Below are 72,089 nucleotides of genomic sequence, written 5' to 3'. Positions count from 1 at the left end.
GTCATCCTCTGCTTCAGTGCCATTATGATCACAGAGTGTCTGGAAAGATGGCTTCGATCCGTTTACTGATTTAACATACGATCAAAACATCTTGAGATTTTCTGTCAAGTCAGTAGAAAGAATTTTACTTTCGAATTCACTGAACGCTTCATGCGCAGCTTTCTAACACGGCTATCGAACCACGGTGAGTCTTTTCCATCCCACACAACTTTGCGCGGTCCTTAGCTGTGTATAGCGCATTTTTAATTCCAAGTACCAAACAACATAAAAACGATTGTATTTTTCTCCTTCAACAGAGCTGATATTTTTAGTGTTGAAGAAAGATTCCAGAATGAGATTTTTTGCTGCGGGGTGTGCGCTGATATGAAACTTACTGACAGATCAAAATTGTGTGCCGCACCGAGACTCGAACTCGGAACCTTTACTTTTGCGGGCAAGTGCTCTACCGTCTTCTTTTTATTATTAATCTCATTTTGTTCGTTTTTGTACGTTGTATCTGCTCGGGGCGGACTTCGCAAGATACCTGTTTCAGTTCGTCGTTGGTCTATTAACTCAGTTTTTTATTACAGAGGGCAGCTAACCCTCTGACCGAACACGCTGAGTTCCCGTGCCGGCACCATCTGACCTACCCAAGCACGACTCACGGCTCGTCCTCGCAACTTTACTTCCGCCAGTACCTCGTCTCTTACTTTCGAGTCTCGGTCCGGCACACAGTTTTGCTCTGCCAGGAAGTTTCGTATCAGCGCACACTCCGCTGCAGAGTGAAAATCTCATTCTGGAAACATCCCCCAGGCTGTGGCTAAGCCATGTCTCCGCAATATCCTTTCTTCCAGAAGTGCTAGTTCTGTAAGGTTCTCAGGAGAGCTTCTATGAAGTTTGTAAAGTAGGAGACGAGGTACTGGCGGAAGTACAGCTGTGAGGACGGGGTGTGAGTCGTGCTTGGGTAGCTCAGATGGTAGAGCACTTGTCCGCGAAAGGCAAAGGTTCCGAGTTCGAGTCTCTGTCCGGCACAAAGTTTTAATCTGCCAGGAAGTTTCAACCTTCGTAATTGTTGACGCTGTCTGGCAGCGGCGAATGATTCGAGCGTGATGTTGAACGCTCTTATTGGCGGAAACCAACTATAACACGTGAAGTGTCAACAATCAAGTAATTTTAATCGGTCAATAGTTCACGCTCGCAGTTCTTAAAGAAAGATTATTTAACGAAAGTTGTGTCGCCTGCTCACGTTCTCGTTTATGCACAGGGTAGGATTTTTCTTCGCCAAGGTACTGTAAAATCTAGATCATTTTTCCCTTTCAGATATCTTGCCTCTTTTGAGAAAGGAAAACTCATGGGAAAAATATCGAAGCAGTCTTGGAATATTTATAATGTGTCACGAAAACAAAGAAATGAATAAAATAAAGATTTGGTTCAAATGGCTCTGAGCACTATGGGACTTAACTTCTGAGGTCATGAGTCCCCTAGAACTTAGAACTACTTAAAGCCAACTAACCTAAGGACATCAAACACAACCATGCCCGAGGCAGGATTGGAACCTGCGACCGTAGCGGTCGCGCGGTTCCAGACTGTAGCGCCTAGAACCGCTCGGCCACACCAGCCGGCTGAAAAATAGAGATTAAGAAGACACATAACCACTAGTATAACATGAGTGTGTGCGGCGGGAATATGTCAACTTCCTATATCAACAGACGACGCCACCACCCGGCCGCCAAAGTCAAAAGTTTCTGTCGAGGAACTTGACGTTGTCGTCCCGTTCCGCTATCCTCCGTCAAAGGTTTGTGTGAATGGCAGCATTTAAAATACGTTGTAGAATGCTTTGACGTTCCGTTCCGTCCCATTCCGTACCGTCAAGAGCGAATCGATCTTTTACCCAGTCCTACATTCGTTTAAAAGAGCTACGGACAGTGCATTTTCAGCCGGCGCTAGATCAGGTCGTTGACTGCCCGGATAAAACTGTCGCTTCCCTGTAGCGAGCTGCCGTGCAAGAATGCGAATGACGTGGTTAGGCGAGCGAGTAGGGACCTGTTGTCGGCCGCTCCCCTACTGGTGCGTTTCGCGGTCATTGTGCAAATTGCCCCCGGCCAGACAAGCAATTGTGTGGCAGCCCCGGCCTGGGGTGTACGGAGTTCGAGACCAGCGGCGCAACCACCTGTTAGCGGGGAATCCCCACCGCCTGCCCCGCATGCGCCGTCCCTTGCGCCGCCCCATGGAGTCTACCCCGCCGAGAACACGGCGGAAACGCCACGCGGCCGGGACTCCCACTGCCTCCGCGTCACGTGGTCCAAGCACACTGCTGGACAGGCGCGTTCTTCTGGGATAACTACCGGGGCGCTAGGGATTCATCGTGTTGGAAGAGAAAGAGGGGTAAAGCTGTCATAAACGTGAACGTTGGTTAGAAGGTGTCATTAAACTGCGCTAAGTGAAATTGGCGACCAGGAAAATATCTGTCAAGAAAAAGTTGAGAGAACGTCCACAAACCACCTGTTCGAACTACATAACTTGCCCGGCCGGTGCAAGAGCCAAGGGCTCTTACAGGAGTTTTACTTCATGTTCTCTCTGAGTTTTATGTCATTAATTCTTGTGGTTGTATAACGTCATCTTCGCTGCTTGCTTTTCTGGCATTTCAGTAACAAAATCAAACCCTCTATCGTGCATGTCACCTAATTCTTCGGAATATATTTTAGAAATCGAGCCGGCCAGAGTGGCCGAGCATTTCTAGGCGCTACAGTCTGAAACCGCGCGACCGCTACGGTCGCCGGTTCGAATCCTGTCTCGGGCATGGATTTTTGTGATTTCCTTAGGTTAGTTAGGTTTAAGTAGTTCTAAGTTCTAGGGGACTGATGACCTCAGAAGTTAAGTCCCATAGTGCTCAGAGCCATTTGAACCATTTTTTAGAAATCGAACTCTTTTCTGCCGTGCTCTCTTCTTCGCTTGATACAGCATCTCTAAGCGAGTTTCACCCGAAACTCAACACTGAAGCTCATTTGAACGGAGCAGCTTACGGTTTTCGCCTTTAAGGTGGTAGGACGTCAAACGGGCCGACTTGGAGCAGGAGATGCATCTCAGGACATTTTAGTTTCCAGTGTCTATCCTTTTACAAATAAATTCATAAACCTTTGTCAGCATCACCAGGAAGGAGTCAGGATTCACAGTCATTGCAGTGAAAGTTCGAAAATATAACAAAATAATTTTTTTACGTGCGAAATTTCATTATTTTTTCACTTACTAATGGCTACATTTGTTACTGTAGGTACACTTTTCTTCATAAGTTAGAGAGATTCTTCGATGAATTTTGCACAGCATGCATACCATATTTACAGGTGTATGAAACTCTAGAATTTATTTAATTTATGAAAAAACGAATGAGCTGTTATATTTTAAACTTCATGATTAGAAAAAACACAAATTTTATAGTTATTTACCTCAATTTTTACCACAGTTTTAATAGATTTGGAAAATTATAGTTTCATACACTTTTAAGTATGGTTTGTATGCTGTGCAAAATTCATCGGAGGATCTCTCTTACTCATGAAGAAAAGTGTACCTATAGCAACAAATGCTGCCATTAATAAGTGAAAAAAATGATAAAATTTAACATGTAAAAAAATTATTTCGTTATTATTTTCGAAGTTCCACTGCTAAGAGTGTGAATTCTGAATCCTTCCTGGTCATTCTGACAAAGTTTTATGAATTTATTTGTAAAAGTACAGACAGTGGAAATTAAAATGTCCTGTGGTGCCTCTCCTGCTCCAAGTTGGCGCGTTTGAAGTCCTACCCCCCCCCCCCCCTTAAATATTCCTCGAAAAAACGTTAATTTCCATTTTGAACAGCACCAAATCACAGTAACATCTATTTTGGTTCTCTTTATGATATACGAGTAACCTTCATAGCGCCCACATGGCTTACCGCGAACGTTCCTTGATAATACCATATCGAACATATAAACACACAGATACTTAAGGCACACGAACTAAACGTTGCGAAAGTTAGAGTCGTACTAAGGGTGATTGTTCAACCGGTCATTCACTGGGACGGACGAGGCCTTTGGGGAGTGCAGCCAGACCTTGAGTCATAGGGAGCGTTTCTGGTGGACGAGGACTATCGAGGTGCAGGTAGAGCGTCGCTTAGTGAGAGGCAGTTTTGATATATCCAGTTTGAACGCTAAGCGTGGTCCTCAAACCTTTGAAAACGACCACAAGCAGAGGTCTGAGCAGATTCCGATCTCCACGGTATATTTGCGAATATCAGCAATAATAATTACTTTGTGGTTAAAAGTTAACGGAAATGTCAGTATCATTAGACGATTTTCGTCAAATTGTATTACTTACTATTAATGAAAGCGATTACATGAAGCAGTACTGCATGTTTCTCGTAAGGTTAGCTGAAAACTTGCAGTCTAAGTGCATTCTTGGAACGTTTGCACGGCCCAGGTTCATCGGAAATCTGTTTCCATCTTTACCACCACTTTACTTGCGCATATGGACTGCGTGTCGCCACGACCTTATGTTTCGTGGAATCTGTGAAACGTGCTCTGGGTGATATAACCTGGCGCACTGTTCGGTATAAAATCGGTGAATATATGCACCTTTCTATTGTGTATATTTAAAGGAATACAATGTAATGCTTATTACAAAGAGATTTTCAAAAATTTGACATGATTTAACACTGTTGAGAAGTATAGTACATATGATAAATGAACTATGCGACTCACCTCTAATATTATTCATTATGCTGCAAGATGTACCATGACTCCATTTGACTTCCCAATATCGTGAAAGTAGATCACAGAAAAGTTTACAAAATCGCTTTCAGTAATTGCGAAAGAGCGCTACAATTTGCAGAACGTGTAGGGACTATGGTAGGTCACGCTGAATTAAAATTTGGTCATCTTCGATCTCTCCTGAAAATATTAAAAAAAAAACCACAAACGAAATTTCATTGCAGCAAAAGGAATTGAATATAAACGAGTAACAAAACTGTTTCATACCGCTTTTAGATGCAGAAACAAATTTGTTTAGAACTGTTACGACTGACACTGAAAGTACAGTCGCTAATTCGCTGTAACGGTATGTACTTACTCAAGCAGACGAAAATTGAGACGATATGCAGGCCTATTGTCAGTGCTGCAGGGTACTCAATGGGGTTAAAGACCTTCAACAAACTTTAATTTCGGTATACGGGGACACGGGTAAGGGACTTGAGGATACAAATGGCAGTTTCTTGCTCTCTAACCAAAAGGTCGAAACTGATATTGTGGTGACTGAACTTAAAAAAACTATAAAAGACGAAAACATAGTCGTGCGAAATACTGTACATGACTATGAACTTGCTGCAGAAAATAGAATTAAAAATAGTTGCAATCCATCAGTTCCGACCAAAATATTCAGGAGTGTCCCCTTCATTAAGAGGTCAAAACCGAATGTGGAAGTTTACTCCTAAATATTCCCAATTGAGAACACCTTGCCCCATTCCCAGTTTGCTATAGTTTTGATGAAAAGACGCAAGTTCTGCAATATACTGTCATGCTCTCGTGGGTACGGAAAGGAAGATGAAAAAAAAGGGAAAAAAAATCTGGCTGAGGTTCATGCGGGGAACAGAAGAATATCTTATATGAATGCGCGGTGTCTGTTCTTTTGGACATGCCCGAAAGACAACGCGATAACGCTGTGTCCCGGATGGAGCAGTGGTTAACGCACGTGCCTAGTAAGCAGGAGATCCCGGGTTCGAATGCCAGTCCGGTACACATTTTCATTCGTCGCCGCTACAGCTGACAACAGTGATACCTTTCAATTTACACAAAAGTATATCGTTACAGGTAAGGAAGACGGTTTGGTCAATCTTCGAAGTATAATTGAGTCAAAGCAGTTGCAGTGTTGGTTTGAACACCGCACTGCTTCACTAAGAAGGACCCTATTGGAAGGAGTATGCCTATGCTACAAACGCTACAAATAATTCAATACCTTCTCTTGCTGACAGTACCGGTAATGTAACTGATGATGATAACCAGAAGGCCGAAATTCTAAACCTAGCTTTCAAAAACTCGTTTACGGTAGAAGACTGCAGCACTATTCCCCCTTTCAACTATCGAACAAACGCAAAGATGGCTGACATAGTGTTCACTGTATCTTGGGTTGTAGAACAATTAAGATCCTTAGACGCCAGGAAGTCATCTGGCCCAGACGGTATACCCGTATGATTACATGTTGACAATGTACGAATAAAGCACCATTTTATCCATCATCTATCAGAGTTCATTGGAAAGGCGGAAGGATCCATAGCAATCTACAAAAAGGGTAGAAAATCGGATGCACAAAATTACCGGCGAATTTCACTGACATCGATTTCTTGTAGAATCATGGAAAATATTTTGTGTTCAGACATAATGACTTTTCTAGACTTTGAGAAGCTCATCTGCAGAAACCAGCACGGTGTTAGGAAACGGCGGTCATGCGAGACACAGCTGGCCCTCTTTGTGCATGATATACAACTGGCTCTAGATACCGGCTCCCAGGATGATGCCGTATTTCTCGACTTTCGAAAGGCGTTCGACTCATTTCCGCACTGTCGCTTGCTACAAAAAAGGCGCGCTTACGGTCTATCCGATGACATATGCGGTTGGATAGAACGTTATCTAACAGACAGGGAGCAGTATGTCGTCCTGAACGGGGTGACTTGAACAGAAACAAGCGTAACTTCAGGTGTGCCCCAGGGCAGCGTAAGAGGTCTGCTGCTTTGTACGATTTACACAAACGATCTGGTTGATGGTATTGACAGCGACATTGGACTGTTTGCGGACGATGCTGTAGTCTACAGGAAAGTAGTATCACACAAAAGTTGTGAACAAGTCAATGAGGATTTGCAGAAAATTAATGCGTGGTGTAATGAGTGGCAGTTATTTCTCAATATTAGTAAGTGTAACCTACTGCGTAAACAAGACGAAATTCACCATTAATGTACGAGTACAAAATAAATGCCAGTCTCTGGAAGCAGTAACATCCGTCAAGTATCTGGGTGTGACTATTCGAAATGATCTCAAATGGAATGATCAGATTATACGAGTACAAGTAACGGGTAAGACAAACTCTAGATTGCGGTTTATTGGTAGAATCCTGAAGCGATGCAGTCCTTCAACAAAGGAAATAGCTTACAAAACGTTAGTTCGTCCAGTCTTACAGCATCGTTCGTCGGTATGGGACCCTCACCAGTTGGGTCTGATCCAAGAGATTGAGAAGGTCCAAAAGAAATTGAGAAGGTCCAAAGAAGAGCGGCAAGATTCGTAACTGGAACATTTAGCCATCGTAAGAGCGTTACAAATCTCATAGAAAGTTTGAAGTGGGACAAACTTGCAGATAGACGGCGCGCTAAACGGAAGGAGCTGCTCACTAAATTCTGAAATCCGATTTTCACCGAGGATGTAGTGCATATATTACTATCACCAACTTTCAAATCGCGCAATAATCACCATTCAAAGATAAGGGAAATTGGAGCTCGTACTGAGGCGTTCAGACAGTCGTTTTTCCCTCCTGCGATCCGGGAGTGGAACAGAGGGGGGGAAATATGACTTTGGCACGAATTGTGCTCTCCGCCATACACCGCTTGGCGGCTAGCGGAGTATATATGTAGATGTAGACCTTTCAAGAGAGTTGTCTAGCTTGTTGTAAAGTCACGAACATTTTACCGTGAACACCGGACGACGGTGATACTTTGACAGTTTTCACATATACAAGTCGCTGCCAAGGGTCAAAAAAGCAGCAAGTCACAGAAAAAAATCATAGACCAACTGGAGATAACACAGAATTTTAGGAATATTAGTGTGACAGTTACTCACTTACAGACATCGACATGAAATAACATATGTCATCGGTCTCACCTGACGTTCAGCTTCGTAATGAAGCAGTTACATCAACATTTTCATACACGCACTGCAGTTCACTATAGTGCGCATTGGAGAAGGTACTACTTGTTTCTGATGTAGAGAGAGAGAGACATCGTGTGACTAGGGCCTCCGCCGGCCGGAGTGGCCGTGAGGTTCTAGGCGCTACAGTCTGGAACCGAGCGACCGCTACGGTCGCAGGTTCGAATCCTGCCTCGGGCATGGATGTGTGTGATGTCCTTAGGTCAGTTAGGTTTAATTAGTTCTAAGTTCTAGGCGACTGATAACCTCAGAAGTTACGTCGCATAGTGCTCAGAGCCATTTAAACCATTCTTGACTAGGGCCTCCCGTCGGGTTGACCGTTCGCCGGGTGCAAGTCTTTCGATTTGACGCCACTTCGGCGACTTGCGCGTCGATGTGGATGAAATGATGATGATTAGAACAACACAACACCCAGTCCATGAGCGGAGAAAATCTCCGACCCAGCCGGGAATCGAACACCCGGGCACTTAGGATTGACAGTCTGTCGCGCTGACCGCTAAGCTACCGGGGGCGGACGTTTCTGATGTAGAATGGTGGTTGTTAAATAGGCGCTGTGCATGATGTTATTGGACTAATTTTACGTTCACGATTTCTACGGCAGCAAAATATACATTCGCACATTTCGCCCTTACTACAGTTCCTAGAAAATTTGTGCACACGTTTTCACAAGAGACTGACAATATTTCTGCGACTGTCTGCCAACTAAGATTTTTCGGCTTTCTGTTAGACCCTTCAACGAGGCAACCAAGTAAGCTTATAACAGGACGGAAGGAAGGTAGGAAGGTGAGGGTATATCGACACGTCGACAACGAGAGTACTATCTAGAACTGGAGAAGGAAGGAGAGGGAAGTTTAAAAACGCGTGGATATCAGAAAGAGGTTATGTACAGATACTACTTACATTTATTATTTTAAACCATAAATTACCAAGGCCAGCCGAAAATAAAAAAGCTGTCGCCTGTCTGTCGAGACAAGTCGGCACGATGCCTTGCAATTCCTCATCTAAAGAAGCACACGTACTTCATTCCGCCGAGGAAAACAATCGTTGTGGTTTAGTTTGGTGAGACACGGCAAACGCTACGCAGATCCATTTGAAACTAGTTAACAGGCATGATGTCAATTGTAGCTTTGTCACACAGCACAGTCTGACTGAGTGCTGTTGCTTCATCAACTCAATAACTTCAAGGCTTAAAAGCGGATCCTGATAGTTCAACCCATTTACAGTTTGCATTTGACACCAAGTAACTTCCATCACCATGAATACACTGGTTTGAATAGGAGAACATTCCACCAAAATGGGGAACTACAGTACCTTGTGACAATATGACACCGCTGACATACCAAAAAAAGAGACAGTAGATATATGTAGTACCGACACACAAATCGTTTCCGTTCTTTGCAGGTGATTCAATTTATTATCCGAAACGGACGTTTAAAAATCTTGAAACGAAAAGATCACATGTTCAGCGTAAAGGAAACTTTCGTCTCTCCAGGTCAGCGGAAACTGGCGGTAACATCTGACGAAGTCTACAACTCTAGAAGAGGAAACATCTTTCTCGGCCTGCGCAAGGGACGTAGCATCAATACTATTGAACCTATACGAAAGTGGAGAACGGATAAATACGTGTCTATTGCTAAACCATGGTAAGGGGATTGAACGCAAAAGGAAAGATGACTTCAAAAATGTTACGAATTTCTAAAGGTAAAAAATCTAAAAGGCCTGCTGACGAAGGATCTGACAGAACTTTAATGTTTTATACAACTTAGAAAGTGGGAGTACATTTTTGTAGAAAACAAGATCTAATTAAATGGCTACAAAGCTAGTTATACTATTTTATCTTCTCTGTAACGTGTCGCTGTTGAGCACCGGCACTGGGATTTCTCTACAGTATTCTGAGTGAGTACTTCAAATTTACTTTTACCTTTCTTTACAATTAATGGGAGTGAGATGCGTTTTAGATATACGACGCTATCTATAGGATTAAAAATTATACGTTCTCATTATGTTTTAATACACATGCATCAATCCTTAATAATTCAAGTTTGTTCTACGGTACACGTGCACTTGTTTGTAGCTCACTACTCTACTCGGAAGATAAAACTTGAACCGATTTTCGAATATCTCTTGGGTGGATAATACTAACATATTCAGGGATACAATAATGGTGCCACCGTTACTGTAACGTTGTCGCTTTTTTTCAAAATTTAGAATTTTTTGGCACATCACGACTGGCCAATTTCGACCTTCGGCGTCATTTTCAAGTGAGACAAAAATACATAAGAGTGTACACCAAAATGTGAATTATAATAAAGGAACAGAGAAACAATTTAAATGCATTATCATTGCAAAAGCTTACAGGTATGTGCATGTGAAGCTTTAATAAGTACATAGCAGCTGTGGAACCTAACTAAAGAAGTGTACTGAAATAATTATCAGCGTCACACAAAATCGGTTCCGACTAAAAGCAATAGAGAACAAATATTTGATGTCTGTTGTGAAAAGAAGTCAGTTAATGGGTCAAAGAAGTAAATAAATGGGATCACACTAAAAAGGGTTGCGTGAAATATAAGACTTTGACAATGCAGTCCACCGTAAGAAAAAGGCTCTGAGCACAATGGGACTTAACTTCTGAGGTCATCAGACCCCTAGAACTTAGAACTACTTAAACCTAACTAACCTAAGGACATCACATACACCCATGCCTGAGACAGGATTCGAACCTGCGACCGTAGCGGTCGCGCGGTTCCAGACTGCAGCGCCTAGAACCGCTCAGCTACCGCGGCCGGCCCACCGTAAGAAATGAACTTCATTAACATATTGCGCAAATTGATGCACAAACACAAAAAATGAACTACCCATGATAGTGCGTATCAGGAAATTTAACATCAAATATCTCTTCGATCTTACTGTATCTTAATTGAAATGATTCGCGCTGTAAAACATTGTACCGGTGTCTACGTCGGCGCTGCCCCTGAAGCCACGCAACCCGGCGTGCATCCTACCTCCTGCTGTCTTCTCCATTGCCATGTAACGTACAGCCATGCGGTTGTATATCATACTCCGTATGGACAAAGCATTCACACGGAAGACTGTAGTTACGAAGTTCATTTCATTCAAAATCATTCACGTCACCTGATCTGAATGGGGTACGGTCGAATTTGGGCCAGGCTAAGTTGTCGCATGAACGTGGAGTCTTAGACATGGTTTCCTTCGTACATTTTATTACCATTACAGTATGTGATAGCTCTACTACACATCACACTACATTGTGACTTCTATACGACTATAACAGAAAGAACTAAACGAACAGGCCATACTCTTGTACTTGATGTTGTGTTTTACCCGAAGTGATAATTGATGGGATTGCTAGGACATAATTGCTGTCATGCCTGTAAACGTTCTTACAACCTGTGTACAAGTATAATCATTATTGCCAGCAGCAGTTGGACAACCACTATTGGATAAATGCCTCCCTAAGACAAGCATTACGATTTCCATGTTGGTGGTGCATGTTTCCTAATGCCATCTGCTTACCTTTAATTAGATCATCTTTGTGGTATTTTCTTGTCCTTTGGAAGCCATAAATTCGCTTGGCTACATGCCTTGCCAGTCTCCATTTCATTTTCGCTTCGGTCATAATCATGTCTGAAGTCCAGTCTGGTAATTCTTAACATATAGCTATCAACTGCTCGCTGAGTGACCCTCAATTTTTGAACGGTTTTCCCATTAGAAATAGACGTCTCGCTGCCGCATGTCAATAATTGTACTACATACTTTAAGGGGACGTATTCCAAGTTTTGAAGTGAAAAATCATATTTACATGTGGATAGTTAGATTACATAACTGCATTTATTAGGCCCACATAATTTTCAGTCACCATTCTGTACATATAGATTAGGTACAGCCAATAACAAGAGATTGCCGTCAAGATAACATCCAAAAATCTACAAAATCACTTTCAAATACCTTGAACTGTCTGCCATTGTTTATGTTATAATTGGCTTTTGCACGTAGCGAGATTGCTGAAATTCCAGAATATAGTACTGTATCCTACATTTTGTATTAAAACTGAAGACAGATTATGGTTAAGTACTTCAGGGTTTACTAACCAGTATGCAACTTTCTACTGTTTGAGTGCAACAAACTTTTTTACTCGAATATGCACTTAATTAATTACTCTAAGATATGATAAAGGCTATGTACGTAACGTAGGACCAATATAAAGAAATAAGAACTCTGGCAGATTACAAAATGATGGTAAAGACTGAATATTTAAAATGATATAAGGCGTCTACATGTAAAAACGGATCTATTTACAACGCATGTTCAGTCTCTTTAGAAAGAGTGAACATTGAACGTCGCCATTATAAAGTCATCCAGAGCATCAAAGTTCCTCTTTCTTGTAGTAAAACCTTTGTTATTAGGGGGTATAGCGCTTTGAAAATGAAACAACAGCAGTCACAGCAGTCACAGTACGAAAGTGGCTGTATTATCATTAAGACAACGGTTACCTGCAGGGCTAGACACCACATCAGGCTGGGTTACGTGAGAGCTATTCGTTCACAAATTCTCGCGGACTGTGAGAGTTTTAACATCGAACTGTCTTCTCCGCGTCGATACCTTGTAGGGTAATACTTACAAGGGACGTGTCTCGGATAGAATTGGATTTTGTGTTTCAACATTTGTACGCAGACCCATCTCACATTCCTAATAACGCATGAGAGGGCGTGTGATTGTGTTGCTCTTGATATGCACGAAAAAGCGCTTCCAGTCTTGAAAGGGGAGGTGGGGGGGGCTTAACACGCCAGTCAGTCAGTTGCTTCACCAAGTAGTTGACGTGTTTAGCACACGTGTGTCAGTATTGAAACCCATATACAGCAACAATGAACGAAACCATTAATGTCTGAAACGTTTTAAATATTGTGGAATCTAAATTAAGATGTTATCCAAGGAAGACGGTGTAGGACTGGATGAAGACAAGTTCGCAATGGTTTTGGTGGATTTGATTATTCTGAAACATGTATATTCATTTAACTGTTCAGCTAACGCTACACTGGATATGATAGCGGATGAAGGAAACTATTTTATACACGATAACGCGATTAATAGTGTTTAAGATTGGTATGCACGACGGAAGCAGTACTCCTTAGACAGAAGTTAGCAGTTCTGATGACTACAAACCTTCTAGGGAACAAGAATCCAATACTATTAGTATTTTAACATAATTTTCGGAACAGCGTCTTGAACGTAAAGTTGCGACCTAGAACTTGTTATTGAAGAGACATCCCTCTATAATGACATCGAATTTAATATAACATCAAATAATGTGGAGAAAAAAGGAGTAATGAAAATCCTTTTGGATGAAACAAGGCAATCAAAGAGTTATAGATAAAACAGTACATTCTATCTCAATTTGATATAGCGACGAATGAATGAAAATTTGTCCGTTACTGGCACCTCAAAATTTGGGCAATGCAAAAACCAAGAGAAATTGGGCACAAAAAGTTTAATGTTCAGCAGCTTCCATAGCACGTCTCAAGGAAGAACACAGTATGTGCCACCGACACATCATTGCCCTTATGACAGCCAGAGATGTTCAGAAAGACCAAGAACTTCGCCAGTCTGGGGCCCGTTTCGTCGAAGAAGTAAACCAGAAAAGTTTGGTTTTCCAAATACAGCAGAGCTCATTTGTAACACTGATAAAAGTTGATTTAATTATGAACTAACTTTTGGTGGGAGACTATCTACAAAAGGTGAAAATCGACAGTTGCTTGGTCCAGTCTCCACACAATACAGCTCAATTTTGTGCAATAGATGAACTTTCAGTGAGTGGACACCTAAAAAAGCTTGCATATTTGTCTTCAGGAAGAAGCATACTGAAGAGAATCTTCCACCAGACATAAATATGGAACCTAGCACAAGCTGAAAAATGTCAAAACACCATTTAAAATACTTTTTCATGAATACTGTTAATGACAGTTTCGCATATAGCAAGAAGTTTATACTACTTTGTAATTCTTGAGAGCGCTCACAAGGGTACAACAACAGTAAATAATTCATTTGCAGGTAAAGAAACTGAAGGCGTGATCACGTCGCTGAAAACAACAAAATACTTACAGCCTTTGGATGCCAGTGACTTCGACACTAAATTAGGAAACTAAATTTTCATCGCGAAAATGCATTCAGTTATTCATTAGCAACTGTCTGCTCCAGTGTATCAGCCTATGCTACAATATTCCTGGTAAGCGGGTGCGTACAACACTACCGCACATGTTGCAGAATTCAAGAACGTGACTGAAGAGGGGCATTTGATTTTGCAGCACAAGAATGTGATTCTGAGAATTATCCAGATACTGATTGCGCCAAATGTGCCTATTATGATTCAGTGTATTCTTCCATACATTTTGTTGAGGAACTCAGGTACATTTTCACAGCAAGTGCCAACAGGAATGCTCCCTGTGGCAGCAACGTACAACGAGGGGTTGATGTATATCCGTCATGAAGCTTCTCTGGGATAACACAGAAGCCGCGCCTGCCTTGTTTCTCAGATAGTGCGCAATGTCACCTGCGACATAGCGACACTACAATAATAAAGTACACAATCTAATGCTTTCACCATCCTAATCACAGTGGTACGTAAAGCTTATAAGTACAGCTGGAACACCGAATTCCTGCCTGAACAGAGAGACTTCCCTTGTTAGCACTGTTTTAAACAAGTGTGGAGCCTTATTGAGACTGAAACTGACTGCACCAGTAGCCGATAGCTGAAAGCCATATTCCAGGAAATCGAGCAAGGTTGTGCAGTGGTTAAGACTCTGGACTTGTATACTGGAGGAGCGGGTATCAGATGTCTGTTTGGCCACTTACATTTGGATTTCCCATTGTTTTCATAAATCATATGAAGCAGATAACGAGTGAGTGATTTGAATAAGCTGCGACAGATTTCCCTCGTCATCCTCGTACACCTGAAACATCGCTCTAACGAACTCCCCGTGACGATAGAAGCTATAGCAATCCTTTCATTCAACATAAAGTATCTAAGAATTAAAATGGGTGTTTGGATAGCGAAAGAAAGACAGATGGGCAGTTCCGTGTGGGCAGCATGCCAGCCGTGAACGAGTGCTGTGCGGTTCATGAAGCGGGCATCTTTATTCAGAAAGCCATTCCTCTCTGGTTAGAAAGTGGTCCGCGACTTCCACTGTCTTAGTTCACAATGTGTCCAGAGATGATGTTACCATTTATATCGGAAACTAAACCTCGCTTAGGGTAAAACTGTGTTTTTTTCAAAGGTAGTGAGCCAAAATACTTCAAATGCTATGACTACAGTTTCATCTCTGGATTGGTGTTAGGGACTCATCTTTGTACTACATGTTACAGCGGCCGAAGACCTACTATTTACGGTAACAGGAATATATTGACTCGTGTATGCTGATGGAAACGCATTAAAACAGACAATTTACAAGTGCCACGTGTCCAGATTTGGTCTCTATTCCAGAATCGCGGATGATGAGTTACTGACAGAGCTATCCACCTACAACTCATTATCTGCCCTCCCAGCTTCAGTTTTGTAGTACATTGCTCCTCCGTTCCGGTCTTCACAGGAACTATCCTGCATACTGCACTTCTGGAAGAAACGATCCAGTCTCGAATCAAACTTTATACAGTGGCCAAGCCTGTTTTTTACGACATTCTTCTATTCAGTAAGGGTTCTTTGAAGCTTAAAGAGAAGGTGAGAGGCAGAGCTAGAACTGGTGCTGTGACAGAGTAGCCGTGCCCGGATAGGTCAACTGGGAAGGGCAGTGCCCAGGTTAAACTTGGTTTCGGGTTCGAGTCCCAGTTCGGCAAACAAATTCAATTTGTTTCAATAAGTTTCAAAGTAGCGCACACTAAGCTGTACGGAGAAAGATTCACTTCCGAAATATACTTGTGCGCAACTAGACAGGACTGGACTTGTCAACAATGTGATTCACCTTGTTGAAGGTCAAGATAGCTACAAAAAATGTGCAGTAGTTACTGAGATTAAAAACCTTCACTTCCCAATCAACATCTAGACAGATGGACGACTGTGATCACCGACAGTGGATGTTGTTTTCATCGGTTTTCGAGTACACATGTCGCGCGCTACGGACAGGATCATAACATATGTAAGCATAGCGGAGAAAAAGTTAATCACCACAAGGAGACATGACGTCAGTACAATGTAACACTGCTTGTAGCCTTCACCATGGTCTGAATTCAGGTAGGAAGAGAGTCTATAAATTTCTTCGAGTATACCATTTGAATCTGAGGCCACTCGTTGATGATTGCATCCAGTAGATCAACCAGGCTGCGGAGCTGTTGATTGCTATGTCTCACCTTCTGTTCCAACGATATTTATCGGGTCAGTCGTGGCGCGATAGGATGCCTGCGTGTACGTCAAAACAAGACCGTAAGCATGCAGAGCATTGCACAGCGCTTTTGGCGTCTTGGAAGACGTGAGTGCTCACAGTACATGGGTCACGAAGAGGTAGAAGAAATGGCACCACTTCCTTCCCGAGAAGTTCAAATACACATCCTAGTCGATGTACACGGTGACCTGAATGAGGGGACGCAAGTCATGGTACGTAAAACACCACTAAAAGTCACAGGGCCACCTCCGGCCTAAACTTCACCCTCCACACAGTGTGGCTTAAGCCTAACTAAGGACATCGCACACAGCCATGCCCAAGACAGGATACGAACCTGGGACCGTAGCAGTAGCGCGGTTCCGGACTGAAGCGCCTAGAACCGCTCGGCCACAGCGGTCGGCGTGGCTTAAACGCCTCATTCGACCGTCTAAGCGCTCGACTCATTTTAAAGAGCCAAAACTGCGAACCGTTGGATCACACATACGCGTCCACTGTTTTACTATCCAGTTTCTGTTTTGTGTGGGCCACTGAAGATTTAAAATTGTATGTGGCGCTCTGAGCAAGGGCCTTTTGCATCTAGTTTCCTTCGCAATGTTCACGCAGAAACTGATCGAGATGGGCCTTTATTCACTGGCGGCAGTCATTTCTTTCGTATTTTGGAACCGAGTGTCTTTTACAAGGGGTGACACTGGTCTAAGATCCCTGTCGATTAGTACAGATTTACGACCACTATTGTTACGTCATGTTACACGGCTGCGAGTGTAACACCATTCCTAGTAGCCTCGTTCGACAGTCCATGGTGACACATTACCACGTCGGGCAACTTCATTTACGGTGTGATAATGGACACGCCCAAATACGATACCTCGTTTCTAACATTCTGTCACATCTTCACGTCGATCCATCTTACTGCGGTGATTCCATACAAGCGACTGCCACATATACGCTTAACTTTCACGAGTTACTTCAGCTGTGACGGGTCACTAGACCACCTGGCACCAGTTCTACACCATCAACAGCGCTCCTTTGGCCACAGTGCTGTCTGAAGAGGGTAAATTATTTTGTCCAGAGGTCTTAGCTCTGGATTAAATCATTCATCAGTTTTTAGGAGCCAGAACCATGAGTTCTACAGAGACATAAATACACTGATCATCATTAAAAAATCCGCATCCAGAGGGACCAGACAGATCCGTTTCAAACTGGATGGCTATGTTGCACACCTTCAGTTTTGCCAATGATTGCTTTCGCGTGGTTGGCCGCGCACTCGGGGACCGTGGGTGTGATAGTCACGTCGCGACCATATTCTGGTACAAGAGGGCCCCAGACGACCTTGCCGGCCAGTACAGCTGCGGGTAGCGCCACTATGCCCAGTCGGCGTGTTCGAGGGTGGGCTGCCCCGCCTGCGTCGTGGGGTTACGGGAGGCTGAATGGTTCGACCGTCATACTGCGCGCCACACCGGTCGCACAGACACCACCACTACCCGTTGCTGGCGACAGTGAGTAGAGGAAAGCACACATGGATCTGGACGTCCAACACGCACCACAATGAGTGAAGACCTACGGATTGAAACTTCCTGGCAGATTAAAACTGTGTTCCGGACCGAGACTCGAACTCGGGACCTTTGCCTTTCGTGGGAAAGTGCTCTACCATCTGAGCTACCCAAGCACGACTTACGCCCAGTCCTCACAGCTTCACTTCTGCCAGTACCTCGACTCCTACCTTCCAAACTTTGCAGAAGCTCTCCTGCGAACCTTGCAGAACTAGCACTCCTGAAAGAAAGGATATTGCGGAGACATGGCTTATCCACAGCCTGGTGGATGTTTCCAGGATGAGATTTCCACTCTGCAGCGGAGTGTGCGCTGATATGAAACCTCCTGGCAGATTAAAACTGTTTGCAGTACTGCAAGGTTCGCAGGAGAGCTTCTGCAAAGTTTGGGAGGTAGGAGGCGAGGTGCTGGCAGAAGTGAAGCTGTGAGGACGGGGCGTGAGTCGTGCTTGGGTAGCTCAGATGGTAGAGCACTTGCCCGCGAAAGGCAAAGATCCCGAGTTCGAGTCTCGGTCCGGCACACAGTTTTAATCTGCCAGGAAGTTTCACACTCCGCTGCAGAGTGGAAATCTCATTCTGAACTACGGATTGTCCATCACGCGCGAATAAATCCGACGACAACGTGTAACGCCGGAAATGCATATCCTATTTCCATCTATTGCACTGCAAATTTTTTTCCTTATTTTGTTACCTGAAGATATAATATTTCTGTGTCTTTGTATATTGTAATTGTTTTACTATTTGTATATATATGCATTTATGTCGATGAATAATTGGTTTGTTTTGTGAATATTATTTGTATTTATACGCTGGGTCTGGCCTAGGGAAAACTATGCTATTGAACGAATACAAGCCGGCCGCGGTGGCCGTGCGGTTCTAGGCGCTCCAGTCCGGAGCCGCGCTGCTGCTACGGTCGCAGGTTCGAATCCTGCCTCGGGCATGGGTGTGTGTGATGTCCTTAGGTTAGTTAGGTTTAAGTAGTTCTAAGTTCTAGCGGACTGATGACCACAGCAGTTGAGTCCCATAGTGCTCAGAGCCATTTGAACCATTTTTTGAACGAATACATCGATAGGTCGCGTGGAGAACCAAAGTGTTTATGATCTTTGGTAGTGTTAACTGTGTCGCGTGGAGCGCGGGCAGAGGGAGAGTCTGGCTGGAGTAGTGCACTGGAGCAGGTGTGTTGAATGACGCTCCCGCGAGTTGCCGCGCTTTCGGGGTTTGACAGCATGTAATTGCGCTCGACTTGCTATGATAGTTTCTGATACGGTGTCGCGGACGGGAAGCATTAGCTGGCGCACATCAAGAGCCTGTTTCGCCTGGTAACCGTGTCGAGAAGGAGGCGCGCCAACATCCAGCTTCTGCAACAGCGACGGCCGACAATGAGTGACTGTCGCCACCTACTCGATCGACGGCTTCAAACCTTCAATCAACCAATAAGGAAGACTGGAAGCACGTAAAGTTTTAGAACTATATGGCAGACCTCAGCTTTTTAAACTGTTCCATTTTCGTAACTATAATTACAGAAACTTAGCATGAACATTTGTTGCTCATTGTCCCAATTGCATTATCAAGCACGGTCCCTTCCCTTTCCGGAATGAACCCGAGTGTCGTTGAAAGTAATATCATTCCATTTCACTGCTTTAATTTCAAAGTTCAGTTAAAGTATTCATAGCTGGCTACAATATTTAGATTACACAAGCACAAATTAAGAGTGCGAGTTTCGTTACTATATTTTAGCTTACCTGTGACTGCAGCTCAGCTTGGTACGTACTAAACTTTACTGTTGTTAATTGTTCAGAATCATTTAATTCAAGTTCAAAGTTAAATCTCTTATTTCTAAATTGCGTAGATTCAACTAGCTTTTGAAATGATTGTTGAGGTAGCCGAAGACTAACAGTATTTTACTGAATTTCGATGTGCTTCTGAAACAAAGCTCACTATTAATTTCAGTCACTAAATTAACTTTAAATTTTCCGGTTTTATTAATTCTTTTGCTAAATTAAGTCAGAGTGTAGCGAAATTTATTACTTCTGACAAACTTTCAGTTTTCACACAACACGTGTCAACCTTCAGTTGCCACGCTTTTAGTGCTAATTATATGTGCAATAACCTTTCTTTTTCAGTTACTATAGTTATTGTCCATAGGACTGGCGACCGTAATTTCCCCCAAATCTCAAATATCTATTACCGCTAATTAATTGTTAACGTAACGACCGCGCATTTACTTTCTTTATTAACTTTACCCTTTTTCAAAATTAATTTCCACCAGTTTCATTTGCATTTTTCCTTTCATTTAGATGTAACCCTTTCCTCCCTCTTTACCGACAGATTAACTTCGGTGACGATTGCTTTTCCCAACTTTCCATTAGGTGCACGCGGTTTAATTTTTCACTGTCATTAAGGTCGGTAAGTGATAGATGGTGGTTAGTGTTTGAACGTCCCGTCGACAACGAGGTCTTTAGAGACAGAGCGCAAGCTCGGGTTAGGGAAGGATTGGGAAGGAAATCGGCCGTGCCCTTTCAAAGGAACCATCCCGACATTTGCCTGAAACGATTTAGGGAAATCACGGAAAACCTAAATCAGGATGGCCAGAGACGGGATTGAAACGTCGGCCTCCCGAATGCGAGTCCAGTGCGCTAACCACTGCGCCACCTCGCTCGGTCGGTAAGTGAGGGGGAGGTTACAAACGACAGGGGCATTTAGCTAGCTGTAACCTCTATGCAACTTCCTGCAAGTGCTAGTACCACTGGCAGGCGGTTGCATGACGCAGGGTTTGCCGCACGCCGACCATCACAACGCCAACGACTCAGATCTACGCAGTCTGGCGCCTGACTCGCCAGGTGTCAGCAACGACGGACATTGGGCCTGCAGACTGGCAGCGGGCCATCGATACAGACGAGTTCCGTTTCTGTCTTGTAGGCGATGAGCATCGAATCAGCGTATTATGGAGCAGTAGAGAGCGCCACGAAACGTGGCTTGTGGTCTCCTGCCACACGTCCCATCAGCCAGGTGTGTCGGTGTGGGCGGCGATACCCTATAGTGCTCATTCATCATTAGTCATCTTAAAGGGCACTGTGACAGCCGGACAGTGCACGGAAGGGGTGCTGGAACTGCTAGCTCCGCCGTTCGTATACGCCAACGCCCATTGCCTCTTTCTACGAGGTGCATTCAAGTTCTAAGGGCTCCGATTTTTTTTCTCCGGACTGGAAAGAGATAGAAACATGCGCATTGTTTTAAAATGAGGCCGCGTTCATTGTCAATACGTCCCAGAGATGGCAGCACCGTACGGCAGATGGAATTTTACCGCCAGCGGCGAGAATGAGAACTGTTTTAAATACTTAAAATGGCGACGTTTTCCTTACTTGAACAGCGTGCAATCATTCGTTTTCTGAATTTTCGTGGTGTGAAACCAATTGAAATTCATCGACAGTTGAAGGAGACATGTGGTGATGGAGTTATGGATGTGTCGAAAGTGCGTTCGTGGGTTCGACAGTTTAATGAAGGCAGAACATTGTGTGACAACAAGCAGAAACAACCTCGGGCGCGCACAAGACGGTCTGACGACATGATCGAGAAAGTGGAGAGAATTGTTTTGGGGGATCACCGAATGACTGTTGAACAGATCGCCTCCAGAGTTGGCATTTCTGTGGGTTCTGTGCGCACAATCCTGCATGACAACCTGAAAATGCGAAAAGTGTCATCCAGGTAGGTGCCACGAATGCTGACGGACGACCACATGGCTGCCCGTGTGGCATGTTGCCAAGCAATGTTGACGTGCAACGACAGCATGAATGGGACTTTCGTTTCGTCGATTGTGACGATGTATGAGACGTGGATGCCATTTCTCAATCCAGAAACAAAGCGTCAGTCAGCTCAATGGAAGCACACAGATTCACCGCCACCAAAAAAATTTCGGGTAACCGCCAGTGCCGAAAAAATGATGGTGTCCATGTTCTGGGACAGCGAGGGCGTAATCCTTACCCACTGCATTCCAAAGGGCACTACGGTAACAGGTGCATCCTACGAAAATGTTTTGAAGAACAAATTCCTTCCTGCACTGCAACAAAAACGTCCGGGAAGGGCTGCGCGTGTGCTGTTTCACCAAGACAACGCAGCCGCACATCGAGCTAAAGTTACGCAACAGTTTCTTCGTGAGAACAACTTTGAAGTGATTCCTCATGCTCCCTACTCACCTGACCTGGCTCCTAGTGACTTTTGGCTTTTTCCAACAATGAAAGACACTCTCCGTGACCGCACATTCACCAGCCGTGCTGCTATTGCCTCAGCGATTTTCCAGTGGTCAAAACAGAATCCTAAAGAAGCCTTCGCCGCTGCCATGGAATCATGGCATCAGCGTTGTGAAAAATGTGTACGTCTGCAAGGCGATTACGTCGAGAAGTAACGCCAGTTTCATCGATTTCGGGTGAGTAGTTAATTAGAAAAAATATCGGAGGCCTTAGAACTTGAATGCACCTTGTACAGGACAAAGCTCGTCTTCATGCCGCTGTCACTTCCCAAACGTGCATTGCAGCTGTGAATACTCTGCCGTGGTCAGCCGCATCGTCCGATCTCACCCTACCGAGAATGTTCGGGGTGCCAAGGAGGGCGTCATCAGGACTACCCCACCAGCACCCCCAATCTGTGCGATCTGCACACACAGGTACTTCGTCATTGTAGTCACAACCATGGGGGCCCGACGCTATAGTATCATGTACGTTTACTGGTTATGTAGCGCAATAGATTTTAGGTCTTCAAAGTGTAATCCTTTCGTATCAAATGGTTCAAATGGCTCTGAGCACTATGGGACTTAACTGCTGTGGTCATCAGTCCGCTAGAACTTAGAACTACTTAAACCTAACTAACCTAAAGACATCACACACATCCATGCCCGAAGCAGGATTTGACCCGGCGACCGTAGCGGTCGCGCGGTTCCATACTGTAGCTCCTAGAACCGCTCGGTCACTCCGGCCGGCTCCTTTCGTATCTGTGGTACCATCTACCTGTCTGCCAATAACGATCGGATTCCCCACTTATCCTTCTGGATACGTGGGAGTTCTTTTTATAACGATGATTGTAGTTTTGCATACATTTGTTTGCATGCCACAGTTCCTCAAATCGTAACAATGTTAATTTTTTAACGAACCGTTCTGGCATGGATGTTCGGGGTATACTTTTTTCGTAACCTTTGTATTGTATTGTATGTTAATTGGGGGCCTAGAAACGACGGAGAGGCTCCGTCCCCGCTGCAGCCGCAGTGGTCCACAACCCCACGATGACTACCACAGTCCACTTCGCCCCTCCACCGCCTCACACTGAACCACTCTTTCGGGGTTCTTGCGCGGTTCGGCCGCCGGTCGACCCCTCCTCCCAGGGAACGTCTCACACCAGACGAGTGTAGCCCCTATGTTTGCAGGCCGGCCGGAGTGGCCGAGCGGTTCTAGGCACTACAGTCTGGAACCCCGCGACCGCTACGGTCGCAGGTTCGAATCCTGCCTCGGGCATGGATGTGTGTGATGTCCTTAGGTTAGTTAGGTTTAAGTAGTTCTAAGTTCTAGGGGACTGATGACCTCAGAATTTAAGTCCCATAGTGCTCAGAGCCATTTGAACCATTTTGAACCTATGTTTGCATGGTAGAGTAATGGTGGTGTATGCGTACGTTGAGAACTTGTTTGCCCAGCAATCGCCGACATAGTGTAGCTGAGGCGGAATAAGGGGAACCAGCCCGCGTTCGCCGAGGCAGATGGACAACCGCCTAAAAACCATCCACAGACTGACCGGCTCACCGGACCTCGACACAAGTCCGCCGTACGGATTCGTGTCGGGGACCAGGCGCTCCTTCGTCACTCCGGAAAGCCGTGCGTTAGACCGCACGACTAACCGGGCGGGCTTTCACAACCTTACATGAGAGAACATTCCTCCTCTGCAGGTAGGAGCCGTAACGCCGACAGAGTCGCGGCAGCGTACGTGGCGCCCCCTGCACGGCCGGGGTGTGCGGAGACGGGTCGTCGAGACTGCGTCGGCCGCTGCCGCCTCTAATTAAAATAACGAACTGCGCCACGCTGCGCCTTGCTGGCCATTTCGGGCGCACAGACGACGAGGTCACACTCGGCTGGAGGCTGCCTCGCTCGATGGCCACTCTTGTGAATGGGCTCTGCGGCGAGGGGCGTCCTCGGCCGTTCACAGCCTCAGCCCTCAGCTGCCTCCTTGCCGGAACTGACGACGGCACCAACGTAACAACCTAATGAGCGCTGTCGACAGCGGATCTCAAGCTGATCTCTTGTTTCTAGATTTCCCGAAGCCTCCGAATGAAACAAGTTTACTATTTCCAGTCACTGTTTATCTCCACGGCACGCGTTTCGAAGGTTTAAACTTCCATCATCAGGTAGATTTACATTTGTTAGTATGACATGTGTGTGTTTTGTGTTACGATTGTTTCGAGGGACTTGTGGCACTGCCTAGTGGGTAAACAAAACATTATTTCAGAACATTATTTTGGGAGCTTTTTTTTCTAAAAACTAAACTTATACCTAACGGTAAAAATGAAACGAGTAAAACAGAATACCTCCACTGGTCACAGGTGCCTTACACTGCCGTAACACATCACATCTAAAGTGTCATATTTTGTAAACAAAGATGGCGCCTGGAAATTACTCGGTGCAGACGCTATCTTTGTTTACAAAATATGAAACTTTACTTGTGACGTGCTTCGGCAGTGTAAGGAACCTGTGACTAGTGGAGGTATTCTATTTTACTTATTTTGCCGGCCGCGATGGCCGAGCGGTTCTAGGGGCTTCAATCCGGAACCGCACGACTGCTACGGTCGCAGGTTCGAATCCTGCTACGGGCATGGATGTGTGTGATGTCTTTAGATAGTTATATTTAAGTAGTTCTCCGTTCTAGGGTACTGATGACCTCAGATGTTAAGTCCCATAGTGCTCAGAGCCATTTGAACCATTTTTTTACTTATTTTCACTGTTTGATATACGTTCAGTTTTTAGTTAAAAAAGCCCCAAAAACCATGTTCCGAAATGGTGTTCTGTTTATCCACTACGCAGCGCCACAAGTTCCTTCCAAAAACTCGTAACACAACAAACACATATGTCATACTAAAAAATGTAAATCCACCTGATGACAGAGGTTTAAACCGTTCCAAAGGCAAGCGTTACAGGCCCTTTGCTGTTCTTAATCTGTACACACGATTCAGGGAACAATCTGAGGAGCCCTCTTACATTTTTTCCCGGCGAGGCCGTCGTTTACAGTCTTCTGGTGTGACCGAACGGTTATAGGCCCTTCAGTCTGAAACCGCGCGACCGCTACTGTCGCAGGTTCTAGGGGATTGATGACCTCAGATGTTGTCCCATAGTGCTCAGAGCCATTTGGACCGTCGTTTACTATCTAGTGAAGTCGTCAGAAGATCAAAATGAATTGCAAAATGATTTAGACAAGATATCCGTATAGTGCGAAAAGTCGTATAGTTCACGCTGTAACATAAATTCATAGAAGATGCTACCCAAGCTAATACCAGATTTCTTCCTCTATATACGCCGTATGGATTATGTGATACATGAGCAACGGTTGCTTCCCAGTTACTGTAGTGGATGGTTGCGCAATATGGTATTTCGTCTGTTTTATTGTAAATGATAAGCCGAAGTCCGGCTTCGAGACTGCTGATGTCATTAGTTTTTTTTTTTTTTTTTCAGGAACCGAAACGCCACACTACGTCTTCAGCTACATCGATTTTTAGGAAACACTGGTTCAAAAAATGGCTCTGAGCACTATGGGACTTAACTTCTATGGTCATCAGTCCCCTAGAACTTAGAACTACTTAAACGTAACTAACCTAAGGACATCGCACACATACATGCTCGAGGCAGGATTCGAACCTGCGACCGTAGCGGACGCGCGGTTCCAGACTGAAGCGCCTAGAACCGCAGGGTCACAACGGCCGGCGACGAGAATAATAACCTCGTCCCTCTTAGGAAATTTTACTGAACTATGACTGTAAGGCATACCGTGTGAAAATATGCCGTACACTGCTTTGCTCCTTTTAGGTTGGGAGTATCATTGTAATGAAATAAAGTAAGAGACGGGGAGCGTTTCAGTTACTAAAAGATTATGCATGCGCTAGAGTGACTAAAGCCAGAAAACGTTGTGAAGTACGGATCACAGTGCGTCACATTTTAATATTCAGAAAAGACGACAGCAGCTAATTTACGGACATACTTTTCCTGTATTTTAACTGACAATGAAACGAATGTGGTACGACATTTAAGGTCTTGAGAAATGACCGACTTGTTCCCTAAAATTATAGAGGTTTTTAATATGTTATCAGAGTGCTAGATCATCTGTTCTTTTTAGAACTGATTAACCAGTCACCTATCCCTGTGAAGCCGGCTGTGGTGGCCAAGCGGTTCTAGGCGCTTCAGTCTGGAACCGCGCTGCTGCTACGGTCGTAGGTTCGAATCCTGCCTCGGGCATGGGTGTGTGTGATGTCATTAGGTTGGTTAGGTTTAAGCAGTTCTAAGTTATAGGGGACTTATGACCTCAGATGTTAAGTCCCATAGTGCTCAGTGCCATTTGAACCATTTTTATGCCTGTGTAATTATTATAGCTCTCCTCTTGTAGTAATTGTGTTTTCATTGACAGATTTAGAACATCTGAGCAGTTCTACAGTATTTTAAACGATGTGATGTAGTGTGAGTGTGCGGGTGACTGTGAGTGAGGTTGGAAGAGAGAGAGAGAGAGAGAGAGAGAGAGAGAGAGAGAGAGAGAGAGAGAACACTAACTTTTCTTTAGACTTCTAAATCGGCCACAGAGATCGGCGGTTCGGGTCGTTCGACCATCCGTGTTTGGTTTTGCCGTCCGTTCCCTAAACCTCGGCAGCTAAAGACCGGTATGGTTCCTATGATAAGGACATGGCCGTGTGCTTTCCCCTAATATGAAATTCTGCTCCGTCTCTAACGATATCGTCGTCGGCAGAGCAGTTGGATACTGGGCGATGTCGCACAGTTGCTTTCACAGCATGAAATATACACGGCGGTCAGAAACAGTGTGAAGAGCTTGCAAGGTTGGTTGTGCTGAGAAATAACTGTTAAGAAAAAAATTCGAAAATTCGATACGTTGTGTCGTTTCCTAGTTAATTAGCATTGAAATTAGCGAGTCAGGCCGATGTGCCAGCAAAATCAAGCGGCTAGCCAGAGACGGTGTCGCTAAACGTTTTCTTCGTTTGGTGACCTAAAGCCGAACAAGAGAGAGGTACATAAAATTAAGTCATGGGACGGTAGTAAGGATCGAACCCGAGCCAACGACTGAGCAGTCTCGTTCATTGTCATCTACGCTATGAGAACAACTGGCACTAACTGTATATGGCGGGCCGCTTGAATTTGCACGGGCAACCAGCTGGTTGGCTAACTTCAATGCTAATTAACTCGAAGACGGGGCAGCATATCGAATTTTTTCGTAACAATTATTTGCAAGGACAGCGTGTCCTGCGACACCCTTAAATGCTTTACATACTGTTTCTGACCACCCTTTATATTTAACATACACTACTGGCCATTAAAATTGCCACACCAAGAAGAAATGCAGATTGGACAAATATATTATACTAGAACTGACATGTGATTACATTTTCACGCAGTTTGGGTGCGTAGATCCTGAGAAATCAGTACCCAGAACAACCACCTCTGGCCGTAATAACGGCCTTGATACGCCTGGGCATTGAGTCAAACATGGCTTGGATGGCGTGTACAGGTACAGCTGCCCATGCAGCTTCAACACGACACCACAGTTCATCAAGAGTAGTGACTGGCGTATTGTGACGAGCCAGTTGCTCGGCCACCAATGACCAGACGTTTTCAATTGGTGAGAGATCTGGAGAATGTGCAGGCCAGGGCAGCAGTCGAACATTTTCTGTATCCAGAAAAGCCTGTACAGGACCTGCAACATGCGGTCGTGCACTATCCTGCTGAAATGTTGGGTTTCGCAGGGATCGAATGAAGGGTAGAGCCACGGGTCGTAACACATCTGAAATGTAACGTCCGCTGTTCAAAGTGCCGTCAATGCGAACAAGAGGTGACCGAGGCGTGTGACCAATGACGAATACACGCTTCCAATGTGCGTTCACCGCGATGTCGCCAAACACGGATGCGACCATCGTGATGCTGTAAACAGAACCTGGATTCATCCGAAAAATGACGTTTTTCCATTCGTGCACCCAGGTTGGTAGTTGAGTACACCATCGCAGGCGCTCCTGTCTGTGATGCAGCGTCAAGGGTAACCGCAGCCATGGTCTCCGAGCTGATAGTCCATGCTGCTGCAAACGTCATCGAACTGTTCGTGCAGATGGTTGTTGTCTTGCAAACGTCCCCATCTGTTTACTCAGGGATCGTGACGTGGCTGCACGATCATTTACAGCCATGCGGATAAGATGCGTGTCATCTCGACTGCTAGTGATACGAGGCCGTTGGGATCCAGCACGGCGTTCCGTATTACCCCCCTGAACCCACCGATTCCATATTCAGCTAACAATCATTGGATCTCGACCAACGCGAGCAACAATGTCGCGATACGATAAACCGCAATCGCGATAGACTGCAATCCGACCTTTATCAAAGTCGGAAACGTGATGGTACGCATTTCCCCTCCTTACACGAGGCATCACAGCAACGTTTCACCAAGCAACCCCGGTCAACTGCTGTTTGTGTATGAGAAATCGGTTGGAAACTTTCCTCGTGTCAGCACGTTGTAGGTGTCGCCACCGGCGCCAACCTTGTGTGAATGCTTTGAAAAGCTAATCATTTTGCATATCACAGCATCTTCTTCCTGTCGGTTAAATTTCGCGTCTGTAGCACGTCTTCTTCGTCGTGTAGCAATTTGAATGCCAGTAGTGTACTCTGCAGCTATGGAGAGACAGAAATTATCACGTAAGCTCTTAAGTCCGACGGATGAAGACGCCACAGCAGAAACTAATCGCAGCAAAATAGAGTTTTGTAGCAGGTTTTTGGTGGACGCATGAAAAAGTGCAACTGAAAGGTCACAGAACTGTAATGCTCCTTCCTTTGTTGCCATCCAAATAGATCAGATTTAACCGATTTATCCGTAAACCGCGCGCGAGTGGCACGCATTCAGCTTGACTGAATACAAATCGCTTTCCGCCATAAGGTTCTTGCATTGCAGACTCGAGTCAATGGAAAAGGTAGTTCCGCTGCCAGCTTCCTGTTCCATCCTCACCGGAGGAACTCGCAAAGATGAAAGCGCCGGACGTGCGTAACGGCAGGGAGAATAAGCGTCGCCGCTGCGGAACGCTCGGCGCGGCGGTGCGGCGGGCCGCCTCCGAAGTGGCTCACTCACATAATGAAGCTAAAAATACGCGGTCCGGCGCGGCCAGGCGGGGCGCCGCATATCCAGTGGACTTATAACTCAGGCCCGCGCCACGTACCGACAAGGCGCGCCTATTTCTGGAGCAGTAAACATTTACTCGTTTGCTTCGACTTCTCGCGCTCCTCCGGCTTCCCTACGCGGAGTCCTTGCGCAGCGTTTCGCTATTTTTAACGCTAATGCCGAAGATTTGAGCGGCGCCGGTACAGTCGCTAAAATTCTACATCTACATCCATACTCCGCAAGCCACCTGACGCTGTGTGGCGGAAGGTACCTTGAGTACCTCTATCGGTTCTCCCTTCTATTGCAGTCTCGTATTGTTCGTGGAAAGAAAGATTGTCGGTACGCTTCTGTGTGGGCTCTAATCTCTCTGATTTTATCCTCACGGTCTCTTCGCGCGATATACGTAGGAGGGAGCAATATACTGCTTGACTCCTCGGTGAAGGTATGTTCTCGAAACTTCAACAAAAGCCCGCACCGAGCTACTGAGCGTCTCTCCTGCAGTGTCTTCCACTGGAGTTTATCTATCATCTCCGTAACACTTTCGCGATTACTAAATGATCCTGTAACGAAGCGCGCTGCTCTCCGTTGCATCTTCTCTATCTCTTCTATGATCCCTATCTGGTACGGACCCCACACTGCTGAGCAGTATTCAAGCAGTGGGCGAACAAACGTACTGTAACCTACTTCCTTTGTTTTCGGATTGCATTACCTTAGGATTCTTCCAACGAATCTCACTCTGGCATCTGCTTTACCAACGATCAACTTCATATGATCATTCCATTTTAAATCACTCCTAATGCGTACTCCCAGATAATTTATGGAATTAACTGCTTCCAGTTGCTGACCTGCTATATTGTAGCTAAATTATAAAGGATCTTTCTTTCTATGTATTCGCAGCACATTACACTTGTCTACATTGAGATTCAATTGCCATTCCCTGCACCATGCGTCAAATCGTTGCAGATCCTCCTGCATTTCAGTACAATTTTCCATTGTTACAAATTCTCGATATACTACAGCATCATCCGCAAAAAGCCTCAGTGAACTTCCAATGTTATCCACAAGGTCATTTATGTATATTGAAAATAGCAACGGTCCTACGACACTCCCCTGCGGCACACCTGAAATCACTCTTACTTCAGAAGACTTCTCTCCATTGAGAATGACATACTGCGTTCTGTTATCTAGGAACTCTTCAATCCAATCACACAACTGGTCTGATAGTCCATATGCTCTTACTTTGTTCATTAAACGACTGTGGGGAACTGTATCAAATACCTTGCGGAAGTCAAGAAACACGGCATCTACCTGTGAACCCGTGTCTATGGCCCTCTGAGTCTCGTGGACGAATAGCACGAGCTGGGTTTCACACGATCGTCTTTTTCGAAACCCATGCTGATACTGTCACGTACCGCAATGGTCACAAAACAGTTTCCACACGTCGAACACAAAAAATGGCACAATCTGCAGACACGGCGCTAATACCGTGTAACACCACTGTAGCCTCGACAGTGGAAAGAGAGTCCCCAAATTTTTTCAGGTGTGTCATACCCAGCGGGATCCATACTTTAATGGCTACAAACTATAGAGCTACAAAAGCGCTGGGATGTTGATTGCTAGGTTTCACGCGGGTGATTTAGCGAGCGAATCGAAGCGCGATAGGATGCCTGGGTATTCGTTAAACTATAGTCCGATTAAAGTTACTTCGTAGTTCCAGAATGAAATTCCACTCTGCAGCAGTGTGTGGGCTGATATGAAACTTCCTGGCAAATTAAAACTGTGTGCCGGACCGAGACTCGAACTCGGGACATTTGGCTTTCGCGGGCAAGTGCTCTACCAACTGAGCTACCCAAGCACGACTCACGCCCCGTCCTCACAGCTTTACTTCTGCCAGTACCTCGTCTCCTACTTTCCAAAGTTTACAGAAGCTCTCCTGCGAACTTGCAGAACTAGCGCTCCTGAAAGAAAGCATATTGCGTAGACATAGCTTAGCCACAGCCTGGGGGATGTTTCCAGAATGAGATTTTCACTATGCAGCGGAGTGTGCGCTGATATGAAACTTCCTGGCAGATTAAAACTGTGTGCCAGACCGAGACTCGAACTCGGTACCTTTGCCTTTCGTGGGCAAGTGTTCTACCATCTGTGCCACCCAAGCACGATTCACGACCTATTTTCACAGCCTTAATTCCTCCAGTACCTCGTCTCCTACGTCCCAAACTTCACAGAAGCCGTCCTGCAAACCTTGCAGGACTGGCGAAATTAAGGCTGTGAGTACGGGTCGTGAATCGTGTTTGGGTAGCTCAGATGGTAGAGCACTTGCCCACGAAAGGCAATGGTACCGAGTTCGAGTGTCGGTCCGGCACATAATTTTAATCTGCCAGGAAATTTTATTCCGTAGTTGACACTTCAAGCGTTGCAGTCGGTTTTCTCCAATCAGAGCGCTCAACGTCACGTCCGAGCATATCGCTGTTGCTAAACAGCCACAACAGTTGCTCAGTTCATTTCCAGTTCCTTCTCCGGCTTTCTTTCTTGATGTGTTTGGATCCCAAATCATGGGTCTGGCAATTTTATTTCGTATTTTATCACACCAACTCACACACACACACACACACACACACACACACACACACAACACATAAAATTATGCTAATCAATTATCCACGTTTCATATGCTGCATTAACCAAACACTAGTGGATACTTCCGCACAAGACGCGATTCAGCGTCACATATACGGTTATGATAGTCACAGAGATCGGCTTACATTAGATAAGCTTCGCACAAAAGCGTCTAGCCGAATCTTTGAAGGCTGCTGCAATTATCGTTGCAGACGGATCACCACAGTTCTAACGTTTAATTCAGTAAAATGGTGCAGCGTAACGGTTACCGTACAAACCTGCCGTACAAAAGGTCGCAGGTTCGAATCTCATCCAATCTAGCGACTTTTTTTTCCTTTCTAAGTCTAATCAAAAGAATTTTGTTATTATTTTTATTCAGTTACGTGGTTTAAATGCATTTTTTTTATTTCGAATTCTTCGCCGCGTCATTTTCATCATCATATTGACTTTTTTATTTGTCCTAATTTTTCTTGCTATCATTCTTTCTGCGTTTTGAATTTGCCTGTGTCGCCTATAATCTACAGCCAAGAGCCAACGAGGACTGCTCATCGCTTAGTAACGCCGCAGAAGCTGATTTTTTGTTTCTCTCTCTCGAGCTTTTTCATGGAGGTTACCTTTAATTGCCGTGATTTTATTTCTGCCACAGATTGTTAACAGTCGCTTTCTTGGATGCATTACACATCACAAGGTTATGGTTAGCTTAACACATGAGTTTAAATTCATGTTTGCAATCGTCTGCCGCAATATAGGCATCTTTCATTAAAATTAACTGTGGACAGAGCATCTAGATTTTCCGAAATGTCTCGTGGCAGCCACTTCGAACGCTCAACATTGCTCCGCGTTACACATTAAAAGAATTTGTAAAGTGACACGCCGTGTTTGTGTGTCACCTATAACCGATCGGTAGCTGGCAGCCGGTTTGGCAACAACGTAGCAGCAAGTGACAGATGGCAACTACCAAGTAATTTTAATCGGGCTGTAGGAACGTATTTGTAGAAGCCCAGTGAACATGGCTGTTGTAATCTAGGAAGACGAGAGTATCTACAGCACAGTCATTCTGAAGGCATAAGAGAAAGAGCCACCTCTGGTCCCCACGAATGTTGCAATAAATATCGTAGCTTTCGTTCACGGAAACCCGAAAGAGTCGCGGAGCGAAACCACCGCCAAAATACCACAGGAACACTTCTGGACTGAACTACACCATTAATACATCGTGGGTTAAACGCCTCATTGGGCCGCCAGTACGCTCGACAACCTATATCATTTGAAAAGAGACGAAATCGACTTTCGTCGGACCACATTATGCATCTGCAGTCAGTTACTGTCCAGTTTTCGTGTTGTACACTAACGGAAAAGTTAAAAGAAAGAGAGATTGTTGGGAGTTTCAGAGGCGGCGCTAAGCAGCCACTGACTAGAGTAGGGGAAAGGAATACAACAGAAGACTAATGGGTGGCCTTGAGAGATGAAACAGTGAAATTCAAAAGTGGAAGGAACAATCAGTCTTCCCGGCTGATGATAGCTTTATCTTATTGATACTGAACTGAAATCCAGTAGTTCAGAAATAATTTCGTTTACAAATACGATTTGACAATTACTTTTATTACAGTGTTACCCACAGGAGGACCACTAAGTTTGGGGAACCCACCAGAACACCAACTGGGCCTATGTTCCTCCTACAGCTGCTCCCAGAGCTGTCCGTTTACTCATCCAATACACATAAAAAAGTGTAATTAGTGAAGATGTCAAAGACCTGAAGGTTACTCCAAACACTACTATACTAGCTATAGTCCTGTTTACGGTAGTATTTAACTGTCGACATGCAGCCTGAGTACTGGATCAACTAGTTGCTTATCGCGGTACCTATAGCTGAGCGTAAATTCCGAATATCGAAAGTACATGGAATAAATTCCGAATATCGAAAGTACATGGAGATCGACAGGAAGTGCAAAATGGCTAAGCAGGGATGGCTAGAGGACAAATGTAAGGATGTAGAGGCTTATCTCACTAGGGGTAAGATAGATACTGCCTACAGGAAGATTAAAGAGACCTTTGGAGGTAAGAGAACCACTTGTATGAACATCAAGAGCTCAGATGGAAACCCAGTTCTAAGCAAAGAAGGGAAAGCAGAAAGGTGGAAGGAGTATATAGAGAGTCTATACAAGGGCGATGTACTTGAGGACAGTATTATGGAAATGGAAGAGGATGTAGATGAAGATGAAATGGGAGATACGATAATGCGTGAAGAGTTTGACAGAGCACTGAAAGACCTGAGTCGAAACAAGGCCCCAGGAGTAGACAACATTCCGTTTGAACTACTGATAGCATTGGGAGAGCCAGTCCTGACAAAACTCTACCATCCGGTGAGCAAGATGTATGAGACAGGTGAAATACCCTCAGACTTCAAGAAGAATATAATAATTCCAATCCCAAAGAAAGCAGGTGTTGACGATGTGAAAATTACCGACCTATCAGTTTAATAAGTCACGGCTGCAAAATACTAACACAAATTCTTTACAGACGAATGGAAAAACTAGTAGAAGCCGACCTCGGGGAAGACCAGTTTGGATTCCGTAGAAATACTGGAACACGTGAGGCAATACTGACCTTACGACTTATCTTAGAAGAAAGATTAAGGAAAGGCAAACCTACGTTTCTAGCATTTGTAGACTTAGAGAAAGCTTTTGACAATGTTGACTGGAATACTCTCTTTCAAATTCTAAAGGTGGCAGGGGTAAAATACAGGGAGCGAAAGGCTATTTACAATTTGTACAGAAACCAGATGGCAATTATAAGAGTCGAGGGACATGAAAGGGAAGCAGTGGTTGGGAAGGGAGTGAGACAGGTTTGTACCCTCTCCCCGATGTTATTCAATCTGTATATTGAGCAAGCAGTAAAGGAAACAAAAGAAAAATTCGGAGTAGGTATTAAAATCCATGCAGAAGAAATAAAAACTTTGAGGTTCGCCGATGACATTGTAATTCTGTCAGAGACAGCAAAGGACTTGGAAGAGCAGTTGAACGGAATGGATGGTCTCTTGAAGGGAGGATATAAGATGAACATCAACAAAAGCAAAACGAGGATAATGGAATGTAATCGAATTAAGTCGAGTGATGTTGAGGGTATTAGATTAGGAAATGAGACACTTGAAGTAGTAAAGGAGTTTTGCTATTTGGGGAGCAAAATAACTGATGATGGTCGAAGTAGAGAGGAAATAAAATGTAGACTGGCAATGGCAAGGAAAGCGTTTCTGAAGAAGAGAAATTTGTTAACATCGAGTATAGATTTAAGTGTCAGGAAGTCATTTGTGAAAGTATTTGTATGGAGTGTAGCCATGTATGGAAGTGAAACATGGACGGTAAATAGTTTGGACAAGAAGAGAATAGAAGCTTTCGAAATGTGGTGCTACAGAAGAATGCTGAAGATTAGATGGGTAGATCACATAACTAATGAGGAAGTATTGAATAGGATTGGGGAGAAGAGACGTTTGTGGCACAACTTGACCCAAAGAAGGGATCGGTTGGTAGGACATGTTCTGAGGCATCAAGGGATCACCAATTTAGTATTGGAGGGCAGCGTGGAGGGTAAAAATCATAGGGGGAGACCAAGAGATGAATATACTAAGCAGATTCAGAAGGATGTAGGTTGCAGTAGGTACTGGGAAATGAAGAAGCTTGCACAGGATAGAGTAGCATGGAGAGCTGCATCAAACCAGTCTCAGGACTGAAGACCACAACAACAACAACATGGAATTTTTCACATCCACAGAGGGTAGGCGGAAGTGAAACTCACGCTCAATGCTAGTAATGACGCTATGTCTCTCAGGAAGGGAGCAAACCACACGAGAAAATGTTTTCGATCATTCATAGGCAACACAACATGATGTAAGGACACCAGTTTACCTCTTACTCGAAAAGCGTGTGAAGTAACTGAGCGAGCGATTAATCACGTCACGTGTTGTGTGGCTTACAGTTGCTCGCGGAGTTTACATGTAGGTATAGATGTAGACATTGGGATCGATATTCTTAAGCCACAGACTGCGAGGGTATTCAGCAGCATACTCATTGGACTAATTCAGAAATATCACAGTACTGGTATTGTGATAAACAGTATGCTAGTCATACTCACTAAATAGGATAAATAAGGCACTTTTGGTGTAAGCGTATTTGAGCATCTGACGAACAGTAATGAAGGTATGAAAGCAATCACCTGGCCAAAGTTTAACCTTTACACCACACCGGTTTACTAGGTATGACCTGCCCAGGCGTATTCCTACATCCTAAGAACTAACGTTCACACACAGCTATAAATGGCAAGTAAGGTGCAACACAGCATGCAAGCCACGCTGTCGCTAGGCTGTTTGGTTTTATTTTTATGCACTCTGAACTGGAAGTAATGTAAACTCCTAAAAAAAATTACTGAAATACAACTCGGGCATGGAAAACGTAACCTGTGGATCTGAAGCTATAATGTTTTAAATTACACCAATGTAAGTAAGATATTGAGCGAATGCAATAAATACGCTTAGTCATGCCACAGGGATTAATAGAGAAAAAGTGATTTTGCAATACCAGTGGTGCTTTGGAGATACTTACGTTGGAACTTGTACGCTCTGGGTGAGATAACTCTTACAATCTCAAATTACACACTCCACATTAAACTGCAATAGGTGTAAACCTATTTATTGCCTCCGTAAAAACGGCAAGTTAAACAGATCCGCCCCCCTCCAAGATACAGTCTTTCAAACTAACCAGATACGAATTACGTTTTGAAGAAACGTTTGGTACTGTACGTCTTCTTGAGAGTCTGAAGCCAGAAAACTCTAAAAATAAGTAGAAAGAAGAAGAGCACGTATATTATAAAGCGTGTAACCCACGATTCCACCAAGTTGCATAATTTTTAGTGAAAATCAGAGTCTTCAGAAATACAACGAAAGCCAACAATACAACTGATCAATTTCAGGCAATTACCTTTCAGAAATGAAAAGGTTTCAGTTCCTTCTAGACTTTTTCAATCTGGATATACTAATTATTTGGTCGAATACATAATGCAGTTGAAGTGCAATGGCCCTACTGTCACTATACACACGAATCTCGATGCTTGCGACCAATTAGAAGACATATGTCGTTCTTCCAATTCTTTACGACAATATTTGTTTCATTACTTGTAGGAGTTGAAATCATGGTTAGACCACTTCACTATCCTAGCTGTTTCGAGGAAAAAAGGAAAGTCAGTTGTATTTAACGGCTTGTCGACGTCTTTATCCTTCAGAGCCAGATATCTAGCTGGATCGCATGAACAAGGAGTCACTGGGCGGAGCAGTCTTCTGTGACAAACTTCACATAACCGATTCGTCTTTCGTTCCTCCGCAAATACACTCCTGGAAATGGAAAAAAGAACACATTGACACCGGTGTGTCAGACCCACCATACTTGCTCCGGACACTGCGAGAGGGCTGTACAAGCAATGATCACACGCACGGCACAGCGGACACACCAGGAACCGCGGTGTTGGCCGTCGAATGGCGCTAGCTGCGCAGCATTTGTGCACCGCCGCCGTCAGTGTCAGCCAGTTTGCCGTGGCATACGGAGCTCCATCGCAGTCTTTAACACTGGTAGCATGCCGCGGCAGCGTGGACGTGAACCGTATGTGCAGTTGACGGACTTTGAGCGAGGGCGTATAGTGGGCATGCGGGAGGCCGGGTGGACGTACCGCCGAATTGCTCAACACGTGGGGCGTGAGGTCTCCACAGTACATCGATGTTGTTGCCAGTGGTCGGCGGAAGGTGCACGTGCCCGTCGACCTGGGACCGGACCGCAGCGACGCACGGATGCACGCCAAGACCGTAGGATCCTACGCAGTGCCGTAGGGGACCGCACCGCCACTTCCCAGCAAATTAGGGACGCTGTTGCTCCTGGGGTATCGGCGAGGACCATTCGCAACCGTCTCCATGAAGCTGGGCTACGGTCCCGCACACCGTTAGGCCGTCTTCCGCTCACGCCCCAACATCGTGCAGCCCGCCTCCAGTGGTGTCGCGACAGGCGTGAATGGAGGGACGGATGGAGACGTGTCGTCTTCAGCGATGAGAGTCGCTTCTGCCTTGGTGCCAATGATGGTCGTATGCGTGTTTGGCGCCGTGCAGGTGAGCGCCACAATCAGGACTGCATACGACCGAGGCACACAGGGCCAACACCCGGCATCATGGTGTGGGGAGCGATCTCCTACACTGGCCGTACACCACTGGTGATCGTCGAGGGGACACTGAATAGTGCACGGTACATCCAAACCGTCATCGAACCCATCGTTCTACCATTCCTAGACCGGAAAGGGAACTTGCTGTTCCAATAGGACAATGCACGTCCGCATGTATCCCGTGCCACCCAACGTGCTCTAGAAGGTGTAAGTCAACTACCGTGGCCAGCAAGATCTCCGGATCTGTCCCCCATTGAGCATGTTTGGGACTGGATGAAGCGTCGTCTCACGCGGTCTGCACGTCCAGCACGAACGCTGGTCCAACTGAGGCGCCAGGTGGAAATGGCATGGCAAGCCGTTCCACAGGACTACATCCAGCATCTCTACGATCGTCTCCATGGGAGAATAGCAGCCTGCATTGCTGCGAAAGGTGGATATACACTGTACTAGTGCCGACATTGTGCATGCTCTGTTGCCTGTGTCTATGTGCCTGTGGTTCTGTCAGTGTGATCATGTGATGTATCTGACCCCAGGAATGTGTCAATAAAGTTTCCCCTTCCTGGGACAATGAATTCACGGTGTTCTTATTTCAATTTCCAGGAGTGTAGGATTCCGTGGGTTCGTTACGGCGAATTGCGGAACTTAGGTACCGCGACCATTACCCCTACTTAGGGAGTCTTCTGTCAACGTTACTTATAATCCGTCTTGATTGCAAAAACGTCTATTCATATAACCGGTTTCGATTCCTCTAGAACCATCTTCAGATCTGATACGATGTTGATACTGATTTACTATTTCACAAATGTAAACTTTTTTTTATCCTATCCGATCAACATCAAATGTACCAGAACTTACCTGCAATTTCGGTTACAGGAGTAACCCGTCCACATACAGCAACCTTCAAATGCTGCGACACATTAAATTGGTTGGTAGAATGTACGTCATTTATATTAATTATAATCTATTACCGACAGGTGGCGTCGGGCACATTTGTTACATTACATATGCACATACTGTATTAAGTACATTTTTCTAATTTCTTTCATCTCCAATAAGCACATCTTACTTCGGCGTTGGAATGTGAATTGCCCCGTCCATTGTTTCAACAGTATAATACGGGCAGTGCCCAGTAGATTGGCGCGCTGTGAATAACTCCACCAAGCATTCCCGCCTTTTATTTCGCAGCAAACAGGGTTCCAAGAGTCAGTTTACTGAACTGCGCTGCTTAAGGGTCATAGGCATTTTATCTTTTTAGGACTGAACGTGTAGAAAACTTGTTTCACGGGGCGTTTTTATAATGAGGTAACCACGTTTTGGTGGTGACCTGTGGACAGTCCTTGCACCGTTTCAAAAGTATCACATGGGCAATGAGTCGCCAGGTGCTCAGTGACCTTCCCGTATTCAATTCCCTTGTCTACTGGATCCGCAAGTTCCTTAATACACAAGCATTATTTCCAGTCTTTTTTATATAGGTGGTAACCAGGCTATACTTTATGTCGGAATTCCGGAGTTTGAATGTGAACTGCTCTATCCACTGTTTCAGAAGTATCACGTGGTAATGAATTTCCAGACAGAGCAGTGTGTTATGATGGATTCCAATTTGTTGTCCAGTCTTTTTTTCGCAAAAAGATTCCTTGAGTTCGTTAGCATGAATTAACCAACTTAACGAGTTATTATTTCAAGCTTAGATTCTTTTGTGAGTGGTAACCTAGTCGGAAAGATGCTGCAGGCTCTGTTTCACACGAAGTTGTTTTTTTCGTGTCCTGTAACGCTTTATTTCGGCGCTTGAATGCGAACTGGAGAGCCCACCGTTCAAAAGCCTCACACAGACATAGGGTCGCCAGGTAGATTTGCAGCACGTGATGGGTGCAGCCGACAAGCAGTGCGCAGCTTATGGGCCATGGGCGTTATCTGTGGCTTGGACTCTTTTGTCAGTGGAAACCATACCACAAACTTGCTCCAGGATTTCGCACATCGGTGTTTTTATGCACGCAATAATATGGTTACACTTTATTTAGGCGTTGAATGTGAACTGTCCTGTTCGCTGTTTTAAAAGCATCACACGGACAATGAGTCGTCATATACAGGGCTATTACAAATGATTGAAGCGATTTCATAAATTCACTGTAGCTCCATTCATTCACATATGGTCACGACACACTACAGATACGTAGAAAAACTCATAAAGTTTTGTTCGGCTGAAGCCGCACTTCAGGTTTCTGCCGCAAGAGTGCTCGAGAGCGCAGTGAGACAAAATGGCGACAGGAGCCGAGAAAGCGTATGTCGTCTTGAAATGCACTCACATCAGTCAGTCATAACAGTGCAACGACACTTCAGGACGAAGTTCAACAAAGATCCACCAACTGCTAACTCCATTCGGCGATGGTATGCGCAGTTTAAAGCTTCTGGATGCCTCTGTAAGGAGAAATCAACGGGTCGGCCTGCAGTGAGCGAAGAAACGGTTGAACGCGTGCGGGCAAGTTTCACGCGGAAAATTGGCTCATGCCACAACTGGAGACCGACAGCGCCGACTTCATCTTTCAACAGGATGGTGCTCCACCGCACTTCCATCATGATGCTCGGCATTTCTTAAACAGGAGATTGGAAAACCGATGGATCGGTCGTGGTGGAGATCATGATCAGCAATTCATGTCATGGCCTCCACGCTCTCCCGACTTAACCCCATGCGATTTCTTTCTGTGGGGTTATGTGAAAGATTCAGTGTTTAAACCTCCTCTACCAAGAAACGTGCCAGAACTGCGAGCTCGCATCAACGATGCTTTCGAACGCATTGATGGGGACATGCTGCGCCGAGTGTGGGAGGAACTTGATTATCGGCTTGATGTCTGCCGAATCACTAAAGGAGCACATATCGAACATTTGTGAATGCCTAAAAATCTTTTTGAGTTTTTGTATGTGTATGCAAAGCATTGTGAAAATATCTCAAATAATAAAGTTATTGTAGAGCTGTGAAATCGCTTGAATCATTTGTAATAACCCTGTAGATTAGTTTTCTATAAAGGTCTCCACGCAAAGAAACTGGTATAGGCATCCGTATTTAAATACAGAGATATGTAAACAGGAAGAATACGGCGCTGGGTCAGCAATGGGTATACAAGAAACAAGTGTCTGGTGCAGTTGTTAGATCGGTTACTGTTGCTACAATGGTAGGTTATGAAAATTTGAGTGAGTTTGAATGTGGTCGGCGCACGAGCAATGGGACACATCTCCGAGGTAGCGATGAAGTGAGGATTTTCCCGTACGACCATTTCACGAGTGTGTGATTAAATGAAGATGTTATCTGCTCTTTCGGATATGTCCGAAAGAACAGATTACCACTGGTGAGCTTGCAGCTCTCGAAGAATGAAATTACGATGGAATCCAGACCGTTAGCTTACAGACGTTGATAACATCAACTGGGACAGTTAAAAATGTGTGCGAGTCCCGGTCGGGGCACACATTTTCAACTATCCGCATTGATATTTATCAACGCCTGTAAGCAGCTAATGGTCTGGATTTCATAGTAATTTCAAATTTCACGAGTGTGCCGTGAATATCAGGCATCCGGTAAAAAAATATCAAATCTCCGACATCCCTGCGGCTGGAAAAAGATCCTGCAAGAACGGGACCAACAAAGACTGAACAGAATCGTACAATGTGACTGAACTGCAAATCTTCCGCAAATTGCTGCGGATTTCAATGCTGGGCCATCAATAAGTTTCAGCATGCAAACCATTCAACGAAACGTCATCGATATGGGCTTTCGGAACCGAAAGCCCACTCACGTAACCTTGATGACTGCACGACACAAAACTTTACGTCTCCCTGGGCCAGTCAACACCGACATTGGACTGTTGATGACTGGAAATATGTTGCCTGATCGGACAAATCTCGTTTCAAATTGTATCGAGCTGATGGACGTGTACGGGTTTGGAGACAACCTTATGAACCAGGGGACTGTTTAAGCTCTGTAATTGTGTGGCGAGTGAGCAGTTGGAACCGACCACTGTGGCCGAGTGGTTCCAGGCGCTTCAGTCTTGAACCGCGCTGCTGCTACGGTCACAGGTTCGAATCCTGCCTCGGGCATGGATGTGTGTGATGTCCTTAGGTTAGTTAGGTTTAAGTAGTTCTACGTCTACGGGACTGATGACCTCAGATGTTAAGTCCCATAGTGCTTAGAGCCATTTGAACCATTTTGTGCAGTTGGAGTGATACAAGACTCCTGATACGTCTAGATCAGGGCCGGCCAAACGCTGCACAGTGTGCAGACGTGCGGAAGTGCTGCACATGTGCGCACGTGTGCGACAGCGAGCGACAGCGACATCTGTCATTAGACATGTGTGCTAAATGAACGGCGGCGGCTCCACTTCCCTGTTTATGTGGTACACGCAAGAGCTTGTTTGTGAAAGATTTTTCTCGGTGATGAAAATGAATAAATCAAGGTTTCGATCAAGTATAAGTGATGAAAATCTTCGCAACTGCTTGCGTTTGTCAATGAACCGTGCTTTTGCGCCCGATTTTACTGTATCATTTCTCATGACGAGTGATAAACGTGTTTGGATTTATTCCTTTCATAATTAAAAATTATTGTTTACTAATTGTGCATTATTGCCTCATTCTGCTCCATGTTACATTATTATCAGGAAAATTGGTCATTAAACCGATTGTTCCACTGTATACTTACATTTAGGAGTTTTTATTAGTGTGAGAAGGGCTACGCTCAGCTGAAGTCGATAAAACATAACATTCATCTAATTGTCGGTTACTATGGAGATTTCAGACGGAACTGATGAAAGATATAGCAATAATGGTATTCAAATAACAGGTGATCATCGAGAGGTCTGCGGTTATCATTCTGTTCAGAGGTCAGTGAGACAGAAATTATGTGGGTGTAACTGAGGGCACCGAGAATTAGTTATAGGAAACCTTGCATTAGTTTAATGTTATTTGAAATCATGAATAAGGTTAGTTGGAAGTCGCTAAGTGCTCTCTTTCTTAAATACTAGATCAAAAACATTACGCGTATTTACGTGCCGTCAGTCAAGCTGCCTTAATAAAATCCCACGAGTGTTAACTGTATTGCTTGTCTTACTGGGTTAAACTGTTAACATAAAAGTATACGTCTCAATGAGCAGACTGTGACAGTAATGTTTAATACGCGAAATACCTTCCTATGGTTGGCTTTCAAGCTGTGGAAAGAGCACTAGAATGCGCCGGTACAGAGTATCCCAGCAAGTGGATAAAGCGACATCCATGCGTAGAAACATGCACTACATGAACGCTGACGGCTGCGGCGTGCACGCTGTGGCCCGGAAGTTGCACATGTGCAGGAGCACCGCACGCGTGCAGAATTTCTGGCCGGCCCTGGTCTAGATACTACTGTGACATGTGATACGTACGTTAACGTCCTGTCTGATCACCTACATCCGTTCATGTCCATTATCCATTCCGACGGACTTGGGCAATTCCAGCAGGACAATGTGACACCCCACACATCCAGTATTGCTGCAGAGTGGCTCCAGGAACACTCTTCTGAGTTTAAACACTTCCGATAGCCGCCAAATTCCCCAGAAATGAACATTATTGAGCATATCTGGGATGCCTTGCAACGTGCTGTTCAGAAGAGATCTTCACCTCCTCGTACTCTTACAGATTTATGGACAGCACTGCAGGCTTCATGGTGTCAATTAACTCCAGCACTATTTCAGACACTGGTCGAGCACATGCCACGTCGTGTTGCGGCACTTCTGCGTGCTCGCGGGGGCCTCACACGACATTAGGCAAGTGTACCGCCTTCTTTGGTTCTTCAGTGTACTTCAGTTCCTCAGCGAACTGGATTCCGCGAGTCCGTTAATACGAACTGAGGAGCCTAAGGAGTGTGGACGTTATTTTCTGTTTGGGCTCTTCTGGCATTCCAGACTGTGTCTCACATGACGCTGTTTTTTACGTACACGGTAGTCAGGGCAGACCTCGTTTCGGTTTTGTGACGTGAACTGACCCGTCTTCTGTTTCAAAAGCAACACACGGACAATGATTCTCCAGGTGCACTGAGACGCACTCCACACAGTCGTGCTCATCTTTTGTCTCGCGGCGAACAGGATTCCGTCAGTTCGTTAATGAGAACCGCGTGCAGCTTATGGAACGTGGCCACCGTTTCTACTTTGGACTCGGCATGCCAAAAACCTGTTTCATCCGACTTTGTTTTTATGCACGCGGTAACCAGGTCACCGTCTACTTCGGCGTCGGACTGCGAACTGTCCCGTCCACTGTTTCGAAAGCATCGGACGGACAATGGAGTCGCCAGGTAGAGCACCGCGCCGTGATGGACTCCACGCGACGGGACCGCCTTCAGTTTCCCAGCGAACAGGATTCCGTGAGTTCGTTAAGGCGAACCGCGGCGTATACCTGGCGCTGGGGCAGCGCGCGCAAAGCTCATTTACAGCCGGGCACAAAGTGGGGAGCGCTCAAAGGCCACGGCGACGGGGGTGCGCTCGTCTCTCACACGTCGCGCGACGCCCCAATTCCGGCCAGCCGGCTTGACCACATTGACCAGCACGGGACGGTACGCACCCCCCCCCCTTCCCCCCCCTACCCGCCCAACCCCCGCGCGCGACGCTAATTGTAAAGACACGCTCGCGCGGCCACCCCGTGAATTATTCATCCCCCTGAAACACTGCGTCCGCAAAAACCAGTCTCGCCGGCCATCCCCGTGTGCGCGGAGCCGGAGCAGCAGTAAGCAGCAAGCCCGCGCTCAGAAAAAGGGCGCGCCATAGAGACAAAACTCGTTATTCACCATTCATTAATTCAATGGAGGTGGTCCTCTAGGAGCGAGTATTGAAGGACGGCGCAGCAGGGGCAGGAACGAGACGAGCTCTCGCGTTTGAAAGTTGTTCTAAGGACGGTCCGATGTAAGGAGAGGAATTAAAAGCTACAAAGGACCGTCCAAGTGGACACCACCGTACGCTCGGTTTTTTGTCTGAGCGGCGTCTTTTCAGCCCGTCGCACTGTACGCCACCCCATCGTGTCCGGTATAAGCAGTCCCTCGCGAAACGACCGCCGCTGCCTATGTAGGCCGCGGAAGCTTTCGTTCGTTCGGCCGCTCACCTGCCTCCTCCGGGAAACAGCTAGCGCAGTGTTTGAGACGTTGGACTTGTTCGTCCTGACTTAAACGTTCCATTGTTTCCTTAAATGCTGCAAGAGAATGGCCGGATTTTTCCTTAAAAAGGCCCCTTGCTATTTCTGATGACGTTGTTTATTGTAGAAGAGACAGAGCCATGCAAAGGCGCTCAAGGCCCACAAGATCCGCAGTCAAGCGGTCGGTTCATACTATCTATTTGTTTCTTACTCTATCGATCCGTCTGTGGTAAGTTCGCAAGGATATAGTGTCTGCCACTCTTTTTTAATGGCGCTGTGTGATCCGTCTAAACAAACCATTATGAAGATAGCAATGCTACAAAAGAAATAAAAATAACCTTATATTACGGTTACATTATAAGTAAATACAAATTTTGTACATGGCTGCACGTTCAGTGACCGTGAATAGTTACAATTAAAACAAAACAGCCCTCTGTCACTAATTCTTAACGAATTAACCGGGTTTCAACAATGCTAGGAGTGTCGTCCTCAGAATTTAAACCAAAGAATGGTCTATAACATGGTCACATGGTCACCTGCACCACGCAAGTAACGAGCAGCCCTTAGTGCCTCGCCATCACAGTTTTTTTTATCTTAAATATCTTTGACTAATGCCCTTTTCGTATATTTATTATTTTATAAATGACATATAAGAACTGCCAGTCTCTCACGATAATTCCGTACTTACAATTTGTATCATTGTGTTATAAGTAAATAGTAAGATGTCACATTACACGATACAGTAGACATAGAGAGAGAAAACTAGACAACTACTGAAAAGAGTTCCATGCGTATCTACATAATTGTTAATTCTTATATTACATCACACATTAATTTTGTAGTTCTACGATGGATTTTCATTGTAGCTAAGAAACTCTTGGAAACGACTTTGCCAGGAGCAATTGCTTCGGAGCTGGCCACTGTGGCCGAGCGGTTCTAGGCGCTTCAGTCGGGAACAGCGTGACCGCTATGGTCGCAGGTTCGAATCCTGCGTCGAGCATGGATATGTGTGATGTCCTTAGGTTAGTTAGGTTTAAGTAGTTTTAAGTTCAAGGTGACTGATGACCTCAGATATTAAGTCTCATAGTGCTCAGAACCAATTGCCTCGGAGGCTCGATAAAGGTGGAATTGTTATCAAACCTAAATTTAATGTCTGGAGGAAGAGCATAATAAACTTCTGCACTATCGACGGCTTTATACAATTACTTGTTTTCTATTCATGATATTCACTATTTCTTTCGTACAGCTCGGTATTTTAACTAATGAAACACACACACAAAAATAGATAACTGGAAGTAGTAGTAAGAATTTTTAGTTTCTGAAAAGATGTATACAGCTACATCTACAGTCTACACCACATATTATTTTTACAACACGTATACGGGAGCAAAATATTTGCTAGTAATTGGTTTCCCAAAATATAATGCCATGTGTTATTAGGGAACAGAAGTATCCACAGCAGGATGCTTCTACAGTACTTAAGTTAACACTTTCAGAGATAACACATCAGATAAAAATTGATGAGCTGTCGTTTGTGAAGGCTTATTGTATGATGAGACCAATTTACTTTGGCGTCAATCATAACACCTTCGTGTTATCAATTGATTCTGTACTTGCCTGTGTGACACACAGCACAGTTAGCTCTTCTTCACTTTTGGAAGTTGTAGTGAACTGAATGCAATTAGTTTTTTTCTTAAGTTTAACAAGAATACACTGGCGCTAAACGATTTTAATAAATCGATGAGATTATTGTTAATAGGTCATCGAAGATTTTCATACATACTACCATCCGTCATAATATTGGAGTCGTCTGCAAAAATGGAAAAACAGCACTGTAACTTTGTACACTGTGGTAAGTAAATATCAAGAACAGTAAAGAACCAAGAATGGATCCTTTTGGAACTCCAGATCTGATTCTTCTCCATACTGATGAGGGCAGACCACCCCAAAGTTAGTCTATGTCCCAAACGTCTTCCTGCGGACGGCATAAAGTTTGACCTGGTTACAAATGGTTCAAATGGCTCTGAGCACTATGGGACTTAACATCTGTGGTCATCAGTCCCCTAGAACTTAGAACTACTTAAACCTAACTAACCTAAGGACATCACACACATCCATGCCCGAGGCAGGATTCGAGCCAGCGACCGTAGCGGTCACGCGGTTCCAGACTGAAGCGCCTAGAACCTCACGGCCACACCGTCCGGCTGACCTGGTTACCGCGTACATAAAAACATCGTAGTGTGAGACATAGCCTGAAGTAAGTTTCCCACATGGAAGAGTTTAAAACAGATAAACTGCCGACAGTTAAGCTGTATAGTTCATATTAACAGACACACTCATGGAACCATGTTCGTTGGGCAAGTGAAGTACACGACGGTCGTCCGGTGTCTATCATAGTAAGTTAAACTACATGCTGACTCGTTGTCCGAGTGCTGCTTTTGATACTATGGACTGGACATTTCACATTCAGAGGCCGAAATACGGTGTGACCTGGTTACTAAGTACATAAAAACGAACGTCGTGTGAAAAAAGTTTTCGACATAGATTCCAAAGTATAATTAATACTAGCGGCCCATAAGCTGGGCAGTTCGCATTAACGAAGTCGCGAGATCCTGTTCACTGGGAAACAAAACATGGGTTGGTCAGATGGAGTCTTTCATGGCGCTCTAATACACCCGGTAATTTTTTGTGCGTGATGATTCTGAATCTGTGGATGGAATGGGTCACGTTCCGGCACCGAGATAAAAATGATCTGGTTACCTCGTACATAAAACTATCTTGTATTAACGGACTCACATACTTCAGTTCACTGGGAAACTGGTGATGAAAAGGTCGAATAGAGTCCATCACAGAAAACTAATCTACCTGACGATTCACTGTGATGCTTTTCAAACAGTGGACGGAGAAGTTCACATTCAGAAGGTCAAATAAAGCCTCATACTTTATAAAATTCATGTGAAAATAAGTTGACGACAAGCCGAGTCGAAAGTAGGTGTCCATAAGATGTGGAGTTCGTATTCACGAATTCATGGAATGCTGCTTTGTGTGAATCGAAAGAGGGTACAGTCGCATGGAGTCCATTACAGCCCGCCAATATAACTGGAGATTCATTGTCCGTATGGTACTTCTGAAACTGTAGGCGGGACTGTTCACATTCAAACATAGAAATGATGAATAATCGGGATACCGCTTGCTTGAAAGCAGCGTCGTGTGAGAGACAGTTTGGAGCAAGATTTCGACATGTCAGAAGAATCCGTTAGCAGCCAACGATCTTTAAACTACGCAGTTGGTAATGACGAACTCACGGAAGCCGGTTCGTCAGGGAACAAAAGATGGTCTGCGAAATCCATCATAGTACACTAATTTCCATGCCAATTTATTGTAGGACTATATTCTTGGAACAGAGGACAGAGTAGTTCACATTACGATGTATAAATTGAAGAAATGGCCCTGTGAGACATGGCCTCAAGCCAGTTTATACATCTCACAGGGGAACCTCCCCATCGCACCCCCCTCAGATTTAGTTATAAGTTGGCACAGGGGATAGGCCTTGAAAAACTAAACACAGATCAATGGAGAAAACAGGAACAAGTTGTATGGAACTATGAAAAAAATAAGCAAAATATACAAACTGAGTAGTCCATGCGGAAGATAGGCAACATCAAGGAGATTATGAGCTCAGGAGCACCGTGGTCCCGTGGTTAGCGTGAGCAGCTGCGGAGTGAGAGGTCCTTCGTTCAAGTCTTCCATCGACTAAAAATTTTACTTACTTTATTTTCGCAAAGTTATGATCTGTCCGTTCGTTCATTGACGTTTCTGTTCACTGTAATAAGTTTAGTGTCTGTGTTGCGCGACCGCACCGCAAAACCGTGCGATTAGTAGACCAAAGGACGTGCCTCTCCAATGGGAACCGAAAACATTTGATCGCAAGGTCATAGGTCAACCGATTCCTTCACAGGAAAACACGTCTGATATATTCTATACGACACTGGTGACGGCGTGTGCGTCACATGACAGGAATAACTTCTACACTTGACGAATGGGTAAAAAGATTCTTCTACCTTGCCCGATTTAGGTTTTCTTATGGATGTGATAATCACTCCCAAAAAAGTGATCAAAACATAACGGACGGACAGATAATAATTGTCTGAAAATAAAAAATTAAAATTTTCACTCGGGAGAAGACTTAAACCAAGGACCTCACGTACCGGAGCCGCTCACGCTAACCACGAGACCACGGCGCTCCTTAGCTCGAAGTTTCCTTGATGTTGCGTATCTTCCACATGGACTAATCAGTTTGTATATTTTACTAATTTTTTTCATAGTTCCAATTTCAAGGCCTATCCACTGTACCAACTTATAACTAAATCTGAGGGGGGTGCGATGGGGAGGTTCCCTTGTCAGTAACGGAAGACTCCACAGTATAAATGAATAGCAAGGTTTTCAAGCTGAAAGGTGTCAGAGTTGGTTTTGTTCAGTAACGGTACTTGGTCGTCCCGTTACTTTGAAACGTAAATTATTATTCCGCTATCAGGCGTCATAGAATACACGCTGATCACTTTGACAACCTGTGTCAATGACGTCATCAGACTTGAGGATAAACGGACACGTGCTTACCAACTGTCTTTCCCTGCTGTTAGTGATGGCAATCTCCTTTATGTAGCTAACGATCTGTGCTTCAAAGGTGTGTGTGTGTGTGTGTGTGTGTGTGTGTGTGTGTGTGTGTGTGTCCACCTATTTATACGTCTTTGAAGCCCGGCACCTCAGACGCCTGTTGATGTGCTTTTGGTTCCCTGTGATAGTGTTTTCCAGTTTCAGCGATTTTTTAGTAAAATGAAAACACATGAGACCTTTGCTCGGAGCACACCAAGAACACGATCAGGTCAGTAGCCAATACACTGTTGACACAATGGAATCCTTAACTCCTGGAAACTCGATAATATAACTTCGGTCAATCACGCCGAGGAAATCTCAGAAACAGCACATCCCATATTCTCATTGAATCCCGAGATGCAGCTGTCGGAAATCTCCAGGAATCCGTAGACGACAGTAAATTACAACTGCGTATGCTTCCGCTGTCAGAGTCAGTTGACAAAGAAGTTTTGCGGATATGGTACCGCGTCATAATGTAGAAAACTATAATGGAGAAACCGCCAACGTTCCGGCCATGGTTAAAATGGCCGTGTTCTGGTTCTATGGGTGGACCTCGTGTGCGTCAGTTTCCTTGCGCCACTCATGTACAGAAATGACACAGGTAACTTCAATGTATTTTACGGCTCATGTATTGCGGCATTACTAATAGGAGTTGGTGTCTAAATCCTACGCCAACATTTACACAGTTTCTTCCTTGCACATTTTACCAGTAGACTTCAACTCAAGAAACTGTCCTGTACAACAAAACGTTCAAGCAGTCTAGGTGGCTACGCAACAGCTTCGCAGCAATGGATGTCCGTGAAGAACTCTCAAGAAGGACTTGCAGAAACTTCCCAGCCTCGTTGCCAATACACATGCAAGCACAGGCAAGCGCGCGCGCGCGCGCACACACAAACACACATACACATACACACACACACACACACACACACACACACACACACACACACGGTCCAATTATCTTGGCAATAGAATTTGCAAAAAATGCAGGTTGGGTTTTCTTTTAAGGCTGGTGTATACTATATCTGGACCAATAACTTAGTTATTCGCTGTACTGAGAAACTATCCTGAAAATTTCTGTACACGACAATGTTAAAACTTTTATCCACTCATCTATGAATAGATTCGCATGGCAAACATTATGACTTACATACTGTGGTGTCACCGCCAGACACCACACTTGTTAGGTGGTAGCTTTAAATCGGCCGCGGTTCATTAGTACATATCGGACCCGCGTGTCACCACTGTCAGTGATCGCAGATTGAGCGCCACCACACGGCAGGTCTTGAGATACTTATTAGCACTCGCCCCAGTTGTACGACGACGTTGCTAGCGACTACACTGACGAAGCCTTTCTCTCATTTGCCGAGAGATAGTTAGAATAGCCTTCAGCTAAGTCCATGGCTACGACCAAGCAAGGCGCCATTAACCATATCTAGAGAGAGTCTCACTTGTATCATCAAGAATGCTGTATACAAATGATGGATTAAAGTTAAGTATCAAAGAAGCTACGTACTTTTCTTTATAGCATTCATTACGTATCCTGTTTCAGACCTCAGCAAGCTTGCTTGAATTTAACGCGTGCATTTCGGCTACTTCCGAGTGGCGTGGCTGTCTTGATACGCCACAACACATACAATCTCTGAAACCTTCAGAATAGAGTCCAGATGCATGTAACTTAAAATCTGCTCCGTAGTGAACTCTCCAGTTTAATAAGGGTGTGGAGCAGGACAGGAATCTCTTACCAGTTCCTCTGTGAGGTTGTGATGAAAGAGGTTCGCCGGTACCTTCCTACAACTTATCAGTGAAATGTCCTGACTACGGCTGCATAACTTGGATGACTCTGACGAGTATGTGTCCAGCGTAGGGTAGTGTATGTGTTGTTGGTTCGGATGAGACGGAGTAAATGTAAGGGTGGGGTAATTCCTAAAACCAGCAGAACGTCCATTCCACTCCAACTCCTCCAAGGCGGCCGCCGAGCTTAATAATCCCATCAGTCGGATAGGTCGCCACAACAGCGTCACCTGCCTTTACTCGATGATACACGGACAATGGCGCACCGGAACTGTCCTTCTCCACTGAGAGGTTTATCAATATTTGCTGTAGAGAGGGAGGCTCTACTGTGGAATTTCTGACGGCAACATACTGACAACGTTTTTTTTAACACAAACCTATCACGTCGTATTTATTATATTCATAACCATTTCGTTGCGCCGTAGACTCTTTTTCATGTCCGAAGCACGAATATCCTACATTTATTTGTTGTCCGCATCTCCCTTATGAAAGTAATTCCACGCTGATAATCCTCTAATTCAATTATTCTTGACTCTCAAACGTTAGGTAATTCTGAGTTACCAAGTATTTTGCCCTTCCCTTCCCCTCGTTTCTGAACAGATTTTCATACCGACAGTTTTATCTTTAATGATCTTCTCTGGGTGGACAGTGAGGCACATCTTCATGACACGCTTAGTAATTTAAGAAAGATTCTCATTTTTTTGAAGTATTTCTGCGTATATAATGGAAATAACTATATTCTACAGTATTATGATTTATGCAGCGTCATGTTCGTCTAAGAGCATACACTAAGGAGCTAGCGCTCCCGGTTTGTTTGATGTTTCAATAGACACAATGATTCAGCCAACGGCCTTGCCGCAGTGGTAACACCGATTGCCGACAGGTCACAGAAATTAAGCGCTGTCGGGCATTTCTAAAACTTCGGTAGGTCACCGTCAGCTCTATCGAGCGCTGCTGGTAGACGAGATGCACTCACCCCTAATGAGGCCAATTGCAAAGCTACTTGACGGAGAAGTACCGGCACCGGTCACAAAAACCGACAACGGCCGGGAGAGCGCTGTGCTGACCACATGCACCTCCGTATCCGTATCCAGTGCCGCCTAAGTGCTGAGGACGACACGGCGGTCGATCAGTACCGTTGGGCCTTCCGAGGCTTGTTCGGAGGGGGAAAGAGAGAGAGAGAGAGAGAGAGAGAGAGAGAGAGAGAGAGAGAGAGATTCAGTTATACACGACAACGACTTTTTCATTCTATTCTTTTCTCTTCTACACTACTGGCCATTGCAATTGTTACACCAAGAAGAAATGCATATGATAAACGGGTATTCATTGGACAAGTATATTATACTAGAACTGACATGTGATTACATTTTCACGCAATTTGGGTGCATAGATCCTGAGATATCAGTACCCAGAACGACAACCTCTGGCCGTAATAACGGCCATGATACGCCTGGGCATTAAGTCAAACAGAGCTTGGATGGCGTGTACAGGTACAGCTGCCCATGCAGCCTCAACATGATACCACAGTTCATCAAGAGTAGTGACTGGCGTTTTGTGACGAGCCAGTTGCTCGGCCACCATTGACCAGACGTTTTCAATTGGTGAGAGATCTGGAGAATGTGCCGACCAGGGCAGCAGTCGAACATTTTCTGTATCCAGAAAGGCCCGTATAGGACCTGCAACATGCGGTCGTGCATTATCCTGCTGAAATGTTGGGTTTCGCAGGGACCGAATGAAGGGTAGAGTCACGGGTCGTAATACATCTGAAATGTAACGTCCATTGTTCAAATTGCCGACAATGCGAACAAGAGGTGACCGAGACTTGTAACCAATGGCACACCATACCACCACGCCGGGTGATACGCCAGTATGGCGATGACGAATACACGCTTCCAATTTGCGTTCACCGCGATGTCGCCAGACACGGATGCGACCATCATGATGCTGTAAACAGAACCTGGATTCATCCGAAAAAATGACATTTTCCCATTCGTACACCCAGGTTCGTTGTTGAGTACACCATAGCATGCGCTCCTGTCTGTGATGCAGCGTCAAGGGTAACCGCAGGCATGGTCTCCGAACTGATAGTCCACGCTGCTGCAAACGTCGTCGAACTGTTCGTACAGATGGTTGCAAACGTCCCGATCTGTTGACTCAGGGATCGAGACGTGACTGCACGATCCGTTACAGCCATGCGGATAAGTTGCCTGTCATCTCAACTGCTAGTAATACGAGGCCGTTGGGATCCTGCATGGCGTTCCGTATTACCCACCGATTCCATATTCTGCTAACAGTCATTGGATCTCGACCAACGCGAGCAGCAATGCTGCGATAAGAAACCGCAATCGCGATAGGCTACAATCCGACCTTTATCGAAGTCGGAAACGTGCATTTCTCCTCCTTACACGAGGCATCACAACAACCTTTCACCAGGCAACGGCGGTCAACTGCTGTTTGTGTATGAGAAATCGGTTGGAAACTTTCCTCATGTCAGCGCTTTTGTAGGTGTCGCCACCGGCGCCACCCTTGTGTGAATGCTCTGAAAAGCTAATCATTTGCATATCGCAGCATCTTCTTCCTGTCGGTTAAATTTCGCGTCTGTAGTATGTCATCTTCGTGGTGTAGCAATTTTAATGGCCAGTAGTGTATATATCCCTTCGATTACCGCTGCGATTGTTGCCTTAGTTCTGATGAATGTGTGTGTTTCTAATTGAAATACTCGTAATAGCGAGTGAGAAGCTTCATTCCACCTCCTTTACGTCTTTTCCTAATATTAGCTATTCCGAAACATTGAAGTTAAATGTGGCCACTGTAATTCTAGTAGTGGAACCTAGTGTGGTTTTGCATAACGCCATTAACTTATTTACATTCTTAATATTCATTACTTGTATCGACTGCTCAGCAGAACATGCGCATTGTTTATTTGCTTTCCAAGTCCGATACTGCACTGAGTTACGTGGTGTAGAGAATTTTGCAGAGTGTGCAACCACACAAGCCGAAGCTACTCAACAACTCCGTCTTAAAAAGAAATCTGTGTTTTTTTTTTTTTCAAAAGAAAGAAAATAATTTGATCCATGTATGGGTAAACGGGAAAGTATTACATGCAATCTCAGAGATATTATTTCCTGTAGATAATCGTGTCTCTCAATTGCGACGAATTTATATCTGATCCTCTTGAAATGTTACTGCAATCTATGTAATAAGGATTTTATGATCTTCTTGTTGTGAGATAAATTCAAATAATAGTAGAGGTCAGTTATAAAAAATATTCTATAATTTCGTAGGGAAACGTTGGTTACCATAACTTGTTAATAGATTATTTATTGGAGAAGAAGACTATTTCGAAATCACCAACAAACACTGAAACTTACTGCAACGTTTTTTAGTTTTTCTGATTTTCCGAAAAGGACGGCGATGAAAGGCTGACGTCCAGTGGACGATGACGTCATTAGAGAATGAGTGGTACATCGCGTTGTACAAAGATCGGCCGGCCAATTGTCTTATCCTCACAGGCTACTTGTCCTATCCTCAAAGATTGTTATGTATGCTGGATGTTGTATAGTTTGACCTGTTTTCTTTCATTGTATTACCTTGACAAATTCTGTATCATCGTCAGATGGTAAATAGAAAATCAGTCCTGACCTTTTCAGGGCATCATTCCCAGAATATTCATCTACATCAACATACGAGGTGCTTTCAAGTTCTAAGGCCTCCGATTTTTTTTTTTCTAATTAACTACTCACCAGAAATCGATGAAACTGGCGTTACTTTTCGACGTAATCGCCCTGCAGACGTACACATTTTTCACAACGCTGACGCCATGATTCCATGGCAGCGGCGAAGGCTTCTTTAGGAGTCTGTTTTGACCACTGGAAAATCGCTGAGGCAATAGCAGCACGGCTGGTCAATGCGCGGCCACGGAGAGTGTCTTTCATTGTTGGAAAAAGCCAGAAGTCGCTAGGATCCAGGTCAGGTGAGTAGGGAGCATGAGGAATCACTTCAAAGTTGTTATAAAGAAGAAACTGTTGTGTAGCGTTAGCTCGATGTGCGGGTGCGTTGTCTTGGTGAAACAGTACACGCACAGCCCTTCCCGGACGTTTTTGTTGCAGTGCAGGAAGGAATTTGTTCTTCAAAATATTTTCGTAGGATGCACCTGTTACCGTAGTGCCCTATGGAAAGCAATGGGTAAGGATTACGCCCTCGCTGTCCCAGAACATGAACACCATCATTTTTTCAGCACTGGCGGTTACCCGAAATTTTTTTGGTGGCGGTGAATCTGTGTGCTTCCATTGAGCTGACTGGCGCTTTGTTTCTGGATTGAAAAATGGCATCCACGTCTCATCCATTGTCACAACCGACGATAAGAAAGTCCCATTCGTGCTGTCGTTGCGCGTCAACATTGCTTGGCGACATGCCCCACGGGCAGCCATATGGTCGTCCATCAGTATTCGTGGCACCCACCTGGATGACACTTTTCGCATTTTCAGGTCGTCATACAGGCTTGTGTGCACAGAACCCACAGAAATGCCAACTCTGGAGGCGATCTGTTCAACAGTCATTCAGCGATCCCCCAAAACAATTCTCTCCACTTTCTCGATCATGTCGTCAGACCGGCTTGTGCGAGCCCGAGGTTGTTTCGGTTTGTTGTCACACGATGTTCTGCCTTCATTAAACTGTCGCACCCACGAACGCACTTTCGACACATCCATAACTCCATCACCACGTCTCCTTCAACTGTCGATGAATTTCAATTGGTTTCACACCACGCAAATTCAGAAAACGAATGATTGCACACTGTTCAAGTAAGGAAAACGTCGCCATTTTAAGTATTTAAAACAGTTCTCATTCTCGTCGCTGGCGGTAAAATTCCATCTGCCGTACGGTGCTGCCATCTCTGGGACGTATTGACAATGAACGCGGCCTCATTTTAAAACAATGCGCATGTTTCTAACTCTTTCCAGTCCGGAGAAAAAAAATCGGAGGCCTTAGAACTTGAATGCACCTCGTACACAGTCTGTAAGCCACACTACGGTGCATGGCGGAGGATACCTCGCAGAACTATTAGTCATCCCCTATCCTGTCCCATTTGCAAATGGAGCGAGGGAGAAACGACTGTCCACGTCCCTCCGTACGAGCTCTAATTCCTATCTTGTCATCTTTGGCCTTACGCGAAATGTACGCCAGCAGCAGTATAATCGTTCTACAGTTAGCCGCAAATGACGGTTCCCTAAATTTTCTACATAGTGTTTCGCGAAAAGACGTCGTTTTCTCTCCAGTGATTCCCATTTGAGTTCACTAAGCACCTCTGTAATACTCGCATATGATTGAACCAACCGCTAACAAATCTAGCAACACGCCTGTGAGTTGCTACGATGTATTCCTTTCATCTGATCTGATGGGGATCCGAAACACTCGAGCAACATTCGAGAATGGGTCGCACTATTATTCTATGCGTGGTCTCCTTTGTAGACGAGCTACGTTTTCCTACAGTTCTCCCAATAAACAGAAGTCGACCATTCGCATTGCCAACTACCTACCTTAGGTGCTCGTTCCATTTCATATAATTTTGCAACGTCACTGCTAAATATTTAAACGACTGCCATACGATAAATAAATAAATTTAAACGACTTGACTGTGTCAGGCAGCATCCTCGTTTGCATTAGCTTACATTTTCGTACATTCAGAGGAAATTCTGTCTATCTTGTACTCTCCTACAGTCATGAAATAACGACATTTCCCTGTACACTAAAGCGTCATCAGCGGTCAGTAGCAGACTGCTGTTCAGATCATTTATGCACTTGGAGAAAAGGAGCGGTCCTATCACTCTAGACCCGGAGCACTCCTAACATTACCCTTGTCTCTGTCCCGGGCTAATTCGGGGAAAAATCTGAATCTGGATGAAAAGACTTGAACCACACTCCTCCCGAATGGGAGACAATGGGCAAAGTCGGGTGATAACGGACTGTGCACCACCGCGCCCTCATCCGCTTTCCAGCCAAATACTGCTGATGAAAACGTCTCCCACCACCAGTCTTCGAACGGCTATCTCCCAATAGCACACATTAGGTACTTCGGTTACAGAAAAGCTAGTAGTATCCATCACGAGTACTTCGACAAACAGTACCATCTCCTAACCATACTATCACTTCCTTGAAACTTCTGTATCTTTCCGATTCCTCACTCTGGATCTATAGTTACACCAAAATTTTAAGTTTCTATTATTATTGGAACCACTTTGAACAAATTCTACTTAACGGAATACACACGAAAGAAAAGGCTTACTTTACACGTGTAAGACCGATTCTTGCCCCATATTCTGCATCAGTCTGGGACCTTTACCATGTAGAGAGAGGCTCGTTTCGTCACGGGATATTTTAATCGGCGCGAGAGCGTTACAAATGTGCTCAACAAACTCCAGTGGAAGGCTATACAACAGTGGCGTTGTCCAGCACAGAGAAGTTTACTGTTGAAATTTCGGGAGAGTATGTTTCAAAAAGAGTCGGGCAACATGTTTCTTCCTCCCAGGTACTCTCGAAATGACCATGACGAGAACATCAGAGGTAGTGGAATTAATATGGAGCTTTACCAACAACCATTCTTTCCGTCCACTATTACTGGAACAGGAAACGAGGAGGGGGGAGGGGGATGATGTAGCAGTAGTACCTTCCGCCACACCAGAAATTGGCTTGTAGAGTTGAGGTACAGATGCAGAGAAAAACTAGAAAAATGGGAGATGATGATGAGGACGATGATGATGATACTGACATTAGTTTCAGGCCGTTCAGTGGCATGGTTATCAGCATGTTTCCAGAACACGAACTAAATGCTAAGCGAGATTAAGTCTTACTTTCCCACTCGGCTAGCCGCTCGGTCTAACGCGCTGTTTCCCGAGCGGGGTGTCCACTGGGGGCTGAACCGCGCAATAACCCTGTGTTCGGTGTGGGGCGGCGGTGGGGTGGGTGGACTGCTGTGGCCTGTTGTGGGGCTGTGAACCACTGAGGGCTACGGCGGGACGAAGCCTCTTCGTCGTTTCTAGGTCCCCGGTTTAAATACACAATACGCAAGTCTTTCTTCGTCAGCAGTCTTCTTGGGACAATGGCCCCAGGGTACGCATTAGAGACTTGAAAGACCGTATGGCAATGACTACACGGTAGTAGTTGCTTAAGAATATATCAGAATGGACAGCAAGAATCAAACGTGGGAGCGTATATATCGACAGGCATGTTTGTGCCCTTTCCTCGCGCATAAATAAAACTGTAATATTGTTTTCTCATAAAGTACTAAATGAAAAGAGAACTGTCTGGAAAGAGATTTAAAAAGTTATTCCCGGATATATGTGCCTGACAAAATACTAATAAACAGGAAAAGAGTCAGCCACTGTGAGAACACGTAGACATTGCCTAATGTGACTGTACGTGGATAGTGAAAGTGCTTAAATAAAAATCTGATTCTCAATTCACAAATATGTGCTAAAAGAGAAAAGGAAACACCACCGAATTACAATGAAATGAATATGCCTAGCTGCATACAGGCGTTGATATAAGTCAACGGGGTCAGTAGAAAATGTGTGCCCCGACCGGGACTCGAACCCGGGATTGCCTGCTTACATGGCAGACGCTCTATCCTTTTTTTTTTTGTTCGGTGTTGTTCGTTGCGTTTGGTCTGGGCGGTCGTCACATGACATCCGGTCAAGTTGATCGTTGATTCATTTACCTGAGCCACCGAGGACACAGAGGATAGTGCGACTGCAGGGACTTATCTCTGGCACGCCTCCCGTGGGACCTGCATACCCAACTTATTGTCCCGCACTATATTCATAGTGCCCTGCCCATTATACTCATTACTCGTGACTTTCGCCGATTCCCGTAAGAGTGCGAGCACTGTTTGTGCATCCACACAGAAGATGGTCAAATGGCCGGTGAGTCTTAACTATATATACAGGGTGTCCCAGCTATCTTGTCCACCCAAAATATCTCTGGAACAATAACAGCTATTGGAAAACGACTTTCACCGGTATCAATGTAGGGCTGGGGCCCATGAATGTACATTTTTGGAAACATTCTAAAACGAAAGCATATGTGTTTTTTTAACACAAACTTATGTTTTTTTTAAATGGACCTCCTATATTTTTTCTTCAGCAATCCTTACCATGACAAAGTACATACACAATGGCGTTGATTGCATCGCAATATTCCCATTACATACCGAGATATTGAGACGCGAAGTTGACGCTTGAAACACCCGACGTGCACTGCTAGCGTACGTGAACCCCATGCTGCCCGTAATCGCGATGTGATTGACATGCGTAATCACACTTCCATACTTATCAAGAGGTCCGAAACGAATAATACGGTCTGCTGCCATCCTGCTGCAGACCAGCCTTTTGCGATCTCGCACTCAAGGAGTTCCTTGACAGTGGTCTGTAGGGCAAAAAAATGGTTCAAATGGCTCTGAGCACTGTGGGACTTAACATCTGAGGTCATCAGTCCCCTTGAACTTAGAACTACTTAAACCTAACTAACCTAAGGACATCACTCACATACATGCTCGGGGCAGGATTCGAACCTGCGACCGTAGCAGTCGCGCGGTTCCGGACTGAAGCGCCTAGAACCGCTCGGCCACCGCGGCCGGCTCTGTAGGGCATTTAGAGGTAAAGTGATATGACAATTTCAACGTAGACGATTGAAAGGTTAACGCCAACAAGTTGGATGAGAATGAATGGAAAAGAAACGAGCTGCTGTTTGGGAACACCAGCGTTTCAGCCCCCTCCCGTCGCCAGCTAGCCCTTTAGGGCTGGCCGGCTAGGGCGGGCGGCGGCGTGCGCTGCCCTCGCGTGCCCAGCCCGGCGTGGCGTGGCGTGCGCGCCTATCAGATCATGTTGCTCGCGGGCTAATGACTCATGCCACAATTACCTCTCATTACGACGATGCCAAATGACTGATAATAATGATTTTCCGCGGAATTATACGGCTCTGACAGGAGGCGAGGCGGCGGCAAAGTGTCGGGGCAGAATCTCGGCCGCCCTCGAATATATACGACTGACTGCATGTCCCACACTTGCTTACACTCGCCTTAACTGGGAGCATTACTCTCGCGAGGGCTGGCCTCAGTAGACGATGTGGCGCCGCCACTCAATCGCTGGCGGTGCATTCGAAAGCTGGCAAGTTCAAATTCTGCTATCGTCCCGAGACATGAGTGTTTCAATGAAACGTTAACCATCTGAAACGACCCAGTACTGTTACCGTCAAAAGACATTTTATTATACAGAGTGATTTCGCTAAATGAGAAATACTGCAGGAAACGACAATTGAGACGACAGAGAGCAAAATAGGACATACGAAAATGCGTTCCAATAGAGGTACACCCACTTAAAGATAAAATACGAGAGGCAGCACATTTTCTTTTTCCTCTCTGCCGATTTCGGCTGAAAAAATGCGGAATTTGTTGTGGGACATCGCGGAATATTCTCGCTTCAATCCGTATAGTTTGATGAAGTTCCGATAGGTAGCGGCGCTATACGTAGCCTTTAAAATGGCATCTGCGACGGAGGTGCGTTCCAAGGAGCGAGCTATCATTGAATTTCTTTTGATGGAAAATCGGAGCATCGCAGATATTCATAGGCTCTTGCAGAATGTCTACGGAGACCAGACAGTGAACAAAAGCACGGTGAGTCGTTGGGCGAGTAGTCCGTCATCATCTCAACAATGTCGCGCAGACTTGTCCTCTCCCTCGCGTGCAGCCGGCCGCACACAGCTGTGACCTCTGTCAGGCTGGTACGTGCGGACACTCTCATTCGAGGTGATCACTGCACAACTATACGTGTCTGTAGCGAGGCCCACGAGAAAGACAGGCCGCGGCGCGTACGTCACGAAGGTAGTCCCGAACTCGCTCGCTCGCTCAGCTCAGCAGACAAAAATGCGTTTCTGAACCTGTTAACTCGCAGCTGGGCGTGTAAGTACTAACGAGAATTGCATCTTCCATTGGAATCTGCTATTATGAAGTCTTATTGATTAACTGTGCTACAGCAAAATTTAATTTAAGATCAGTACTTGATATAAATGGTATAACGGCTTGTTTATAGCATTTAGTCTCTTTTGCTGAACAGTACTCATTACACACAAGAAGTGATGCCTTACGCAACTGATAATCATTTTAGCATGATTTTATTTTATTGTACGCCAGTGGACCATTTCCTCTACCTGGGAAGCATACTGTCATCTAACTGCTCATCTGGGCCCGCATCTCGTGGTCGTGCGGTAGCGTTCTCGCTTCCCACGCCCGGGTTCCCGGGTTCGATTCCCGGCGGGGTCAAGGATTTTCCCTGCCTCGTGATGGCTGGGTGTTGTGTGCTGTCCTTAGGTTAGTTAGGTTTAAGTAGTTCTAAGTTCTAGGGGACTGATGACCATCGATGTTAAGTCCCATAGTGCTCAGAACCATTTTTTTTTTTTTTTTTTTTTTTGCTCATCTGGAAAAGATGTGGAGAATAGATTGCGTGCTGCCCATGTAGCATTTGGACGTCTTACAAAGCGTGTCTTCCTGAATAAAGACCTAACACTGTACACCAAACTGATGGTGTACAAAGCTGTAGTCATTTCCACCCTACTATATGGTTGCGAAACCTGGACGTTATATCGCTGTGATCTGAAGAAACTAGAACGCTTCAAGCAACAGAAGCTAAGATATATCATGAACCTGAAATGGGATGACTTCATATCCAACACGGCTGTTCTTGAGAAAGCAAAAATGTATAGCATGGAAGCTCTTATCATTGGGCATCAACTCGGATGGGTCGGACATGTCCAGCGGATGAAAAATGACAGACTTCCACGCCAAATGCTGTACAGCGAAGTGAGCACAGGTAAAAGGCCACGAGGTGCCCCTCTCAAACGTTATAAGGATCAGTGCAAGAAAAATCTGAAAAACTTGAACATCGATCCGAGTAACTGGTCCACAATAGCAGAAGACCGAAGTCACTGGCGCTCAGTTACCTCAAATGCTCTTCAAAACTTTGAGCTGGAACGTCGAAGAATGGAGGTAGACCGAAGTCACTGGCGCTCAGTTACCTCAAATGCTCTTCAAAACTTTGAGCTGGAACGTCGAAGAATGGAGGTTGACAAACGCCGGAGACGTAAACTTCTCCAGGCTCAGCCACGTCCTCCACCTTCCATCAGCTGTAATGTCTGTGGCCGCCTGTTCCACGCTAGGATTGGATTGCTAAGCCATCAACGACACTTCCACGCCTGAACCGTGACAAAGGAAATCTCAGGAGAGAAATGAAAACTCGGATACGAGTATCAGCCGACGACGACGCCAGTACAGCCGTTATAAATGGCTGAAATGGCTCTGAGCACTATGGGACTTAACATCTCAGGTCATCAGCCCCTAGAACTTAGAACTACTTAAACCTAACTAACCGAAGGACATCACAAACATCCATGTCCGAGGGAGGATTCGAACCTGCGACCGTAGCGGTCGCGCGGTTCTAGACCGTAGCGCCTAGAACCGCTCGGCCACCCCGGCCGGCTCCTCGTACTTCTACTGTGTACAATTCAATGGCTGAAAGCACACATCAGAACACATCAGTCAAGCGGGAATGTTTTGTCTGTACTAGTACTAGTACTAGTGAATGGCGTACCATCATCTAGTAGTCATATTAATCTTTGTACCTCCAAAGGCACTTCTTTCAGCAGGGTGGGAATGTGTGCCAGAGGAAGAACAGGCATGTCTCGCCTGTGAAGTGTTTTGAGTAATAAAATAAATGACAATGGCCGAAACAGAGAGGATATAAAATGCAGAATGCCGATAACAAGAACAGAGCTCCTGAAAAGAGAAATTTGTCCACATCGAATATTTTAGGAAGTCTTTTCTGAATATATTTGTTTCGGTGTAGCCTTGTACGAGAGTGAAACTTCGATGGTAAGCAGTTGTAACTAAAATAGAACAGAAGCTTTGTAGGTGTGTCGCTACTGAAGAATGCTGATGATTAGATATGTAGATCGGATAACTGGTCAACATGCACTGAATAGAATTATGGAGAAAATAAATGTACTTCAAAATTTGACTAAAGGGTCGGTTGGCAGGAAACATGCCATCAAGGAATCATGAATTTGGTGATGGAGGAAAGGGGGGAGAGGGAGGGGGGACTACAGAGAGGGAGACCAAAGCATCACTGCAGTAAGAAGGTTCAAAAGGATGTAGAGTACAGAGTTCAAGAGACTTGTACAGCATAGGCTAGTGAGGACAGGTGCATGAATCCAGTATTTAACCTGAAGACGACAACAACATGAACAAAGCAACATATGGGACAAGTATTATTTCAGTTTCCGTTTGCGGCCGAATCAGGATGTCTACAGATGTAAAGGACAATAGCTATCACCAGCATCAGGCAGCGCCCATCCTCGAAACTTTGTTCATAAAATGACTTCTCATTTTTCGTCCGTCGTCCGCCACATTCACACAAAAAGAACACCACTGCTCCTATTTTTAGGGAACTTTGGCGCAGTAGGTGTGTGACTGTTTTACGAACTGAACGGTGCCTTACACTGTAATAAGTTTCACCAAAACCGGTAATATTTATGACACTTAACGATCATTTTGCTACAGATGCGTTTTTGAGCTCTGCCGGAAAATATTGTGTACGGGGTCTGACACGGGATAAGTGACACCTGCGCTCAAAATCTGTGTACTTAACAAATGTAATGCACTAATCACAATAACCTTCAAAAAAAGAGCAATCTAGACCCGAAACGTCAGCGTTCATTTCATCTGCTGCCCAAACCGAGCCAGTTGGTGCACTGCTGAGACACTGGTCGCATTCGGGAGGATGGCGGTTCAAATCCCTGTCAGGCCATCCAATTTTATGTTTTCTCTCATTTCTCTAAATCGCTTATTCCGAATGACGGGATGGTTCCTTTGAAAGGGTACGGCCGGTTTCCTTCACCATTCCTCGTCAATCCGCAATACGAGCTTGTGCTCAGTCTAAACGGTTCAAACGGCTCTTTGCACTAAGGGACTTACCATCTGAGGTCATCAGTCCCTAGACTTAGAACTACTTAAACCTAACTAACATAAGGACATCACATACATCCATGACCGAGGCAGGATTCGAACCTGCGACCGTAGAAGCAGCGCGGTTCCGGACTGAAACGCCTAGAACCACTCAGCCCCAGCGGCCGGCTGTGCTCAGTCGCTAATGACCTTGTCGTCGATTGTGTATCAAATTCTAATCTTCCTTCCATTTCTTCTGCTCAAAACGTTTCTTTTTTCCAGGAAGGTGAGGGGGAACTCTAACGTTTTTGCGTCTTGGCGGACTGCAAACAAACTATTAGTACACTGCTGCTGAGTGGATCGATTCTGTTGAAACTTTCGCCACGGTGTAAGGCTACAATTCAGGGTCGGAAGTCAGTCGTGCACTAATACGCTACGACAAGTTCTTTCTCACTAATGCGACCGGTTCCTTTTCTTTTACGACAAAGCAGTACACCTCACATGAAGATCGAACCTAATGCACATCATCATTTACATTTTAATTTATACACATGACATACACCAGCACGGTATATTAAAGACATTATCCGCTAGTCGAATTCGCTACTTCCACGTTGTTTCCATTCACTTGCCAAAATGTACTAGTGAAAATGTAATGATATGGTGTAGAGAGCAGTGCCACTGGATAGTGGATAACTGAAAACGAGTGGATTGGATTGGTGAATCATGCCACACCCTGTGGCAATCCGATGGGAGGGTTTGGGTTTGGCGAATGTCTGGAGAACGTTGCCTGCCATGATGTGTGGTGCCAACAGCGAACCCAATGGAACACCCTTGGGACGAGTAAGAGCGTCAGCTTCGCTCCACTAGATCCCAGCGTCCAACATCGCTTCCTTCCCTGATTTCTGCTCTTGAGGAAGAATGGGTGGCAGTTCCTCGTCAGACCCGGCCGCAGTAGCCAAGCGGTTCTGGGCGCTTCAGTCCGGAACCACGCGGCTGCTACGGTCGCAGGTTCGACTCCTGCCTCGGGCATGAATGTGTGTGCTGTCCTTAGGTTAGTTAGGTTTAAGTAGTTCTAAGTCCAGGGGACTGATGGCCTCATATGTTAAGTCCCATAATGCTTAGAGCCATTTGAACTATCCTCGAGAGACATACGAGGTGCATTCAAGTTCTAAGGCCTCCGATTTTTTTTTCTAATTAACTAGTCACCCGAAATCGATGAAACTGGTGTTACTTCTCGACGTAATCGCGTTGCAGACGTACACATTTTTCACAACGCTGACGCCATGATTCCATGGCAGCGGCGAAGGCTTCTTTAGGAGTCTGTTTTGACCACTGGAAAATCGCTGAGGCAATAGCAGCACAGCTGGTGAATGTGCGGCCACGGAGAGTGTCTTTCATTGTTGGAAAAAGCAAAAAGTCACTAGGAGCTAGGTCAGGTGAGTAGGGAGCATGAGGAATCACTTCAAAGTTGTTATCACGAAGAAACTGTTGCGTAACGTTAGCTCGATGTGCGGGTGCGTTGTCTTGGTGAAACAGCACACGCGCAGACTTTCCCGGACGTTTTTGTTGCAGTGCAGGAAGGAATTTGTTCTTCAAAACATTTTCGTAGGATGCACCTGTTACCGTAGTGCCCTTTGGAACGCAATGGGTAAGGATTACGCCCTCGCTGTCCCTGAACATGGACACCATAATTTTTTCAGCACTGGCGGTTACCCGAAATTTTTTTGGTGGCGGTGAATCTGTGTGCTTCCATTGAGCTGACTGGCGCTTTGTTTCTGGATTGAAAAATGGCATCCACGTCTCATCCATTGTCACAACCGACGTTGCGCGTCAACATTACTTGGCAACATGCCACACGGGCAGCCGTGTGGTCAAATGTCAGCATTCGTGGCACCCACCTGGATGACACTTTTCGCATTTTCAGGTCGTCATGCAGGATTGTGTGCACAGAACCCACACAAATGCCAACTCTGGAGGTGATCTGTTCAACAGTCATTCGGCGATCCCCCAAAACAATTCTATCCACTTTCTCGATCATGTCGTCAGACCGGCTTGTGCGAGCCCGAGGTTGTTTCGGTTTGTTGTCACACGATGTTCTGCCTTCATTAAACTGTCGCACCCACGAATGCACTTTCGACACATCCATAACTCCATCACCACATATCTCCTTCAACTGTCGATGAATTTCAATTGGTTTCACACCACGCAAATTCAGAAAACGAATGATTGCACGCTGTTCAAGTAAGGAAAAAGTCGCCATTTTAAGTATTTAAAACAGTTCTCATTCTCGCTGCTGGCGGTAAAATTCCATCTGCCGTACGGTGCTGCCATCTCTGGGACGTATTGACAATGAACGCGGCCTCATTTTAAAACAATGCGCATGTTTCTATCTCTTTCCAGTCCGGAGAAAAAAAATCGGAGGCCTTAGAACTTGAATGCACCTCGTAATCCAGCAGAGTTCACCGCCAGAAAGGCGAAGGGTGAAGACATCTCATACTAATGTCCACAAATATATGTCAAGATGCTTTTGATCAAATAGTGCACTTTTCAAATATTACGGGAGTTCTCCTGCAGGACCTTTTTTTTTCAAGAATGCACAGTGTTCGTTGTTCTGAAACTTCCTGCCAGATTAGCAGTAAGATTCTTCGTCTGACGAGTCGGAGGATCCTTCCCTGTCTGTCAGGCAGTCTCGCGTAACACAGCCGCGGCGCGGTTGTTTAGTTCCAGAGTAACATTTACACCGGAAGCATTTACACGAATCGTTGGCCGCAACAAAGGCGTAGTGAGAGAAGTGAGTGAGCAGGTGCTTGTCTGGCAGTAAACTAAAGCGAGCCAAGGCGATAACATCTGCTCCGGAGCGCCCCAGCCTGAGAGCTTCTGCAGCCGCACTTGTGTCTACCGCGCCCAGCGGCCAATCGTGTGTTATGAGGGGCCGAGGTGTCGGGAACAGAACAGTTTTTTTTTTCTATTTCCCTGATTTTAGATTAAGGTACTGTCGACTATTTGCCTAGTCTTAATGATCGCCAGGAAGTATGGTATAGGATTAGGATTTAAAGAAACGAAATTAAATCCATCTGTATCTACATCTCTACTCGGCAAGCACCAAGCCGTCCTCTAACGGGACGTGAAAACGCGCGTGGACGAGGAACTGGTGACGTCACAGCGTGGAATTCCACGTTCTGCTACACTGTGGAGCGAGAAATGAAGGATGTGGCAGGTCAGATTTTTGTCTCGTGGAGAGGAACGTAGGCTATGAGATGCGACATCGTTTTTACGGAACCAGCAGAACGGTGCCACAATACTACAGTGAGTTAAGCTGTGTATTTGATGAGTTTCTTTTATCACAGTGTGTGGTACGGATATAGGCTGCTTCAAAGCATCTGCAAATTGAGGCTCTCAAGAAAACGCGTCAGTTTAGTTACGATTTAGTGTAATAAAATGACAGGAAACGACATATCGATAGGTAAAGGCTTACTGTAGTTCATGTTTTTACTGTTGTAACTTTTGTGCTAAGGAAGTATACTATTTCAGTACTATGGCACAATGATGGTGTATCAAGAGCGCGTCTTTTTGGTGCAATTTGAATATTAAATATCAAATAATAACATTTGTAGATACAGTCTTGACACTGTGTACGTCATATACAAAGGCTCGTCTGCTATGTGGATGGAAGCTGTATCTTGATAATGTTACCGCGCGGGGCAGCCCCTCTGTCTCAGGGGCCTTGACGCGGTTCGCGTGGCTCCCTCCGTCGGAGGTTTGCGTCCTCCCTCTGGCATGGGTGTGTGTGTTGTCCTTAGCGTAAGTTAGCTTACGTTAGATTAAGTAGTGTGAAAGACTAGGGACCGATGACCTCAGCAGTTTGGTCTCATAAGAGCTTCCAAATTGTTAATGTTGAGATCTATGTGCCACGCTGAGTTAGGTTGCAGGTTCGTGTCCACCTCCTTCCACATAATTTTTAACCTTTTCTTTTCTGAAAGATTTTGTGTCTTTTTCATTCATTTAATAGAAGTATTCAAAATGTGTGTGAAATCTTACAGGACTTAACTGCTAAGGTCATCAGTCCCTAAGCTTACACACTACTTAACCGAAATTATCCTAAGGACAAACACACACACACCCATGCCCGAGGGAGGACTCGAACCTCCGCCGGGACCAGCCGCACGGTCCATGACTGCAGCGCCTGAGATCGCTCGGCTAACCCCGCGCGACGATAGAAGTATTGTTTCCAAAGTCAATGTAATTTATTATAAATAATGTGTCTGCTTCAATCTTTGTTCAAAAATGGTTCAAATGGCTCTGAGCACTATGGGACTTAACTGCTACGGTCATCAGTCCCCTAGAACTTAGAACTACTTAAACCTAACTAACCTAAGGACAGCACACAACACCCAGCCATCACGAGGCAGAGAAAATCCCTGACCCCGCCGGGAATCGAACCCGGGAACCCGGGCGTGGGAAGCGAGAACGCTACCGCACGACCACGAGATGCGGGCTCAATCTTTGTTGCACAAGCCGACGACTGGTATGTTTCTGCAATGGCCAGAAATCTTAAGTGGCAGTCTATGTCGGAAGATAAACACAAGTTATTGCTGGAAGTTTTGGCTATTATGAAACTCTCTGTAAAATATATGTATCTATCTCTATGGACAGGCTCATGTTTGTATCTTGCCAGCAAATACCTTTTTCGCCGATATTGAACAGCTTCGAAAAAAATCTCCTCATCCGTTCGAATGAAATTACGAAACGAATCTCTATCCTGAAATCTGTGTAATTAAGTACGTTATTTCGCAGTGATGATAGACAATGCAACATTTAGAATATACGTAGGTTGGAACTTAAATAGTGGCAACTATTTATTCACAGCCCATACAAAAGAGTTACATGTTTGCACCCGTTACTGTCCTTCAAAGTAGTCACCAGCTTTGTGTAGAGCCCGTTGCCAGCGACGTGGAAGGCGTAGTATACCGTTAGCAGAGCCTGTTCTGTTGATGGTGCGAATAGAGCGGTCTAGTGCCTGTGGAATCTCTGGAACAGTTCTGAAGCGAATGCCACAAAGTTGTTCCTTCATCTTCGGAATCAAATCAAAGTCACAAGGACTTAAGTCCGGGGCGTATGGTGGATGGTACAGTACTTCCCAGTCCCATCGACCGAGCAGAGCAGCCACAGCTTGTGCTGTATGCGCCCGCGCATTGTCGTGCAAAATGATGGGTGGGTTGCGCAGAAAGTGTCGCCGCTTCTTTCGCAAAACTGGCTGTTTCTGGAGCATCACGATCCCGCGCCGCTCTTCTTTGGATCCTCTCTCTCTCTTCTATTAACCTTACTTGGCAGGGAACAAAGGCTGATGAACAATACTCGAAAACTAGGCGAACAACTGTTTTGTGACTTCTTTCGCAGATGAAGAAGATTTCCGTAAGGTTATTTCAATGAATCTCAAACTGGTATCTGTCTTTCCTGCTATCTGTTTTATCTGATGATTACACATTAGATATCTCACGTTAATTTCTGTTTCCAGTGATTTTTTGCTAATAACTAGATTTCTCGACAAAATCATTATGAAGTCGGTATTTTTAATGCTTGGAGTTAGTTCTTATATAAAACATAAACGCACTGAAAAATGTCAATGTTAAGATCTGTATTCTTGTTGTAATGAACATAAACGCGTAGAACATTGTATTGTTCAGAGTTCAGCTGTACCATAAACTAATCAGTCTGAAGAACCGAACATGTAAGAAGTAAATATTAACATAAAATATTTCTTGTACAAAATCTTATGAACCTATAAATGCAGTTACAATGTTCATTGTCCAAAGAATTTAGAGCTAAGGGGAGTGAGAAATAATCAACAATTTTGATAACATCATGTATTATTGTTGCTTTTTACTGGTTATTCCGTACATAATTCGCTAAAAATGCACGACGTATTCTTCAGCTGGACAATAATCACAAATTTGGAAAGAGTAAAGACTGTAACAGATGTTTCGTTTCGTTGACAACTCTGTAGCTTTCTTCTAACCTCTCAACGGTGCCAGTCACCTTCAGCTTGGCACCAGAGTTGAGGACCCGTACGTGAAGAGGCATGAACTGTTGGCTAGCCCAGTACTGAGTTCCTTTAAAATCAAATGTCCTCCTTCCACAGCGCTGATCATTCTGCCTTTTCTTTAACTGCAAGCAGTCGACAGTGAGAGTGTACAAGGGATATTAAGGTGTGCGCGAGTCATACCATTTACCGAGTTCGTCAGCTGTTCCTTACGTCGTTGTGTTCAGTTATCCACTGGAGACTGATCGAGGAAGGAAGACTTAAAGAGTTTAACGTCCTATCGAAAATGTGTCCACGCAAAGACGGAACAGGAGCGTGGGATATACAGCTGAAGCAGTTGTCGACGTTGTGTTTAGGGTGCAGAGAAACTTTCACAACATTGTAATGGTATGGATGAAACGGCACTCTGGGATATATGGAAATGAACAAGCAGATGTACCAGCGAAGCAGACATCTCTGCGTGGAATTATTAAATGTGATAAACTTCCTCTTACAGATATGAAACCAATACTCAGAAAGCGGTTGTTCTCGAACTGGCAACATTTAAAAACGAAGACAGTAACTACGCACTAATCCATCCCACGATTCCAAGAGTCCCGTGTTATAAAAAGATATGTGATTGCGGAGATGAATACGATCCAAGCCATGTATTCTTACAATTTCCTCGGAACACGTATCACATAAACATACTTCCAAGTAATCTTCGGGCTCTTTGTAATCAGTTCCCAAGAAGGCTCCAACTTTTGCTAGCATTCAACGATATAGCAACGTACAAGCTAGAGCTACTGTACGAGTTCGCCAACAGTGTCAACATCAAGATGCGCTGCTAATCTCATGCTCTTGGCACTTATAATGTCAGGGGAAGGCTGAAAGCTCAATTAACTAACTAAATTCTCACGTGCTACTCATCAGAATATGGAACATTCAGCAGATCAAAAGTTAAAATGTGTGTGAATTCATAAAGGACCAAACTGCTGAAGTCATCGGTCCCTAGACTTACACATTACTTAAACTAACTTATGCTAAGAACAACACATACACCCAAGCAAGAGGGAGGACTCCAACCTTCGGCAGGCGCGGCCGCGCAATCCGTGACATGGCGCCTTAAACCGCGCGGCCACTCCTCGCGGTGAATACTCAGTCTCTAAATGTGTGTACCTCCTATATGTATCTGTCTGAATAATGGTGCACCTATACGTGTGGCTGTAATACATAAATCTTGTTCTTGTAAACTGTTCTGTTCTGTCTAGATGATACAAACAGACCTGCTCAACTATTCAATTCTCTATCCGCAGTTTTGGAAGCAATTCTTACAGGACACACAAACAACATTTTATTGTTAATTTAGATATACTATCACTAATATGGACTAAATTGGGAGTATCCAAAATGTGTACCAACGGCGATTTATCATTTCTTATTGTGTTACCAGTAGGATTTT

This window comes from Schistocerca cancellata, chromosome 3, assembly GCF_023864275.1.
Source record: "Schistocerca cancellata isolate TAMUIC-IGC-003103 chromosome 3, iqSchCanc2.1, whole genome shotgun sequence".
NCBI lineage: Eukaryota > Metazoa > Arthropoda > Insecta > Orthoptera > Acrididae > Schistocerca > Schistocerca cancellata.
Note: the sequence above shows the minus strand (reverse complement) of the source record.